The following is a 72089-nucleotide window of genomic DNA, read 5'->3' on the forward strand; positions in this document are numbered from 1 at the left end:
ACCAGGGGTCAGGGGTAATTTTGATTGTCATTTTGATCCTGTTTATGTACATGCAGAATTGACAATAAAGCTGACTTTGACTTTGACTTAGACGTTGACCATAATTTCACAAAATTTATATGAATGGACTGAAATGCAGCCCTAAAATAATTAAGTAAAGAGAAGCTATACTTAATTGCTTACTTTTGAAATGTATCAAATAAATTTAAAATGATCTTGTCATTTTTCATTAAATTTAGCTTGTACAAATGAGGATTTTAATCACTTTGTTTTGTTCTAGTAAATGCACAAATATAAAAACAAACAGTGAAAAACTTTCAAACATGATTTTCTTTTTTGCGTGAAGTGATAAAAAATAGAAAAATATGAAATCCTCCCATTTAAGAAGATCTAACCAGTCAATTTTTTGTCTTTTGTCTTTATGTGTAAATGCAATGATTATACGAGACAACCCGCAGGTCCTTTTGCGTAAAAGATTTCAGACACTTTTATTATTGTACAAGTGATATCAGCATAATGAAAGTGATAATACCCATGAACATGAAAGACATTTTTTCTTACTGTATTTACAGAGAAGTGTCTTCACATCACACACAAAGAATGCTTCTACAAAATGAACAATTTGTAAATAACATAACATTAAATAAACTCCACCTACCTTTAGGTTTACAGCTGAATATGCATATGATGACCATCTCTGCACTGCATAGAATTTATACATATACTTTTCCTCATGAACAATGCGGGTTTTTTTCCTAATAATAATAACAATAATAACAATAATACTGCTCTCGTGATGCATATAGGCGGCCTGTAAATAAACATTAATGAGAACTAAGTCTTTGGCAAATGCAAATACATTCACTTGACAGATGAAGAAACCATCATTCCAGCTTGATTCAAACAAATGACTTGGCCTGAAACATGTTGGAGGGGGAGGAGGGGGCTAAAGTTAGGAAGGAGCATGTTTAAGGCATTTAGCTGAAAACGTCGCCCTGCTTTTTGATTTTATTGGAGTCATCAGAATCATCTTATCAGCGTGAATCTGAACGCTTCAGTTATCAGACTAGACAAATGATGATAGTGTTTTTACTTGGGATGGCTGTTATATCCTTTTTTTGTGGTTGAATGCCAAAGACTTAATCAACTTAAATAGAAATGTAAGCTGTGAGAACATAGTATAGTGCACGCCAAGGCAGTGACATGATGGGCCTTGAAATACAAGATTAACTGTAAGTGCCTTTTGGACTTACAGCCGGTTTTGTGAAATAAAGCAAAGATGCATGTCAGTTTTCTGCATAATAACGCTCCAGTGTTGCAAACCTCCAAAATAGTGCAAAATTAACAACAAAAAAAAAACCACAACAAAAGTTTTGCCTGATGACCTCTTGAATCCTGACAAATAAGACATAGTGAAACACTAGCCAAGCAGTCTGCAGTTGAGTCATTACGAATTATAAAAATGAAATAAAAAAATCATTTTAAGAATATATTTACTAGTTTCTCGAAGTCTTGCAAATAGCGGGCCATGGTGCTATATAGTCATGGCTCCATCTATTTTCAAACGGATGTTTCTTTATTTATTTCATTTTCATTTTTACATCTTGATTGTGTATCACAGAGAACATGTCCTAATCTTCTCATGGCATCAAAAGCGATCGATTTACTCATGCTGGATGTTCAGTCGGTGACTGTTCAAATGGATAAAATCAACATTAGGCTGCCACAGCCTGCACGTGTTGCTGCTAATCTCCTCTGATCTCTCTGCACTGCCGTTTGAATCGAGAGGGAGACAAATTGGAAAAGTGGGGAAAAAAGGCTGCTGCTACATTTTAAGTTCTGGACAGTGTCCCTGCTGAGAGCCATCAAGAAAAAGGAATGTACAGTATTGATCCATGATGGGATGAAACTGTGGTACTGCTAAAGGGGGAAAGAATTCTTGACTTTTCTTTTCTTTTTTAGAGTCTTTTTCCTTTTATTTTATTTGTTAAATCACTGCATTTAGCCACAAGTTTTATCATGTGTGTAGCAACTTTCCCTGTCCGTGATGATGTCTTGGAGATTAAGTTTGGCTTTGATGGTCCAACAAAGCTGTGATGAGAGAGGACTGAAGTTGTCACAAATCCCAAAAACCGTTTAGTTTCTTTTTGTGTGAGCCAGGAATATTTTATGCGCAGTTGCTCAGTGTCCAGTGGACCATGCCGCTCACACCGGGGCAATATGGAGGCTGAGGCCATGGTCCTGCAGGTTGATTTGGTTTCCATGGTAACTAGTGACGGTCATAGGCAGTGGCAGCAGTGGGAGGGGCGGAGCCTCTCGATGCGGCACTATAATAATAAGGGGAACCTGAAAGTTAACAGAAGAACGAACCATTTGAAACAACAAATACAGTTTTCACTGCCATTTACCAAATATGTTAATATTCATATTATAATGTGTAATAATAGGTTTCATCATTCAAGTCACATCACACTAACCATTTACTAAGACCCCCACATTTATTGTTTTTACCACCTGCCAATGTTTCCATACTGAAACTTTTGCATCAATCCTTGATGTTAGACCAGCAAAATTAGGATTTTCCTTTAAAGTTTACTTAAATGTTGTTTACTTAACTAGCTATAAACAACTAAGAAAGGTTGCATCTTATGCATTTCACATTTTTTATGCTTTCTAAATTTTTAATTTGATTTAAATTTGAATCTGCAAATGCTGTAATCAAAAAAGAGACCCACTAAAGCTACATGTCACAGACAAAAGGTCACCTATTGGATGTAGAAGACATGACAGGAAGAATTTTTTTTGTTTTTAGTATAGCAATATCAGCAAAATGATTACTCAACTGTTGTCCTAACATAATTTTTCAAATATAACACTTTAACATTTAGGATCGTAGAAGGATGTTCAAGGGGACCTATTGTGCTCATTTCTAGCTCTTTAATTTCTATTATTGCACTCTACTAGAGTAGTTTTGCATGATTCTCTGTTCAAATTAGTCTTTATTTCTCTGCTACTGGGCCTTAATTCATCTACAGTCTGAAACAAGATTTTTAACTCCTGTCCCTTTAAGACCACCATCCCGATAAGACAGCTGTCTCCTGATTGGCTGCAACTTGCAAACAGAAGGTTTGAAGAGCAGGTGGGTGGGGCTCGTGTGTTGACAACCAGGGACAGGATCATCATATTAGGAATATCCTGGTTGTACATATCCAAAACTGCCTTAAACTCAGGATTTAGAGCAGTGTAGTCTGAGCTATTAAACATACTCTAACCTTGTTATTGGAAACATATAAGAATCCGTCATTGGAATAATGTAGAAATGACAGAAAATAGTAGGTCAGTTTTAAGGATTAGCTCAAGCTTTACTTGGGCAAGATAATACAAAATAACACTTGCAATACATATCTATTTTATTACAGGTGGTGCTTAAATATAACACAAATCACCACCTCAAATGCACTAAAGCACTAAAAAGAAAGTATTGCTCTTGTTAGCGCTCCAGCTGTAATGCTTTGGGATGTATAAATATCCTAAGACTTCCATGTCTGCAAGGCTACAACTGGACTATCGCTGATCTAGTAAATGGTCAATTAATCATTCTCATCAAGTTTCTCACTCTCTACTCACTTAGTAATGCTGGGTTGCTGAATCGCCAGGCTTCATTGTAGGTTGTGTACTGTGGATGACTGTAGGGGTTCCCCGAAAACTCACTCCCTGCAAAACAAAAACAACAAATCAATTAGCATTTCAATGCATCAAACCATTACCCCCTTCACATGCAGTCATTTCTCGTCATTCAAAACAGGATGCAATTTGTGGATTGAAATGATAGTCATCGATGTGAGACCAGTCAAGCAAGTAATTTATTTCTTTTTCATTTCACTTAAGTTATGCAACACTGAACAATACAGGATGTGACACTGAAGGCGGCTTTTCCCTGTCCCATTTATGGATATCAACCCATTCTTCTTCCTCCAGTATATTCCAAAGCAGTCTAATAAATACAGAGTGGTAATAAACAGTTTCATGCATACGTTTTTGATATGCTGCAATAAATCCTGCAGCCTTTCTTGGAGGAGTTTTAACATCTCCAGTCTCAAAGCCCTCTGGTCTAAACTCTGATGTTTCTTGCAACAGAAGTACCTTGGAGCATGTCAGTGAGCACTGCTGCTGGTTCAACACGTTTCTTTCTTTTACGAGATAATAAAGGCCAGATTTTATATGGAGCTGGTGAGAAATGGCTTTGCTTTAACAGTGTTTTGTGCCTGTCACTAAATCTTAGTGGTTGTGTATAGGATGAATCAGTTGTAACACAAAACCACAAGCCATGGGATTAAGGTCCTCATCTTTTGCTTGGTGCCACATAGGAACAAATGGAAAGTAAAAGTATGTTTGACTTGTCTCTTTTCCACCCACATGATTTAACAGTTTTATTAGCTGAAATCAAAAAAGTAAATCTGGGCTGCGCTATCGCCCAGGGCTCCCACATCACCCTTTGTTTTTACTGCTGCTTTGGCTATTATGGCATCAAGCTTTTGAAGAAGAATATGGAAAAATGTATACAATATATGTATTTTTATTGTCTCTATATTTTCAATATTTTCAAAAATAAACTACTATTTTAAAAATAATGTGCTAAATAATATAATAAATAATTTATAAATAAATAATAAATAATCTAGCAACATAGCATTACATGTAAGCCATTCAGTTCTAAGAATACCACAAACATTAAAGCAGGGCTAGATATGGATGATGCGATGTAATTTGGGTGTACCTACCCTTTAAGAAATACCCTTACCCTTTACAAAAGCATTTGTTTAGTGCTTTGAGGACTAAGTTACCACTAGGTTTTATGAAATGCTCCTTTTTAGTCTACCTTCAAATCACAAAACAACAACAAATGGAAAATAAATGCAACCTCCTTGGCTGAGAATATACTAAAAAATGTCATTTTATAATGGAAGAAAAAGGAACAGCCAGAGTCTGTGATGGGGTGCCTGATTGGTAAATGATATGCTAACACAATGCACACTTGACTGATTTCCTTGTCCATGTGGTTTAATCACGTCAAAGCAAAATGCTGGCTGTGCTTTGCTGAAAACGTGTGCCTCGATGCTGGAGCTGGAGAAGCGTATAAAGCCCTGCACCAAAACTGCATCTTTGCCCTGTTCCTGGCAGTGAAACACAAACCTGACCTCCTCAGAGAGACAATGATTTGAATATTTACCGGGCTCTCATGCCTCTGCCTTTTGACCCTTAACTGTTTGCTGTGAACCTGAACTGCAGGTTAAGTAGAGGAGAGTAAAGGATATGCTCTGGAGCTCAGAGGCTGGGGAGGGCTGCTGGTGCTGTTTATCGAGGCCGCTGAGAACGGCCACCAGAGGAGATGATGAGCCAACAGAACCGGGAAGATGAGAAGAAAGAGAGTTTGACCATGCTCTACCCTTTCTTTGATCACCTACTCAGCTTGTCTGATCCAATCATATGCACACATAATATAAGAATATGTGAATCCCTTATTCTACAGGTCAATATTCATTTAAATATTATACATCTTCTACAAATGTTTTGAGGGCAACGCCAACTGTTAAATAACCCCTAATGAAAATATAAAACACTTCATCTCTTACCAGGAACCATTCCAGCGAGTGTGGAGGTTGGGTAGCTGCCCTGGCCTGTAGGGGGAACGTGAGGGGGATACCCAGGTAAGGTTGTGTTGGCCATATCCCGACCTGCAGAGAGAAAACAAAACAAACAGAAAGAAAACTCAGGTGTGATCTAGAAAATCTTCTGTTTAAGATTGGTGACGCTGTAACTTACAAATGAATCCTTAACACTTGAGTGAAAAGAAACATTTCTATCTTTAAAGCAAGAAGCAAAGTATTCTTTTTTTAGGCTTGGAGAATTTAAAATCTGAACTTTTTTATATTCTGCTTGAGTTTCTGCTTTCAGAGTCTGATATTATCAAACAAAATATGTAGAATCTGAATCTGCTGAGCAAATAAGTAGCTGTTCCTGCAAAATAAAGGTTGGTAAAAGCAAACTCAAGTGCGGTTAGCCACTTTCACCTCTGCTTTCAGCCTCCCATCCTCAAAAATGCAAATGTGCAATTACACAAAACAACCATTACCCCCTGTTTCTGTGGACGTCATGACTCACCACCATCACCACAAGTCAGTCAGTACAAAACTCCAAATTTCAGTTACCAGAAAGCATCAGCCTGCCTCTAATAGGTGAACTAAAAACAAACTAACAGCTGCTGCTTCCAATCAACCGAATCCTAGTCACGTATATATGTCTCCTCATTAAACAATTCAAACTTGTCTAAATATGGCAGCCTTTAGTAAACCCCAGAAGTCTCCTCTCTTTTCTGTAGTGGCTGTAAAGGCAGAGCACGCAGGCCCCTCCGCAGAGCGTCACCCGTCTGGCTGCAGATATTCAGCTCTGTAATTGAGAGTGACGGTTGGGCTGTCCTCGTTGGCCACAGGGACATTCGGACTACGGCACGTAACTCCATTTACCACAGTGGCTGGGGTAAGAGAGGCCCCTGCTATATTGTCAACTGTGAGGGTCACTTAGACTCAAAGGGAAAAATCATTTCCCACTGGAGCTTTAATGAGGAAGTACAGGATAAAATGCACCGTAACACCAGAGGACAACAGTTGTTCGTGTTGTTGGTGTTACAAAAAAAAAAGAAAAGAAAATTATAGTCTGGCACCAGATTCAAATCCAAGTTTACTTTTTCATCTTATGAGGCAAAAAGTGTTTACTGGTAAATGCTGTTTTCCCTCAAACAATGTTTTTGACTCTGCAGCGCCGCTATGCATGATTTGTCTCACTTTTAATGTCTGTGACTCTGTACCTCTAACAAAATAAGAGGATATGCAAAGCAATAACTATATAATAGAATAAAACAACAACAACAACAACAACAAAGTACTGCCAGTAAGCATAAGACACAGAAAACATATATATACTGGATTAAAAGAATAATGGAACAAACACATTATTTGTTTATTTTGAGGATGTGGGAATGATACTTTTGGCTAATGATGTACCACTACTACAAGCTGGCAGCAATACTGGCTATGCCGAGGGATGTGGGGGCCAGGGACTGAAAAGGTTGGTGGTAAAACTGGCAGAAACATGGTGGCAGGCCCACAAGGCCAAGATCTGCCAGAGAGGACCAGGAGGACGAGGGTTAGGAGTAAAAGAAGCCATGGAAGCTTTGAATGGCTTCTATTTAATGCAAAGAGTGCATGGAGAGTTGAGGCTCTCTTTGTTTGTTTTTTGGTAAAATAGGAACCAATACAAAGGATTAACAGCAGCTGACACTGCTTTCATTGTTTTCTCACTCAACTACAGTGCTGCACTTGAATATGATGTATACAACAGTATTTATTCAGTGATTAAAATCATCTCCAGGCTGACCTGCTGGCCTGCTTTACTTAAAATATACTGTAACTCATATAATCCATGCTAACTCCCGAAAAAGACTCTTATGTATAATATTAATGTTATGATACATTTTTGTGTTGTTATTGTGAACACCAGTGGAAATTCTAACTGCAAAAAACAAACAAACAACAAAACCCCCCAAACAAAACAAAAATACCAATCTTAAGCAAGGTTTTCAGCTCCATCATCAATTGAACCCTTAAAATGCGAATATTAATTTAAAAAAACCATTTTTTTTTTTGTCTGAAATTGTCACTCGATGACACAAATTTGCCACTCTGTTGTTCAGCAGAAAAAAGATTTATTCACAGGTTTGTTCAAAGGTACAATGTAAACCACAACGCTGTAAAATAGTACATGAAAGGCAAATAGCAACTTACTTGTGAAGCGAATTTGCTCTAAAAACACTTTCCCCCCCAAAAAAGAACTTTTTCATTTGTGATCACAAATTGTCTGATAAAGAAACGATTAAATCTTATGTCCAACAACTGTTCCCTATTGTTTGCAAATCTCCACACTGATCGTTGTATTGTACGAGGGTCTGCTGAGATTTATCTTCTGCTTAAAGCGCTGAAACTCAAGGGCTGCAGAGTTAAAGAGCTTTATAGAAAAGAGTGAGGTCATGCTGGACCTTTCATTTATAATAAGAATTAGTTAGCCACAAGCCAGTGCACATAAGTCAAAGGGAGCCGTGGGAGTACTGTAGGTGGGGGGTCCAGCAGGGTTGAGGCCATTGTGTATGTGTGTGTGTGTGCGTGTGTGTGTGTAGACACTGGTAACTATTGTCTAGCTGTCTCCCTAAACAATGACACTATCTTTTCTTCATTATTATTGCAGCAGCTACAGCTTCCTCATATGTTTAATAAAAGTAAATACTCTAATCTCTCCATTAGCTTCTGAAAAATATAATCACCACAAGATCTGTTTTTGCTTGCAGTTTTAATTTATTTTCTTCAGAAATAATAGCATACTGCAGTTCAATTCGGCTTCTTTTATGCTGGATGAAGTCACGGCTGTACTGTAGTCATCGACGGGCACTTTATATTTTAAATAACCAAGCAAGACTAGATAACTCAGTTTTATGAAAGCTGATTTTACTAAAAGTTTAGATGAAGGAGTCATTATATTTTTCCTCGTGTGACGCTGCTTCCAATCTGGGATGTTATTGGTATATTTCTGAATTAAAAAAAATGTGTCCAACTGAAACTGGAAATGAACATTATTGGGGTAGTAAATTTGCATGAAGTAAGTGTAACTACATCAAAAAAAAATAAACAAAACAAAATCACTAAACAAATTTAAAAAAAAGGATTTGATTTTGTTTAGTCAATTCACCAATATTGGACCTAAAACTGATCAGGTCAATCAGATCAGTGAAACAATACTTTCAGCATAACCCTCATGGAAACTTCAGCCTTCATTTCCTCTCCAAAAAGTGTCAATTTTGCTAAGCGATTAGAATAAATGAATAAAAGAAGGACTTTAACATGCAAAACAGGAAAGGTTTACCCATTAAAAAACAGTTAATAAAGGTGTTTTAAAGGTATGTTTGCCAAGCTTCTGCGCTGATAACCGCCTGTGCCGAATCCTGCTTTTGTATATTCCAGGATGCAGTTGGCAGTGACTGCCAGAAGCTCTGTTACTGTTGCTTTATGTCCCCTTTAAAACCCTCTTTCAGTGAGGCACCGATTTGGAGAACTCTCTGTACAGCAATGATAGCCTCATTAGCTGCTTCCTAGCCTTTGTTGTTTTTGCAACAGAGATGTGTGTCCAGATTCTCATTAAAAGATGGCTTTCTTTATATTGTCTGTTTCCTCTGACAGTCCCCTTAGATTGAACGCCAGCAAATCGAGCTATTTATTTTCCCCTGTCCTCTTTTTTTTCCCCTTTCTTTCGCTGCAAAAATCAATTCAAAGATTTTTTGGTTCGCTGTTACAAAAGCCTGTTGATTTCTGTCTTCATTTGAGAAGCAGCTCGAGCTGGGAATACTGTGTTATATTTCATAAACATAGCGGATTTCTTGTGAACATATTTGAACCCCCCAAAAAAGCAAACTTTGAAGTACACAGAGTGACTGAAAACATATATTATTATAGCAATAAAACCCGTGGGTTTTATCTGAACCCACAACCAGACACATTATGCACTAACAACTACTCAATTTCTTAAAACACAAAGGGAAAACCGGGGTGACCTTCTTGTTATTTGGCACAAGAACAAAGTCATTTGTGAATTACTCTTTTGCTTGCAAGAGTATTAAATTTACCATGACAGGGACACCTTCATGTTTGCTACAACAACAACCAAAAATCTTTGACCTCCATTTTCTAGGCTATATGCAGAATGGGGTAATTTATCACGAGCCAAAAAATCTCAGCACCCTAATTAATTACAACTAAGTAAAGAATGTTTGGAGAGCCAAATTGCTTTAATTCCCCGAACACCGGCTGAAAGTCATTCATTATCAAATGTGTGCTCAAAGGTTAGTTTGCTTTTCTGAAGATGAAATAAGCATTAATTTCGGAGCCCGCATTTTCCCCTGTGGGAAGACACGGGAGCGATTTGTCACGAGGCCACACATCACTGATGGCAGGTTCACTGTCTGATCATTGCTCGCTGCTCACTGGACAACGGCAGGTCTTGACGCTTTCTGTGTAGTTCACCCTGAGAGCACTCGCTCAGCTAAAGTGTGGCTAGTTGTGTTTGCTGGATGAGGTTTTGTTTAATAGCAGGAGGGTATAAAAGGGGTGTACAGAAGCAGCTGCTTGAGTAGGAGAGGTGTCATTGACACAGGGGCTTTAAGCCATTGGAGGCCTCCATTAACAGGCCCAGCAGGGAATATGTTTAAAGAGTCTTCAGTATGCGGCCAATGAGCAGAGATGTGTAAAACTCCCACTGAACGCTCATGGGAATTTTAAGAGGGCTCTTAAGTCTGAAGCAGCATCAAGAAAACAGGTGGGCTCTGGCTAATTTCAGGAAATACAGAAACGCTCTATAGAAATAGTGGACAATTGGCCGTATCAAGACCATCTCTCCATTTATTTCTCAAAATACACACAAAAAAAGTTCCGAACTCCTCCCTCCGCTATTCACAAATTCACCCACGGCTCACACTATTTGAATTTTAAGCAGTTCGACTGAAAAAGAATAAGAAGCACTTGAGATGAAATCCATCTCTCGAAGGGAATTCATCAAAGAAATTACTTCCCATATCAACAATAGAAATTACCTCACAATATGCAATTGTCCTATCCACATATTCATGGAACCCTTTGGTGTTTTTATGGGGTAAGAGGGACTATTTAGCAGGTAATACAGCATTAATGTGGAGGAAAGGGAGAGAAAAAAAGTGTTTTAATGGAAGTGGCTTCTTGCCTCTGAATTTCGATGATGTGCACAATGCCCTTAAATCCCTTTCTTATTTGAGCCTGCTTTGCAGGTACTTTTGAGCCTTAATAGGATAAGCAGAGGACACAAAAGATTTCTATCTCTGAAGTCTTTCAGTTCACTGAGAATCCTGATCTCTGGCAATGAGCACTTCATGAATCATTCATTTTTAATAGATTATGCAAATTCCAGGACATAAAATCAACAAGATCAATAACTGCAGGCATTTTAATTGGTGTTCAAAAACACATTTTTAAGCACGAACATAATCTGCAGTTCTTTCCCGCGTAAAGACACAATTAATTTGAAATTGGATCTCAGCCTAAATACTGCAGATAATTTGCCACTTTTTGCAAGGCTTAAAATTCCTCTGGTGAGCTTATCGCTGGCAAGTAAACTGTAATACTCAGCCATTAGAGAGACCACACACCTGAATATCACCTATTATCCACACAGGCAGGCACTGGGGGGAAAACCAAGCAGAAGAGCCACTAACCAAATAGTAATTACCAAGTGGAAGTCAGAGCCATGTTTGTTCCATTAGTTTGACCTCTGTACGCTTTATTCCTGAGATCTTCCAACATGGAAGGGCGCAGAAAAAACTTATTTACTAATACAAAATCAAGTCGAGTCAGGTGCTTTCCACACACACACACACACACACACTGGAACACACAGCCATCCATACAATCCCATCTTTCTTCCTCTTAATGTCTCTTTGCACCTGTAAAGCAGTAAGGAGACCCTCTCTGCAGAGACCATCTAAAATATCCCAGGTGCCGCCTGTAGAGACAAGCCTGTTTCTATGGGGCCATCAGTGCACAAAGGACAAACACACACCTTTCTTCTCAGGAGGCCTGCCTTACAGGGGGAAATCTACCTCCCACATATTAATGAGAGAAGGGCCCTTTCTTTTCTCATAAGACTGCTTGGCTATCATTTGAGAAGGAGGGCTGCAGCAATTTTCAATCACCCTGTCTCCCCCCCCCCCGCGCAGAACTCGTTGCCTTTGATGGCTGCTGCATAATTATATGAATTTTAATAAAAGCTCTGTATATTAATCTCAGGCCCCCGACAGTCATCGTAAACTTTCAGTAAACTTAACCTTCTTCTTGGTAATAACACTGCAACAACAAAACAATATTTCAATTAACCAGACAGTCATTAACTGTGACAAGGAGAGGAGACAACTAGGAGGGAGAAGCAGAGAGAGAGAAAGAGAGAGAGGAGGGTGAAATAAATGATCGTAGTGTTAGAGTTAGGCGGCAGAAATGCCAGAGCGTATTTACCGAGGCACATTACTCGTGCTTTGAGACACACAAACTATCTCCTGGAGAACAAATTGCAGGAGCAACACAGCAGCAGCCAACAAGCAGTCAGTCCTGCATGGTGGCCTTTTTTTTTCCTCCCAGAGACCTTGCTCTGATACACAGTCATAGTTCTGATGTGCTGGCACCCAAAGGTCCTTGTCCAGTAGTGACTGAACAGCTCCCCTCCCCTCCCAGTCTCTCTTATCGCCCTGCTTGCTCAGCAAAAAAAAAAAAAAGGAAAAAAAAAAACCAAGACGGAAGACTGCTGCTAAGCTTTTTATCGCATTTTCAGCTCAGAGTGAAACGGTAAAAAAGTCTTCACACTTAACTTTTTGCTTTGCCTTTATTGTCACATATTTCATTTTGCTCTTTGTCAGTTGCACAGGCATGTTTAGCTCTGACTTTCTTGTCCTTTTACATTGTTCAAAACCCCTCAGCTGAAGCTGTGGCTCAGCAGCATAAAGGCGTACTGTATGGCACTTGATCTTACCTACAGGGTAGCTTTGCGACACGCTGGGGCCCAGGTCTGGGTTGGCGCTAGAGGATAAACTGGGTTTGCCTTCGTCCAGGCTGGAATTCAGGGCAGGAAGCGAGTACTCATTAGCCTGGGAAAAGGACAGTTGAATCATTACACAACCAAACAATACCTATGGAAATCCTCCTTTCTCCTCCTCCATTAAGCGTTCCAAACAGGCCTGTGTGAGTATAAATTTGTATGAGAGCATTGTGTGTGTGTGTGTGTGTGTTCATGCTGCAGGGTGGCAGTTCAAGCATATCATGAATGTATTTTGGTATTGTCTGAGAGGAAGTGGGATTTTGAGATGAGTGAAAAGCCAAGGTGTCAGCTGGCCCTTTGTGCTTGACTGCAGTGCTACTCCTGATCAGCCAAGGGAGAAAGCAGTTCTGCTTTGTTACAGACACACCATGTGGCCTCGTTTAAGGAACACTATTCAGGTTGTTTTTTTTTGAGTTTTTGTTGTTTTAATTTGGAGTCTAAACCACCTTTAAATTTCATTACCTCTTATCTCTGAATACAATCACTTGTACAGCTTGTGTGTTTTGCTATCGTAAAACTGTTGAGGCTTTTCTTTTTGTTTGGGCTCAGATGTTGGCTTAAAGGGCCAGTTCACCCAAATCACGCACGATACAAACCCTTAATCCTTCTGATATTTTGAAATGTAAACACATCTGGAGCCACCCTTTTAATAGAGACTGATGGAGATGTAACTTTTTTTTAAAGGAAAAATTTGTTAAAACACTGCGGTTTGCCATTAAAGATTTTCATTATTATTGCTAATCTATCAAATATTTAAAAAAAAAAAAAGATTTCCTCATTTCTTTTTTCTTTTAAAAAATAATATTTTTTCAAAATAAACTTTCCTTTTAATTTTGAAAAAATTAAAATTAAAAAGACAAACAAAAAAACCCCACATGAAATAAAGTTTAAAATTGATAAAAAATAGATTATTTAAATAAAAAAGTAAAGTAAAAGTAAAATATCATTATAAATAAGTGAGGATTTTTGATGTAGAGAATATTTATTAATCATGACTTTTGATCAAAAACTCATGGCAACACGTCTTTTCTTTACTGTGTATTATTATAGCACTGAATTATCTGCAGAACTCACATATTTTATAGAAGCATTTTTATTGTCAGCGACTGACACCAAAGCCTGTACAGGCACTGTGCTACACAAAAGCCTCCCATTCACCTTCATTGCACTGGGATGGAATCAAAAAACAAACGAACAAAAAAAATGAACTCTAACTTGTAATTTGGGTGACCTGACTTTTTAATTAAATAAAAAACTTTCTCAATGTAAAAAAATACTCTTCCCCATGGCAGATGTTAGCAGATTTTTTTTAATGAGATGAGACTTCCGGAGTCTGAGTGTTGACAATGTTTGTCCAAAGCGCAGTGTGCGAGGCTCAGTGGGCCGCGCTCCCACAGGAGGACGCCTGTGACCCCGCTCTTGTCTGCCACTATCACAGATAAACTCTAATTGTCTGCTACAACTGTTCACTGGCACAATGTCGGATGTTTTCCTCTATTCTCGCAGGCTTCAGACGCCAAACAGACGTTTTATCATGCAGATAAAGGGCAGGAGGGGGAAAACTGAAAAGATAGGTCTGAAAAGGATGACCAAATGGCTAGCAGAAGTGTGGGAGGGGTGAATCCATTGAGTTTTGCATCTCCAGAATGGCTTTTTAATGCCTCGCTACAGAACCCAGACACTGGCTAATAGGGACACATTTTCCAGAGGAAAAAAGAAAAAAAACCATGAGGCACCCATGAAAGGGAAAATACTCTGATTAATATTGCATTAAATTAAAGCTGATTTTTCTGGACTGTTCCTGGCCTCCTTTCTTTTTTCTTACTTACTCACCCCCTTTTCCTAGTCTAACCCTTTTCCCTCTGCCTTTTAATACTCTCCCTGACGCTCTTTGTGATTGCAAGTCATTTCCAATTCGTTTTGGTATTGATCTTCCAGTAGAAATCAGTTTTGTAATTAGCTGCAAATTAGGCCCTCTTCTGGAGGTGAGGCCTGTCCCACTGATTTATCACCTGCGTAATTCGCCCCGATTGGAGAGAAATTAAAATGAACTCAATTAGGTGACTGCTTTTGCTTTATGGGTCCGACTTGTAGTTCGGTGGGAGAAATTAATAGTCTCTTGTTGTTTAATAGTATAATGAAAGTAAATAAAGGTTATCCATTGTAATAAGCCCAGAGCTTTTAATAAGCGGTGGGTTCTGGCTGTCATTTTGGCGTGGGGGGTGGCTGTTTCCCAAATGCCTCTTAATTTTTCGAAATGAGGATGGATGGCCAGAGCGGCTTTAATATCAGGACCAGGAAAAAGGTGGAGGCTAGTGTTTCATACAACTATTTCATGGGCATGTGTTACAATAAAGGCAGCTTTTTGAGGCCGCGTCAGTCGTTGCACATTAAGATATGTCATAGAATTGGAAAATAAACAACAAAGGCAAGAAACAACAGTTGAATAGTGTGGCAAAAATGAAGAAAAAAAATCTAGGTATTGATTAATTTCTGTTGCTTTACTGTTATTCTCAATTACAGGGAGTACACAGAATGTGTTTTTCATCACCAAATCAATAGTATGTGGGAGTTTTCCTACTGATACCTCCAGCATTATACATGCTGGGGCTGTAATCCCAGGCTTTGCCATCTCAGACATTTATTTAATTAGCTTTTATTTCCAGGAAAGGGTTTGGGAATATATGTGACAGAGGTGCTTTTTCTGTGTTTGACTCAGTACTAGCATGCTCGGTTTTCAGTGCTGCAAGAAAGGAAAAGCAAAGATGGAGAGTTTCGGTGCCACTAACCTGTTCTAGTTTGACATGTTCCGTCGTAGAGAAGACGTCAGGGTACGAGGGGCGTTCAAAGACCCGGTCCAACGCTTCCAGCTGCTGCTGTGTGAAGGCATCTGCCCTCAGGTGTTTCCGTAAACTCTCCACACTACCCTGAGAATCACTGTTTGGGCCAGAACCATCTGAACCATCTACAAGAAGAAAGAGCAACATTCGAGACACTGACCCCGGGAAGCTGGCCTTTACTTCAAGCTATGCACTTTATATTCTTCTCATGTTTTTTTCCTGTACCTTCTCTGTGGGGGATCTGAGAAATGGAGTGCAGGTTTTTCTGTACCTTAATGGCTGTGGTGAGCCACTGGCTACATTACACAGGCTTTTCCCTGCACCCCTCCACAGTATTAACACCATCATGATCTGAAAGCCCTCTGGTAATTGATGGATTACCGTCACTTGCAAATATATACATGTTGTGGCAAGCATGTGTACTAATGAAAGCAGCAGCAAGCCCATTATAGTGCCTTTTCATTTCAGTCAGTGCATTTTTCTTCCTTCTTTCCTACCCCCCCACCCAAAACCCTACCGATGTTACTGAAATCAAGAGCAGCCTTTTTTTTTAAAGCACAATTTCCCTTTCACAATTCAATACTGCTTCCATTCTCAGTGAGCGGGTGGTTCCATTTGAAAGCAGCAGCAGAGGACAAGGGGCTGAATAAAATTGTACATTCTTGTTCAATCATCCTGCTCTCCAAACACGGGAATTTTCTCCCGACTCCTGACCTGATTACTCGTCTGTTGGGAGAAGGATGCCTCTCCCGTTGTTACTTGTGTGCAACGCTTTCAAACCTTCACAGACCATCCTTCCATAGCGCCCTCTCTTTTTCTCTTCTCCAGCCCTTCTTAACCACCCCCCGCACACCCCCTCAGCCACCTCTCCAGGCTGCAGTGACAGTGTCTGTAGGTCTTCTTCCCCGGATCCCAGAAAGCTTCAGCTCCCTTACAAATCTGTCATTCTAAATTTGCGGCAGATTATGTTCTCCCCTCAGTGGGAGAGTGGTGATATATGATATGCAAGGCCGCTATTGATTGCCTGTTCTGGTGGAAAGAGGGAGCTGAAATGAACTTGAAATGAACATCATGCCTCAACTCATTGTGCGTATAATACTCTACTTAATCCCACATTTTTCTCTGCCATGGAATTCAATTGATCAATCATGTCTGTGTGATAGTACCATTTGGGAGGGTTATTGCCGTTCTATTCTGCTGCTTGACCTTTTTTCACCGGCTGAGGCCAGAGGATGAACCCGACTCTCCAAAGAGGAGCTGATGGAGCTATAAACAAGACCATAGGTAGGTGTGCATAAGCCAAAATTGTGCTGGCTGCAAAAATGTAAAGAAATAAAGCGTTTTGCTAACAATATCTTATTAGCAAAACTTTCAGTCTCCAAAATAAATGCATTAAGGTTTATTTAAAAGTGCTGCAGAGATCTGACAGGCTGTATTGTTTTGTGACGGAAATATTGCCATGAGTTTCTTAGTCAGTGTCACGTTTGCATAAAAAGGCTTTTATAGAGCTGCATTGTGAGGAACTCTTATATTTTTGCTATGCGGAAGATCTGATTTGGGAGATAAACGGTTTCACTGATGCATCATTTACCTTTCAAAGAGGTAATATGAGGTAATGTGTAGAGGGTGTCTGCAAAGGAAGGACAGCAGCATCATTCATTTCAGCAACTGCCCTAAAATGAATTTATTTGTGTAATTAATTAAGTGACAAAGCAGCCCAGTAATTATAATGGTGCTGTGACAAAGGAGGAAACTGGGTAATGTATTACATAGTGTGCAAAGGAAGAAGTTTGAGGTGATTGAATTTGCTCTTTGTTTCCAGGTTTGAAACTGCGAATGTTGACATGACCACTCGATTTACATCAAGTTAGATGAGATAATCCATTTCAGCCCTAATTTGAGGTTTTATCTTACAGGACATAGGTTAGCAGTAGAAAGGCTGTATATAAAAGATGGATGCAGCTCTGAAAAGTGAAGTCTAATACAGCTGAAAAAAGATTAAGTGCATTTAAAAAAATGACCCTTTGGCTCCCTTGAGCAATGACCTCATTAAATACTTTCCTAATGAGTTTGTACTTTCAATTATTAGTGCAAAGTCCTATTTAATACAACGTGACATTCATTTTGTAAAGTATGGTCCCATAAAACAGGATGTATGAGCTTACAGTGTCCTTTGTTTCTTAGTCAGATCCACTCCTTGGTACCCATGTTTCATTTTAAAAATAAAAGATGCGATGGCCAAACCAGGAGTCAACAAACAAATATGTGATGTCATGCTCAGCACAATAGCATATGAAAATCCCCCCTTATTGCCCCTCATAGTGTCACTCTATACCAGCGGTCCCCAACCCCTGGGCCACGGACTGGTACCGGTCCGTGAGTCGTTTGGTACCGGGCTGCGAGAGTTGAGGCTTGGGTGTGAAATGTATGGTTTTCAGGGTTTTTATCGGTTTTTAGTGTTATTTTGTTCTTGTTTTTATCGTTAACTCGGTTTTCCTGGGTCTTTTCACGTGTGTTATGAATATATCTTCGTTTTTTTCGGTACCAGTACAAGTTTTATTTTGTTGTATTTATCCGCGACACCTTAAAGGCCGGTCCGTGAAAATATTGTGGGGCATAAACCGGTCCGTGGTGCAAAAAAGGTTGGGGACCGCTACTCTATACCCCCCTAGAGGGGCCTATCCCCACTGGTTTAACATGTGCAATACCCAGCAAATACAACGATACAGCTCTACTACTTGGTAAAAAGTTAAATTTATTACTTTAAGAGCATAACGCAATTCATACACAACAAAAACAAGGAAACACCTCCCCCCAAAAAACTGCTTTCTTGCCCCTGTAGTGGCACTTTGGTACATTCAGGTGGATAATCTCACCTGCTACAGCTGCACCAAGTCACTTTATCAAACCCAGTTGTCCTCTTTGCTACCAAAGCAAATAGAGTCATTAATTACTTTCCATCAGCGAGCCTGATCCACAACACCCTGATCAATACCCCCAACCATATTTGTCATTCACCAGTGTGGAATACACTTCCCACACACAAGACAAACCATCCTGGGTCAAGCTACACACTTTTCCTCCCACTCAGTCCAATCTGCCCTCCCTGCTACTGATTCTCTTCTGACAAATCAGCAGAGGTGGTGTTTTGGTGAAGAAGACGACTCTCTTAAGACCATTCAGGAAGCTATGTAATTATGATTCTTCAAGCATAGGTTTAAGTAGTTTGGAGAATGTTTCCCCCAAAAAAACACCAAAGCCCCAAAAGAACATATTGTTCTTAAGTGAATTATGACTCCTGTGCATTAGGATAAAAAAAAGAGTACAATTATGTCATTATAAGTGCCAACAAAACATCTTTAACATTCCCGTTGCTGGTGAAAACTGGTTTTTTAAACCATGACTATGATTGTTCTCTCACCTTATTACCCCTGTTGCTATCATTAAAACCCATGACAAAGTTGCTTAACCACAGCAAGGTAGTTATTTTAAGTCAAACCTAGAAAGGCCTAACTGGAAAAGCTCTGGAGTGTGAGGTTTTTTATTTAGATTTACTTTTTTTCCATACTCAAGATTGAAAAAAAAAAAGTATCTAAATTAGTAATTTGATAATAATTTACATTTGACTGATTTCTGCCTCATTAGTTTAACCTCTTAATGCCCAGTTTATCACATTTAATATGTGATTTTTTGTGTTTTTGAGACTTCCACATGATCAGTGTGATCCCACCCTCAACATAAAAAATTTAATAAATTGCACAATACAGTTTTAAGCAATAAAGAAATAATAAACTGTCACAAACTAAACTCACAAATGCATATATATATATTTTTTTTTTAAAAAAGAAGAATTTTCTGCTACTTATTTCATGGTTCGGGGTTTAAAGAGTTAATGTGTTAGCGAGCTGAAGCCGCTGTCAATTAAATTTGACCAAGCCTGATCTACACTATATATCTACTATATTTAAATTTAGAAATGTTAACTTTAACATTTTGCTTATATAGCCATACATATTGTTAAATAAAAATGCATCAGCTTGCATAAGTGCTTCAAAATCTCTTCCGAAAGTCCGAACCATCATCTGGACATTTCTAAATCTGCCCATTACGCTGCAGTGATAATAATCTCTGACCACAGTGGCTTTGTTGTTGCTTGTCTCGCTCTGTGGTCACTTATTGATCACCGCTGGCACTGAAGATATTCATCTTGACATCGGTCTGTATTAACACTCTGGTAACAAGGGAGTAGCCTCCATCAGATCAGATAACCAGCTTTATGAAGCAGCCTCCTCTCTGCAGGATTGGCACCCAGAGGTCATGACCCCTAGCAGGAGACTTAAGCCAATGCAACTCCGAGTCTGAAGTCGGTCTGAGTGACTGGCTTCTCCGTCACAGTTGTTATTTTTGATAACAATTATCGCAAATGAAGTGTAGACTGAGTATGAATAGCAGCTTTTCTTAGAAGAAGAGAGGGGCTTCAGAATAGAAGTTTAAGGTCTTTCGTTTAATGAAAATTGAGTTTTGAAGTTTGTGTTTGAGGCACCTTGAGGTCAGGAAAGACTCCCTTAGACGAATGAGCTTTGCCCCCTCCCAACTGTACTCCCACCCGGTCTGCTTCGTGTTTAAATAACATGTCAACATGCATACGAGTTTGTTCCCTCAACACATTCACGTATTTCACAATAATATACCTGTATAATTTCCCGCCTGATTCAATTCTTGGCTAAATGAAATCAAATTAAAACTCGTTTGCATCAAATTGGATGAACTCAGCTTCATTTTGGCTTGCTAATTGATTATTCTGATTATGTAAACATAGATGAAATACTGTCTTCTGGATGTAATATGTTTTTTCTGTGTTACTGTAGGAACAACAAATTGTGTAGATCAGCAGAAATTAAATTTTGGTAATAAGAATTTGAGAACTTTAAACCCTTTTTTTTTTTTGCATTATTTCACATTTTATTAGCCAAACATAGCCTGATTGATTACTTGCAAAAAAATGTGATTACTCCTGAGAATTTGGGTACGTCGAATATCACCTAGTGGTGACCATTAATTTGTTGTGATGTTGCCAAGCTTTTAAAGGCTTTATTAATCTAATTCGGAGGTTACACTTCGGTGCTGACATTTTGCTGCACTCCCAGTTCCTGTGTTGATTCTTCCTCTCTCCCAAAACAGATGCTGATACACAGAGCAGGGTGTGACGGCGGCCCGCTCCATCACTCATCTCCATCCACACGCCTCAGTTCAGTCCTCATGACGCTCAGAGATGAGAAATAATTAATTCAACAGCTACTGAAGCACAGAATCACATCCATTCTGACTGCCACTGGCTATTGTTGTTGGGTTTTGAAATATATGATGATCATCTTATCATGAAATTTCTCTCTTGGTATTTCTTTCATAAATCAAAAAAGAAAGCCAGACAAAAAGCAAGAAAAGCACACACAATGGCTGAAATTAAGAATCATCTACCGGTCTGATTGTGCAATTGGCGAGTTGCTTTGAAAGGACATATGATATCACTTTAAAGGACCGGACACACTTCATGGACACGGCCTGTTATCAACACACCTCCGAGTTGTCTGCTTAAGTCAATTCAGCTCTTACACACATTCACTAATAACATGAAAAAAAAAACGAACAAACTCAAAAACAACACCGAAAGCAAATTTGTGCTCAAATATTTCGACTGTTTTTACTTCACTCGGGGAGAAGCAGCTTCTCCTTTGTCTTTTCTGAAGCCCACAGTGTCAGAAGCAGTGGGGGGTTTTCGAGCAGGGATGCAGGGGTGAGGCGGGTGGTGGGGTACTTGGATGTTAATCTGTGAGGTAATAGCTTTTCTCTGCAGAATTGCGAATTCTAATATATGTCAATTTGTAAAACGTGCAGACAGCCGTGGTCACCAAAGACACCATCTCCTGGGGTCTCGCTCGTGCTCCCTCCCTCTCTCTCCCACACCCTGTCCGTCTGCAACAATGGCTGCCAAGTGTAACATGCTACTTTTAATTTGTAATAACACGTGACAATAGCAGATTAATGGCTCTTATGACACCTGTGTCCCTGAAGCTCCTCTTGCCGAGACCCAGTGTACATAACGTGTGTCACACTACATTATCTCTACATCCCGCCTGTAATGGGGGAACCTTTTTTAAGGGCACTGCTGACTTGGAAACTTAGGAGCTGTCTGCTGGCTTGGCAGAGAGCCACGGCTACTGCCTAAAACAAATACTCTGGGCTACACGGCCAATCCATTTCACCGGGGCTTGTGTTGCACACCGCCTCCCCTCCCTAACCCTTCCCCTCCTTTCCTTCTCTCTCATTTTTGTTCATGTTTTCAACCCTTGATAATGACTGCTTGTGCCATAATAATCATGAGGCTTACCAAGTTAAATAGGGCTCAGGCAAGCTACTGTGCTGTGAGGAAATTTAATCCCAGCATTAACCCAGTATACACTACTGCCTACTGAGTGAAGGAAGATATGTCTGAACAGCAAACAAGGCATTGCTGAAACACAGAGAGAAAATCTGCTTTGAACCCAAAACAACAATGAAGCGCTCCGATAACAGCAATATCTTTCTAACATCTCCGAACATCTTTGCTTTCATTGGTATATAATATGAATATGCAAATGCTACAACCACCGCTTAAATGTGATGTCAGCGGAGTCCACATCATGCATAAATGCTTTACTTTCAAAAATACACCCCTAAAATATTGCTACATGGCAATATCGGTCTCCTAAACCACAAGAGAGGACGGATTGGAGTTGCAGCTCAAATGTCAGAACATTATTCACACAGTGAATCACATTTACTCAGCGGCTCAAATTTATTACTAAAGCAAAAATCTTTGCATTCCTCATCATGCAGAGAACATGGCATAACTGTAGCGAGAGCCCTCGTGCAATGGACAGTTTAACCTACCTGCAGCAAAATCTTTTTGTTTGGTAAAGTGCACTTTAAGGGAAGACAGCAACAGGACAATTGTGTCTACAGGGTAGCATCGTATGTAATATACTATTCTTACAAACTGTGGCTTGAGGCAAGACATTGCTTTTGCAGCTGTGTGTGGCCAAAGGCCCAAGGTTTTATGTTTTGGAGAGATGAAGTATCCATGACCCTGTAGTTTCAGGTAGGCACCAGCTGGCTTTTGCGAGAGTATATAAGAACCAAAGCTCCACCATCTCTGTCAGTACGAGCCCTACTCTGACTTAAACACGCACGCACACAGGCACACGCATCCACGCACACAGGCACACGCATCCACGCACACACATGCAGCTTTCGTCTCTTTCTATGTAATGCTGGACGAGCACCTAAATCACAGAAATGGCAGCACATCAGGGGAATCATTTGAGACTGAATAGCCATAGAAACATGGTGCTGTCACCTGGAAGACCTCCACAAAACAGGCCAGTTCTCCTTCTCTCTCTCTCTCTCTCTCTCTCTCTCTCTCTCTCTCTCTCTCTCGCTCAGACACACACATATACACACACACACACACACCTTATTCCTCTCCATGCCCTTTAATACCTCTTTGCCCTTCAGTAGCAATCTGCATAGAAATGTGTGCATTCTATCATTCAGTGACTAGACATTACACCCTGGCTAATATGAGAGGTCCTCGAACGACTGAAAATGAACCCTTGAAAATACCAGACGTTTGCATTATGCCACTGCGATTGCATCTCTTACAGGGAAAGACTTGATTATGTCATTTGCCATGTCCACGTCATGCTGGTTTTTATATCTTTGCCAGGAAATCTACCTCTGACAGGTCATTAGTCATCCCTCCCTCCCTGCACGCACATAAAACATCAATTCCACTCAATATCCCGCAAACCCCTGTGCTTCTCAACAAACGCCAGAACAAAGAAGACGCTATGTAAACTGCTGCCGCGCTCTGATTAGCTCTCATTCCAGAGCACTGCAGAAATAAGGCACTCATTCCCCACCCTGTTTGAGATAACTGCCCCTTTTCAGCAGCGACATCATCCCTCCATACCCATACACGCCTTGTAACACGAGTGCATCTGTTTAGCTATTCTCATCAGCTTCTTATGTAGTGACATTAAGGAAGCCTATTGCTTACAGAACCAATAATCTGTATCGCCTCAGGCCCCCTTACATCCACTAACCTACGACTTCAGCTGCAAAACTAGAGCCACTTTTGCTCTAAAAAAACAAAACAAAAACCACAAGCCCTCCACAGAGCTATAGCCGCTTTCTTGACTGACCTGGGTGGTTGGCTACATCATCTTGACATGTAATTATCTAAAGCCCTTTAATCACTTCCATAAAGATTAATTGCAGGAGACAACAGCGGAGGTCGTGTCTTCAAATCAAAAGACTCCTTGGCAGGTTGACACAGCAGTGTAACAGAGTTCAGACTTAGGTGTTTTATAAGGGTCATCTACTGGAACTGAAGCAGGTTTGAATGCTGTAATTGCATGTTCAGCACAGAGGGTTTTATAGTACAAAGCTGTAACCTCGTTTTTAAAAAGACTTTTTTTTCCTCCTGATCTTATGTGTTCATTTTTTCTTAAAAGTAAAAATCTCACTTACCTTCATCTCTTTTCCTCTTTTCACCATTGGATCGTGGAATACCCAGAATTCCATTGATGGAATAGGATCCCGCAGGGTCGTTGGAGGCGCTAGTTACAGGTGGAGAGGCTGTGCTTGGTACTGAGAAAAAGACAGGAAAAAAAATCAGCAACTCCTATTTGATATACATGTATATATATATTTATAGCACACATGGGAGCTGTAATATTACCAATTGTGTGGCCTGGTGTCGACAGAGATGTCCCATCAGGAGATGGATGGAAAGGCTGCTGGACTTTTGTTCGGATGATCCTGAGCAACACCAGAAAAGCACATGTCACCTCACATATATGACACTTATCTATGCATAGAAATCAGTCATAGCAGTTACTGTGAATAAGCTATCAAATGTAACTCATACACAAGAGGGGATCTGGTCAGTGGTTCTACCTTAAAGGTGAGACTGAAGAAAAGTCTTCATTGCACTTTTGGTCTGAGTGATCTTGCAAACAAAGCATGAAATCACATCAATTCACCTCAATGATCAGCTTCACTGACTCTACCTGGCCCACACTAATCAGCACGCTCTCTCTCTCTGTCTCTCTCTCTCTCTCCCCCACTGTGAAGGGGGTTTCACTGGGCCGATCACAGCCCTATAGCAGCCCGCTTTGCCTCCCAGATCAAACATCTCCGCAGAACCACCAGCCCCCATGTGCCAGTGCGGATGAGGTTGTATTGATCGGGGCTTGGGGAGAAAAAGTTGGGGATTAGTCACACGGGCAAACAGATGCAAATAGAAAGCTATAAATTATATGTGACAGGAAAGCAATAGTTCCTTATTGCCTTGCACAAGCTTACGCCAGCATTAGATTCCTTTAATCTGAATGGCAACTGGGGAGAGAGGGAGCTGTCACAATAATTTGTAAACTTTAAAACTATTCATCACGTATGCCACGAGAGCCATTTAAAAGTACTAAAAAAAAGAAGGCGGTGTGAGGACCGTAGAGCCTTTTGGATGGTGTTCTTATCGCTCATTTGTGACTATGTAGATTGGAACTCTGAATCAAAAATAGTATGGTTTTTATTTTGGTCATCCGATATCAATGTTATGTAGGTGCCAGAAGCCTTCAGAAAAATTAATCCCACACTGTCACGAATTAAAAACAAAAACAAAAACCAAGAAAACTCCCCTCGAAGGCAAAGCTACCTAACAACAAGCCTTTGCAGAAAGCGCATATTGATGTTTTAATTTTTTTCACTTCTCCCCATAACAGTTATTCGACCCCTTGACTTGTGTGTGCTACATAAATTCAAAGACTTTATTTGGTATCCATGTTCTTGATATTGAATAAGCAATTTGGGAGAATGAATTAATGACCTGGCTGTTGCTGAAAATCCCCTGAAGAGATATTAAAATTGCTTTACTCCTGAATCAATAATATTGAACGCCATTGAAGACCCTTTTTTTTATGTCTAGCACCCAAGGTAGCGTTACTTGTTGGTTGTGGTGGCCCTGACGAACAGTACAACACTATCTCTGTAGCATTTAATAATGCATGCACAGGGGAGAGGTGTTTAAATCAAGCATCCCCTTTGTCACAAGTCCTGAGGTCAAACTGTCTGCCACAGAAACCCACAACTGGCCCCACTCACTCACAACCATCCAGCTGGAAAAGACTCTGGCTATGGCCTTGTTTTTTCTTTTTTCTACATAACTACTTAACTGGGAAAACCCCTTTTTCAAGTACAAACATTTCTTGAAATGGATTAAGCTATTATTATAGTGACTTTTAAGAACTGCTGCATCTAAGTTTGCAACTGACCGAATCACTGAGAATGTTTTCATTGTTAAAATTTCATTGTTATGTTAAAATATTTAGCCGTAGCTAAATCAAAGCAAATGCTCATAGAGTTTCATTTATATGTGTTTTTGGAGCAAGACACTGAACTCTTACATGAGTTCTATTGAAAAATATATTCAGCATTAAGCCATAATAGAAATTCAAAGTAGCTCTCATATTTGGCTGATAGAATTACACCGCTTTGTGTTCGCATTTTAATTTCCCACATAAACAAAGACACATAAGTCTCCCCCCTCTCACACACACAGCTTCCTTCCAAAATAGAAAGCTTTAATTGGAATTGAAAAACTTTATAGGGCTCTTTTAATGATATTAATGTACATTTTGAATTTATCACATACATGTGTCTGAGCCTCCTTAAATGGGGCTTTTTAAGCAGCCACGAAGCATGAAATGAATTTTCTTCAGCCTTTTCTCTATTTAAAAGATGTCTTGTGTGGAGCTGTCCATGCTCTCCCATCAGCTCATTAAAATGTAATGCTGATGCTGGCTCTATGGAACAGTGCCTCTTAACCAAAGTTCATCACCAGGGATCTCTGGTGGTGGTGGTGGTGGTGGGAGGGGGACAGGGTAAGGAAGGGTGAGGTGATAGTGGGGATGTCCTGGGTCTTGCTGTGACTGCCGTTTTCAAAATACAGGCTATAACTATATGCTGTTAAAAAATACTTTGAAGAGATGAAAGCAATTATAGGGACAATTGTGAATGAACTGAAAATGTGATAAGAAATGTGATAAAAAAAGATGTATGTGTATATATATATATATATATATATATATATATATATATATATATATATTTCCGAAATATTATCTTGCTGAAAAACCCGCGTTGCTTTCTCTGTGCAGTAGCTCCAGCACATTAGATGTGCTAAAGAAAATTGGCCTTCTTTATAGCGCCACGGGATCTGGTCACCGAATATTGATCGGTTTTCATCTCGACAGATTCACTCAGTCCTGGATGTACTGCTGATTGTTGAGGGAGTTTGGCCTGAAAGATTGAATTGCACCTCTGAGACCGCAGGCAGCCTCGGCGTGCCGGGCAGCAAGAAGTTGGTCAAACAATATTCTGCAGTGGGTGGCGCGTTTAGCCCAGACATACAGTGATAAATGATTTTCAATTTGCGCCCTGCCGGCCCTCTTCATTAAAGTGTTTACACCCGGCAGCCCGTCGTTTACCTAAACTACATTCACAAAGGAAAAAAAAAATCCAAATTGTGTATTTATTTTGAAGTCACTCTATAATTTCCATTTCCCCCTACCTGTTAATGGATGAGACGCTGGGAACAGTGTCATTGTCGCAGACGCCCTCTGCCAGAAGTCTGTCTCTGATCTCCCAGGCAAACATGGTTGGGTTTTGTCTCTTGTAGTCTGCTATTTTTTCCACAACCTTTGGCGTGGCTACTTTGGGTTTAGACCCACCAATTACCCCTGGTTTGATGCTGCCAGTCTCATAGTATCTGCAAAACAAAAACCTGCAATAATTAAATCAATACGAGCAATAAACGGACTGTTAACCTTAAGAGTGGGCAAATCCAGTTATGTTTTGTTTAACACGAAAGTGTGAAACATTTAACTTCTTTAAAAAAGAAAAAAGAAAAAACCCCAATCAGTTTTAATCGTTACCTTTAAATAAAAATAAAATAATAATTACTAGCAGGAAACCGCACGCTGTGCAAACATATAGTTCTGTTGTCAAATCCTTTTAGTGGACACTAAACTAACAAGTCATCTGACCCCTCCCAAACTAACAGACTGCTAATTATAACGGTTACTCAAAGGCAGTTTTCATTTATATTTCAAGATTATTAAAAGCAGAGCTGAGTTTAGTAGGCTATGTTCAATTCTCTCTTCCCACATTATTTTACATCTGCGTTACTTACTCTCCTGCTAGGAAAACCTGCCTGGCTGAATGCAGGGCTGAGAGTTTTCACCTACCTGCCCAGGATCTTGCTGACGCAGCCGTGGCTGACCCGCAGCTGCCTGGAGATGTCGCAGGGCCGGACGCCCTGGTGGGCCAGCTCCACTATCCGCTGTCTCACCACGTCCGGGAGGGGTCTGCCGTTCACAAACACCCCGCCGAGCTGGTTCACACCTCCGTGCCCTACGTGGGATACAACAGCAACACCACAAACAGACGTAACATTACATAAGGTCGTAATAGACAGGAAGGTCCAGGCAGGTAAGTATTTAAAAAAAATTATATCAGGCAGAAAAAAATCACGGAGCAAAGGCGTGTGTAATATAAGTGAGTAGGCTGACCTACATGCATTTATTATTATCGAGAACCCTCTAATGGTGTAATTTAAAATATATTTTTTTTTCATTAAAAAAGTATGTAGCTTCTATTTTAATTTTATGAAATTACAATACCATATTTCTCTTTGTTTCTCAAACAGCTTCACCAAAGCGACTAAATAATAATATGTTTTCAGAATAATCGCAAAAATTGTATGATTGTTTCAGCTGCTGGAGATTTAAAAGTGGACATAGTGACAGCAGCGCAAAGCAATATGTAAGATATTAAATATTTATTTAATTTGGTCACATATTTTCACAAAATAAAAACTGACTAAAATAATTTTTATTATTATTTTGATGAATGTTGCTTGATGTATTTTTTTATATGTATACATATTTTATTCAAATTAAGTTACAAAAATCAATCTCAAACATCGTGAATTAAAATACTTTCAATAAATAAATAAATATCGATGTGACACTCACCTACTCAACCACAAAATTATTTAGAATATGCATGTGTTTATTTCTAATATTTTAAATATTATTGTAAATAATCTCTCTTATTGTGACATCTTCCTCCTTAAATTGGACCTGTAAGCCTCCTCCACAACGGAAATGCATGTCCCGAAATGAATTTAAAAAATAATATAAATATATTTTTGACACTCCATGAAAGTTTCACACAGTCGAAACAAAGACTTGATATTTTCTTAGCACCTCACGGCTCCTGTTGGCTATTAAGTTACGAGCTCCTTCATTCCCTTCATGCAAATTTAAATAATTGAACAAGCCTTGATTACTCACATTACATATTATTTTAGTAAACGGAGAGATTATCAATAATTCACACACATTCGCCAAATTACGAGTAAAGCACACTGTGCGTTGACTACAAAGTGCTGCACACAGAGCTTGTTGTTAGCTGGATAATTTGAGTAATAGATGTGTAATGTGTCCTGACTTATTAGGCCTACACACACGCGCGCGCTGCGCGGGAAGCTACGTGGGGATGCACGTGTAAATTACAAAGTACCTGCCAACGCATGTTCTTTGTTTACTAGTGGTTAAAAAGTTGAATTTGTGCACATTGCTGCTGTGAGCGGAGCAGCTTGGCTGTGACAATTTCAGAACATTTCGCGAGGTTCAAATTCGCGCACACGAAAGATATAAGGTCTGAAATTCGTATTAAATATAATATTTATTCCACTGCCAGTCTTATGATTCCTTTTGAGGCTCTGTTCGTCCGTTTATCAGATGGTAATTTTGTCTTTTTAAATGCACGAAGATGCCGGTTACGTCCCAAATCGCTATACAGGCTGCTGCGAGCCGCCTTTGTGCTGTGCAGAAATATTATATATTCCCGTTATTATTTTATCCGCATGCATGCAAAAGCTGCAGTGGCAAAGAAACTCGGGTTGTGCTACTTACGGTGCATCGCTGTAAAGGGGTCTGCTTTGCAGTGAATATCCATTGGATAGCAAAGGAAAGACAGATAATCAACTGAAGTCGCCGTTTCGCCTTCCTATCAAGAATGAAAATGTGAAGAAGAAAAAAAGGTGATTCTACTCGATGGAGGGACTAAGTTTGCCCCTCCACCCCCGCTTCAGCAACCGATCTAATGGCAACTTCTTCCCCCTCAAAGTTGCCCTTCTTTTCTTTAACAGTCCCGTCCTGCAGCGGAGGTCTGGCAGGTGCAAAGCATGACCGAAGGATTGTTTCAGAAACACGACCTGTGCTCAGTTTATCGGTATTTTTTCAAAGCCTGGAGTGACCAGAGGTAATTCTCACAGCATGCCAGCGAGCAAACTGGGTCTCTTTTACAGAAACGAAACGTTCAGGTTCCAGTGTGCAGGGCCCGGTATCTCCTTTAGTCCTGGTGGCTTTGATTCACACGTCAAAACGGCGAAGGGAACCTGCGCGTACGCACACACACACAAGCACACACACGTCGGGGTTTCTCTTTCGCGCTGGATGCGTTAGGCTGGATCTTTGGGTTGGAAATGAAGCCTCTCTCTGTGTCTGTGGTTCTAAAAGCTGCAACCCTCCCCTCCCTCCCTCCCCCTCTCCTCTGCAGACCCCCCTTTTGCTTATATGGATGACTTGTCAGACAAAGGCAATAGATGCCAACACTTTGTGATTCGCCAACGCAAAAAACCGGGGGTCCAAATGAGGAGGTCTCTGGGTCTGTCACACCGGCAGGAAGGGGAGGGAGATAAATAAGGAGTTCCGAGTTACAAATATCAGACTTTATTAGACATTATAACGGCAGTGAAGTATATGATCGCATATTGGAAGTTTTAAATCAATGAATTAGAGCTATACATATATATATATTTTAAATGTGTGTTTTCGTCAGATTTTTTTCCTCCCTAAAATAAACGGACTAACAAGCGTATTTCTGGGAATATACCGGACATCCATCCATTCTTCAAAGCTATGAAGTAGCTCTCCTATTTATTAAGCTTTTTTTTTCTTTTCTTTAAAAAAATATTAATATTATAATATTATTGATCTTGCCGCCAGCCCTGGGCCCACTTTAGGCCCATTTTGTTTTTGCCTTTATCCTATTTCTCCCTTTAATCCGATGTAGGAAATGTTGAAACTGGCTATGTAAATGCACATGTATTCACTTTACTACATTCTGCTGATTGTGATGATGATTGCGGTGGTTCAAACTGAACCGGGGTGATGGTTGGAGGTGAAAGTTGCTACGCACGCAGCAGTGCCGCCTAGCTTCTGTAGATGGCGCTGTATAGTTTCTCAAATTTAAAGGTGGCTGTCAAAGTGGTCCAAAAAAAAAAAAAAAAAAAGTTAAACTTGGGGTGCACTTGAGTGCTTGCAACCTGAGGAGTGAAAAACAGTATTCGAGTAAAATATCTGTCAGTTGTAGACCTGTAGACTCCTGCAAAGGGTTGCAAAGTTATTAATTATTAACTGATAACTTCGCCATCCGAAACTGGAGAATCTTGGACTTCAACAATGATGATGAAGACAAGTGAAGAAGGTGCGTTTTATTTAATCTTACTAGCATCCTGTTTTACACAGTTAGAATATGTCAATATATATATATATATATATATATATATATATATATATATATATATATATATATATATATATATATATATATATATATATATATACACACCCATTATTTTATAAGGCTCTAAATACAATACGAACATTAATTATTAACAAAGACCAAAAAAATAACACTTAGATTTTTTTCACATATAAAAGAGAATATAATTACCAAAATAAAAGTCTAGTATTTCTATGCACCTAAAGCAATAATAATAATAATAATAATAATAATAATAATAATAATAATAATAATAATAATAACGCATTTTTGAGCACAATTCATATATATATTATACATATACATATGTATCTCCAGGGTCGCTGGTCGCTGATGGGCGGGGTCGTACTGGGGGGGCAGACGGCCACATCTCGCGCTCTGCCTCCTGGTCAGGTTAGAGGATGATTTCTCTTTTTGTTACTGTTTTTGGAGAGAGCTTCTGGTACAATATGTAGCACTATAGGCTGTAATTTCACAGCCGGCTGCACATTTCCCTTAAAGCTACATTCTTTTTTTCTCTCTCTCCCCCCTCCTATAAGACCCCCACCATCACTAACACCACCGCCACCATCACCATCGTCATCCCCCTCCCTCAGTTTTCTACTCACCTTCTCTCACTCTCTCTCGTGGCCTTTTGCACCCCACAGTTGATCCTCCCCATACAAGAATTAGGCAGGAGGCGAAATTATTATTAATAATTTAGAGCAAATGATATCAGTGTGTTTGTCTGTTTACTTTGTTTGGCTCCTATTTGGACCGCAGGTGTGCTACTTTTTGGAGGAGGGGACCGCTCCATTCAGCAGTTACAGCCTGGGATCAGAGAGCTCATAAAAAGTCATTCAGGGTAAAAAATTTATATATATATATATATATATATATATATATATATATATATATATATATATATATATATATATATATATATATATATATATATATATATATATATATATATATCAAAAAGGAGAACTGACATATATAAATACACATATTTACACATATCTCCCCCCCAAAGTTTTACTTGTTATAATTAATCCCTGGTACTTTTCATCAAGTGAGCACCAAAACCAGAAACCTGAAACGAGTTGTTTAAAAAATAAAATAAATTAAAGTTTCAAGAAATTAAATCACTGTCTCGTCTCCGCTCTGACATGCAGCAGCGGCATTTAAGACGATGCGACTGCTTGTCAAGAGTTTGGAAAATGTTTTTGGAGCCTGTGTGCACCCATTAGGAGAGGTGTAATGTATTGACAGAGAGCAATTTATCTTTTGCCCCGCTTCCTAATGGCCTGTGCAGAGGAGAGAGGAAAGGTGGCATGGAGGAGGAGGAGGAGAAGGAGGTGGAGAGGGAAGAAGGAGCACCGACGGTCCAGCAGCTCCACCCGCCGAACATCAACTCACACTTTCAGGCAACTGTGGGGAGGATGATCGAGGCGTCTGAGTGGTGGTTAAGAAGTTTTATTTCTGTAGAGGTGTCATATCAGTTTTCCCCCCTTTTTTCTTCCTGTGCAGGCTGCTGGCTGGCTCCCTCGCGTTATTCCAACGTCACCAATCGATCTGAGTTTCCCTGCAGAGGGGAGCTGACACCACTCGTTGTAAGTTGAATATTAATCCTTTTAGATTTAAGGGAGGGGTTCGTCATCAGATTTAAGTTGATTTAGATGAATTTGCTGCAGAATGGAGGCTCATTTAGGCTCTTTTTGCACATCGTGTAAACCTAATATTAATGTCCACATTTTTATTTGGAAAAGATGCTCTGTACGATTGAATAAAAATAGTAATAGTAATAGCAGCCTTGTTATTTTGATATAGGTTTCACAAAAAAAACCCCCAAAAAACAAAAAAAACAAAAAAAAACAACCCACTCTTAAATATGTACAAAGACGTAATGTCGTTGTTTTATAAGCAGGGGATCTGAGAAGTTCAGGTCAGCCTCTCCACGGTCTCCCACTTACATATAATACAGTAAAACTTACAAAATAGCTCTCCACACCGTACTGTATATTAGATTTCGTCACTCTGCCCTGTGCTCCTGCAACCAGGCTACCATACTCTGGGCTACAAATCCTGTGAACAGATGGCGCATCAATTTGATTCCACCTTCTACACCGTGAAAGATTGATTTTGCACTTGCTTTTAATTTTGCCCATAATTAATTGGATCATTACAACTGTTTTCCATTGATCCCCTAGTTGAAACGTAAAATTAAAACGCGATCTCTGTTTCGTTTCTCTGATTTTATTTCAATATATTTATGCATTTGCTCTGCTGAAGAGCATCCTACATTGTTTCTGGCGCTGTCAGCTGAGAGTCTGTTCCCTCAAAGATGCAGCAGATTAATATTTCAGAGTTATAAAGTCATTATAAGCTCAGAGTGTGGCCTCATTGAATAACAACACAGACATGGAAACACACGTCCGGTCCTCTCTGTCTCTTATCGAAAAAAAAATAGTTTTATTTTTTTTAATGTTTTATTTTATGACAGTGGCATTATAATAGCTCCCATGGTGCTCACGTGATGTTATAGTATATCAATAATTAAATAATTCTAATCTAAACAATCAGTTCTTAAGCTCTTGTTAATGCAACCGATCAGTTTTAAAAATATATTTAACATGTTAATATAGTAAGTGCAAGTTAAAAAACGAACCTTTTGCAATATGTAACTTTGCAGATATTAAATCCACACTGCACATAACAATAAGAATAAACAGTAATAATTAAGCAATCTAAAGAGGCTTTTACCTCGATTTTTACGGATGTCAGCAATTTAGTCCATTCACACTTAACTGGAATCAATTACTCTTTAATAATATCGTTTATCCACTTAGGAATAAGGTTGAACTTGATATCTGAGCGTCTTCTGAATAGATTTACAGGTAAGTAAATTAAGCCATTGCACATTTTTGTCATTAACATTTGTTAAAGAATAATCTGTCAGCCTTTGATCGACATTTTGACGCCACTCTGTAGGCCCCACACATCAGATTTTAGTTGTTGCTTTGTGTGCGCACTTAGAGTGAGTGCGTCAGTTCACTTCAGCCAATTTAACCGCTTACTGTCTTTGATGGCAAATCATGAAAAATTAAGAATAGGCGTAAAAGTCAATGCCATAGTTTACAGCTGCCAGGGTCATATTTCAGAAGATAAAACCCACACAGGAAGAACTTTATCTGCTCTGAGGATCCGTACTGTAACTGTAAATGTCCTTACAGCGACCTTAAAAAACAAAACAAAGAAAACAAAACAGCGTAAAAACAAAAAACTGTTACCTTCATCCGTTTTGTTGTTAACTGCAATTAAAGCCTTTCCATGTCTGCTGTGTTTTCAGGTTGGCTGTTCATCTGATGATCTGTCCCGTCATTAGTCCTCAACAGCAGCCCTCCACCCCCTCAACGCACACACACACACACACACACATAATGAGTGGTTCCAGTCATTTTGTATTGTATTAAAGATCCAAATGCAAGTGAGATCAGGTTACATTACTTTGATTAGAAAATACTTTGTTAAATTACTTTTCATAGCCTGAGCACAAAGGCAGTCAGACAGTCGAGTTTCTGAGCTTTTCCATGCCTCAGGTAGAGCAAATCATTAAGAAAAATTAACATCTCATTTGCATTTAAACATGAAAGAAAAAAATTGCATTATTATTATTATTATTATTATTATTATTATTATTATTATTATTATTATTATTACTATTATTATTATTGTTTAGCAGGGTTATATGTTATAGCTATCATTCTTTGAGACCCTAAATTGGGGAATAAAGATAAAGAACTGGCTCTTCATTCATTATGCAGATTTGGAAGTTACTGTTAAATATGCCCTGCAGTGTCAGATTAAAAATAGGACTGTATCTTGTCATTTTCAAAAGTATTCTCCATGTTGCATTTATTGCACTGGGAACAAGGGCTAAATCCTTCCTCTTCCCCATCAAACTTTCCACATGAATAGTTAAATGTGTGCCCCTCTGGTTTTAACTTCACAAAGACTGGCGAGGCTTTGCAGCAAAGCTGGTAAGGGCATCAGGAATGAAAGTCAGGAGTGTTCTGGATAACTGTAAAGGAAATCATATGTATCTTTACTGTTTGTTCAATAAAAGTTAATTGCCACTAATGTCCAGCTATGATCATTTCCCAAGCATTCTCTTTTATCATTTTACATGAATGAAAATAAAAGTATCCTCATCATCATCAACCACCACTAACAGTGACTATCAGAGCTGCACACAAGCATGTCTTTCAGTGGATAAAGGCAGCACACATTAGCCAGCCTCCCATAAGGCCCAGGGTTCATCACTATGGGAGAAGCAGGAGCTTGTCTCTCTCTATCTTTTCCTCTCTCTTTTCCTCTATGTGTGTGTGTGTGTGTGTGTGTGTGTGTGTGTGTGTGTGGGTGTGAGTGTGTGTGTGTGTGTGTGTGTGTGTGTGTACAACAGAGATCAGCCCGAGGCGGCTCGGAGGTGTCCCGCCAGCTGCCTCTGTCCCATCCAGACAGCCAACAGCTTCCAATCACATGTCAGCAATATGGGAAACAGAGCTTCTGTCCAGTGGGCCGCTGACATGTGTTAGCCTATGGCATGTGAATGCATAATATAGCAGTCACCTCCTGGTGGCAGACTTAAAACTCAAAAGGTTGTATTTTTTGTCCAGCTCAGACAATTTGATTTTCTTAATTTTTCACACATTGTCTTGTTGTTTCTGTTCCTTCTCTGTCTTTGTCCTCGCTAGTTATCTTCAGCGTAATAATCATGATTATATGAGCAATGATAGCTGCGCCCGTGTGACTTGCTGATTAGTTTGTGTGTCTGTGGGTGCAGGAGAAGCTGTGTATACACATATATTCCTCTCCCCAGAAATCTACGGATGAGCAGCTCCCACATAAGCTCCTGATCACTTCTGTAAATGCTTCCTGTCACCTTCAGTGGTGTAATGATCATGAAAATTGTGACCTTGATCTATGGAAAGCCATAATGTGACTGAATGGCCTCCTCCCACATACTTTCTCACCGGCTCTGAGCTCAGAGGTACGCTAAAGGACGGCTCTGAGGAAGATTGTTTAGCGGTAATAAAAAGCCAGTAGTTTGGCTTGTAATGGTTCGGGCATTCCTCCTCTTCACAGCCATTTGGCTAAATCTTCAGTGATGGAGGCCTGTGTGAATTTAGATGAGAATCTGGGAGATGTTGACGCTTGTCCTCAGGCACCGAAGAGATTTTATTGTCTGCTGGGCCAACATGATCAAGCACACAACTGTGTTTAGGGGACAAAAGAGTGCAGCAATGATGTTGTGTCCTGTAGTTATCATTTAGGGGTCTGATTTTAAAATCATTTTGTAATGTAATCATGCACAAAATGTTGTTGGCTGCTGTTGTCTTTTGGCTTATTATTATTGTTTACTTGTAGACTGAAAGATGAGAGCTGCAATCTGTGACTATGACTATAAAAACATTTCTAAAATGTATTTTCTGTGGTTTAAATAAAGTAGGAGTTTACATGAATTTTAATGGGCGACAGTCGGATGTGTTAGGCACGAGGACAACTTTTCCTGCGTTTGTTTTTCATTATTGTTTTGCTCCAAGTGAAGACAGAAAAAGAAAAAGAAAAACCTCTGGCGTGATGCTGCTCGAATTCTCATTTAGTCTGGAAAATCTGGTTTGCGCAACATTGTTTATGATCACACCCTTGCCAGCTTTTCATATTTAAACGAGCAAAGGTTTAATTACCAAATGATGACAGTGTCATATGGTGCCATGATGGCACAGGGTGTCTAATGAATGCAGAGGAGCCAGGGATGCGTATGCGACACTGAGTGACAGTGGGATGCACAGATCAAAACAGGAAAAAAAGAAGGGGGAGAGACAGTAAAACATCTGTAATTTGCAATTCACTAATGTTCAATGGTTGCTCATGGATTAAGAATTTTAAACTATTGTCTGCCAGATGGAAGAGAAGAGGGAGGGAGGGATAGGGGAGGAGGGTGCTTCTAAGCAGCATATTTACATCTGTATATCAACCCTAGATTTAGTAATCAGACAGAGGAAAAACCAACTGCCTCCAAAAACACTCTCGGGGCATCACATCTATTACCTATTTTCCAGCAGCGTAAACATTAGAGAATGATTCTACCATTTTTTCAGAGGTGTATTTAAATTTGCCAGGACAGCTTGCAGACTGTGGGGAGTTTTGTGCACAACTTGCTCTATCTATCTCGATATAATCACGAGACAGTTTGGAGTGCTGGACTCGGGTCTGCTCACACATCAGAGTTAATTTCACTGGGATGTTGATGTGCTCTGAAATATTGCACTGAAGTAATATCAGTTAGTGGGCCGCCAAAAGATGTACATGCTTAACCAGGCATGAAACCTTGCTGAATTACATCGTATTTATACTTATCTCAGATCAACGCTTTTGTCATTAAAATTTGGTCTGGTTGCCCGTGTGGTTTATGGATCTGTTTAATGATGCACTGTGTAATAGTGTTACAATGTATAGCCGCATGATGTACTGGCACATTTCACTCAGAGGCTTCAATAAATAACCACAGCAACCTTCAAGTTTCATCTCGCTTCAGAGGCTTCCTCTTTTTCCACAATCCTCGTTGTTGCTGTGGAGTCTGTTTACATCACTGTGCTCTTATACGTCATCTGGGGTATAGAGGAAGTACTCAGATTCTTTACTTAAAGTTATCAATTTTGCAAGTTAAGGTTATTATATTTAATTCATTACAGAAAATTGGTTAAAATGCAGTAAATCATACCATATCTCTGCAATCATGCAGAATTATTCCATACTTTTATGTATACATTACTGTGCAAAAGTCTTGAATCACCCTGCATTTCTTTATATTTTCCTTCCAAGCAACCTGACTCTTTTTCAACTTTTTAAAGTGGTTTTGAGCAGTAGTTCTCAGGGCTTTCTGAAGGTCTTTCAACGTTTTTTGGGGGCACTGCCTGCTTTTCCACCAATCTTCAGTCCAGTTCTTACAAAAGAATTTTTTTTTAAATTTTTTAAGGCCTGTCAGTAAACACATTCATTTGTCTTGCCAAAGATAACACGCAATTCTACAGGATCTCAGAGAACTGGTCTTTCAGCTGATCTATCGGTTGTTCCCTGAAGCCTCCTCAGAAATTGTCTCAGTGGAAGGATAGACGTTAGGAAGCCATTCTTAAGGAGGGAGAGAGAACAAGCTGAGGGGTGTCATATTACACAAGAAGTAGATAACGAATCAGTGACAACAGATCTAATGGAGTGATGAATCCGAGCTAGAAGTTTTTGGTTCAAATCCATGTCAATAAACATGGTAGAGATACAACAGTGATCCATCTGTAAAACACGGTGGAGGCATTGTCATGGTTTTGGGCTGCATTTCAGCCAGTGGTGCTGGTGGTCTTGTCAAAATTGATAGGATATTGTCAGATTTGGATCCACCATATAATAAAAGCACATGACTGACAAGGGCTTAGTTTTTCAGCACGACAATGATCCCAAATACACTGCCAATGCAGGAAAAGCATACACAGTGAAAAACTATCAGTTATGGATTGGCTTCCTCAAAGACTGGCTGAAGGATCACCTTGAGAGAGAATTGACAAAGAGAAGGCAGGTAGTGAAGAATAAAGGTGGTCGGAGTGACTCAAAACTTGTGTACAGTGCTGTATTTTAAAATTGTTGAAACATGTGAACATTTACATTATGTTGCTGGTTTGTAAGTAAGTAAGTAAAATTTATTTATATAGCACATTTCACAGATACAAATCACAAAGTGCTTTACAGTAAGATCAGACATACAAGTTAAAATTAATTAAATTAGTTAAAAGCCCGTTTGTATAAAAAAGTCTTCAGCTGCTTTTTAAAGGAGTCAGTAGAGTCTAGACAGCGTAAAGACAACGGCAGAGAGTTCCACAGCCTAGGTGCCAGTGCCTGAAAAGCACTGGCACCTAGTGCTTTTGAAAGTGTAAAACTTTATATGCAAGCTTTGCAACCCACTTCTGTGTTTTGTACATTTATTAAAGTAAAAAGCAGACTACTTACATGTTAAATGTAGAGGTTAATAGTAAAAATGACACAATACAATAGAATACCTCAAAATGAAACCTATGAACAGTGCTTAATCAACTTGCTGCCACTGCACTTCACAGTACTGCTGATCCAGATGGAGATTTCCAAACCATGCAGAATGGATGCCTTTTAAGTCCAATATAGTTTGCGATTGATTTCAAATCATTTCCAAATCTCTTGTGATCAATCAGCCTGCTTTTTAATCCCTCACTGTATTATATTTGATTTGACAGAGTTCAGAGTGATGAATTACAATACTCATGCAAGCGTCAGTAGTCTGCCAATTGATTTTTATGCCATACAGAAATTAATGGAAACCAATCGCTGCCTTCAGCAATGGGTCCCAGTATAGAGCCAGGCTCTTCAAAGTGGCCACAATCACGGCCTGTATATAAAAGGAGGCTGTAGTCTCTAATCTCATCAGTCACAAATATGCATCCTTTCTTATGGAAAACGACCTGGTTCCTAATTTGACCAAATTTGACCAATTTCCTAATGAACTTGCTTGTTTTAAGCCTTTAAACCAGTTGATAAAGAAGGATTTGCTTGTCATGTCACAATGGGCATGCAGGGTCATTGGTTTCTCAGTCAGATCCAGCTTCCTCTTTTTTAGGATTCAGTTGTACTCAAAGACACACTAAAGTGTCAGCTGTTTAGTTTTCAGTAAACCTTTCAAATCTGTAGCATGTTTATCTTGTTTCATGTAAAAGCACATTGTCAACCAAATTGCAGCTTAGTCATACTAAAGTGATAATAAGAAGGTAACCCACTTGGGACTAGGAAAGATTGGGCTTAATTGGTTGAATTTTTTGCATTCAGTGACTGAATGCCACACTGAAGATAGCAACTGACTACAAGTGGTCACAAACCTGGCTTCTGTCGTGGAAGGAACAAATTCAAAGGATCTAGCCTGCAAGGTCATTGTGCTCGTGTGACTGCAGCAATAACTAGCTAGTTTTAGGTGATTAGCTTGATAATCTTCTCAAATATGGCCATGTCCAATTCCAAAGGACCAAGGTGGTACCTAACTTTTCCGACAAACCAGTGTGTGACATCATGGTGGCTACATCCCACTTTATGCACAGTCTGTGTTCTCAACATTAGTCTGAGTGGTCACAGCATGGCTAACATGGTGGAAAAACAGAAAAAAACAGCTATACTAAATTAGCAAGTGTTTCAAATAAAAAATGGCTTTAATCAAGCTGACTCCTTGTTTTCAGTGCATGCTGAATGTACACTGATGCAGACACATGTTGTAGCAGTTGTTGCCAGCGATATATCCTGGCCCTCTGACTGTACAGGTCTCCCATGGCTCTCTCCCCAGGACTGTGAGAACATCTGTCACAGCGCCTGCCATTTTCCTCTGTGGTCAGAGCGTCAGGTGAAGGTGCTGCCTGCTAGCCTCATGACATGGTACACATGGGTACCTCCAACAACAGTGCTCATTAACAGGCAAATGGAGCAGGAGCCCCAGCAAATTGAGCAGCGTTTCGCCAGGATTGGCCCTGCCAGATTGTTCAGATAGCCAAAGTGACATCACCAAGTGCCAGCCCCGTTTGCCCCCACCCCCTCCAAAAAAATTAACATCCCTAATCATCTGCCAGGCTAAACATTATTCTTCATGATTCAGATCAGCCATGCTTGCCCTCCACTCACAGAGTATCTCTCCTCTCTCTGGGCCAAAAGCAGCCAGCCTTGGACTGATTGCTCAGCCTTTTGTGCTTTTCGTTTGTGAGAATGGCAAATCGATTCAAAAATCATCATCCATGAGCAGCTCTCATGCAGAGCTGGGAGTGTGTCACAGATATGAAATGGAAATAAGGAAAACAGAAAGTTGGGCCCTTGGTTTTGAAATAGGTGTCACTGAGAAATAAGCTCGCAAATAAGGTATATTGCTTAAAAATTAGACGATTCTTCAGTGTTAAAGAGGTAATCAGTGATGCAACCAAAGTTTCAGCAAACTTCAGCAAAAAAAAAAAAAGTTAAAATATTTGCCATTACCATTAAAATGATTAAACAGGGTCTTAATGGATGAATTACTTAATATAAAAACATGTGTTTACGCTTTCTGGTGTTATTAAAGGTTAGGATCAGGTCAGTTATGTTGAAATAATAATTTTAATTCAATTATGATGTTGGTTTGAACTTAAATGTCTGGCACTTTCCAAATTTTGAATTTGTAAATCCATTGTTTAATCACTTTCAAGTAAAATTTGTGTGATATCAATATACTGGAGATGTTTTAGAGCCCCTTGTGTTATCGCAGTATGTTTTGACTGTATTAGCAAAGCTCCCAATCACAATAAGAAGACTAAACAGTCTTTTGTGAGGACTGACATGTCCACCTACTTCAACTCCTAACCAGAGTTAATGCCTAAAAACTGAACAACAGAAAGAAAGATAATCACGAACAGAGAGGAAGCTTGGCATATTTAATTAATTACCCCACATTAGAACGTTTGTTTACAGAAATGAAGTGCTACAAGAGGTCTGATGCTAATTAATTCTAAGTGTACTTCCCCCCTCACTCAACATAATGTGTTGATGACTGCTGCTGAGGTACTTTCATGGCAGGTAAACCTATGTCTCATTGCATTTCCATCAATGGCTCTGAGGTGTGTACGGAACAAAAGCTTGCCACAAAGATTAGGGAGAATGTTAACATGATTGCTGATTAATAAAGCCAATTAGAATTCACAGCAAGGCAACAAGAGAGCGGATCAGCACGATCATGATGAAGAGAATGAAGACCGTCTCAGTCTTGTGTAAACCAGTGTGGCAGTAGCAGTTATCACATTTCAGCTTTGAAAGCAGACAAACTTAAACAATGTCTTAACTGCTTTGCTATTCTCTGACCTCCAGCTATATTTATAGTTTTTGCACAGCGGGGAAAAGTAGTAAAAAAAAAGTGCTTATCCATCTGTCCTGTTGACTTTTTTTGCTGCCACTTCATCAGTGTGTCTGGGAGTAAAGCTCAGGGCTGCACACACAGTATAACCAGAGTCTCAGGAGGCCCCTCTCTGGACAATGATGTATTTAAGCCCCTACAGAGGTCAGATGGACTCTGTCCAGAGCATCACCTGCAATCAATAGTGTTGGTAAACCAGGCACAACTGAGCAGACATGGAGGGTCCTCTTCTAAACACACTGTGAGGAAACCGCATGGGCCATTGAACTGCTAAAACTGGGAGAAGAATGGCTTGACGCGCTGCTAGTTAAGCTCAGGCGACTGAGGGAGTATTTATTTATGTTTGGACCCACTACTTACACTTTTGTAACACCTCCCTGGGCTCCTGGAGTTTTACTTATCCCAGTAAAAGAAAAACAGACAGTCCTTTTGTCCTTTCTACTCAGTTACTCTCAGAGTTGTTATTATAGACAGGTGCCCCAATGTAAATACAAATGAAAAAGGTAGGACTGTTTTAAAGCCAAAGACTTAACAATTATCTGTAAAAATCTGACTTCTCTGCATGCAGCTTTGAATCTTAAAGACATAATTATTTAATAAAAAAGTCTTTGCAAAATAAAGAAGAAGAAGAAGAAAAAGAAAGCAAGGGGAAAAATGCAATTAAGAAAACAAATTATCTACTTTTCCATGTAAGAGCATAGAAACATTTAAATTAGCTATAAATAAAAACACAACCTCATGAACAAATATAATGGTTTTCAGTGTTGTAACAATGTCTTTTTCATAGTCCACTATTTTTAAAAGTTTATATAGTTTAGCAAGATTATTTTAGTATCTGTTTTTGTATTATTACCAGTAATTCTGATATTTTCATTTCATTTCATTTCAAAATATATCCTACAAGCTGTAAATTAGATTCTGTCATATTGTCTTATTGAATTAAAAAAATCCTCCCTAATCTCACAGCAGTAATGGTGTCTGAACTTGTTCATTGCTCGTATATTTCTTGCACTTTTCCAAATTTCTTTTTAGTCCCCATTCATTGTTTTTATGGTTCCTTTTTCTGATCTTTTGCAATGTCAGAGTTCAGTTAAGTAACAAATGTGACTGCCAAGTGTCAAAGTCTTTACTGTGAGCAAGTCTTTCCAAAGTGGGCTGGATTCAGTCATGTGTCTCTGAACTTGAGCCCCCCAAAAACAATGAATGCATAGGCACCTGGTGTCAACTGCAAGTGGGTTTTGAAGAATTGGCATAGTCATTTAGGCAGCACCTCACATCCTTCACAAACAAATGAAGCCCCCAGTGCTTCAAAGTGAGATTGATCTCCTTTTGAGACTCGGCACTGAGCACTGAGATTCTGAATATTGAGAAAGGTGTCTCACTCCATGGAAACCCAGTGAAACCTGCCCTTCCCCCCATCCCATCCTCCACTGGAGTGATGTAGGAACAGAGACCCGGTGGAGTTTTTCAACTTCATCAATATTCACTCATTCATCGTGAATCCTGGCAGCAAATTCTCGACTGTATTACTGGATGGATGTTCTCCTTTGTCACTGTGAGGAGTGTCTGAAATGGAATTTTAAATTAGAATAGAACAATTCCCAATTTTTATGGACTTCGGTCACAGCTATATATATCACCTAATGATGGAAAACTTTTCAATTTTCTTGTGTAGGTCTTTGGCACTATTCAGCCATTAAATAGGTCAGGGATGAATGTGCATAGTTTACTTTCAATTCTATAGAAGAGACTGAGAGAAATCCTGCGTTATGTTGATAAAAAAAGAAAAAAGCTTATTTGAAGAAAAACATAATGAATAAGAAAAAAAGGATTACCTCATTGAATTTCCTGTTTAGTAGTTTATTTTTTTTGGAAACTCCTCTCCAAATCAAATACCCTTTTATAGATCTAGTAAAATATAAATCAGCGGTTGATAAAGAGGTTTAAAAATCAGTGAACCCAGTAAGTGAAAAGATCATAGCTGGCCACCCTCACTCTCAGTGACCCATGTGAACATGGGTCACAACATCTGCAAAAGCCTGTGACAGAGAACCAGCAAAACTCTTTTACAGTTGTCAATACATGTTGAAATTTGTTAATTGCATGATTAGCACAGCACACACTGTAATTGGATTAATGTTCACATGATTGTTTCCGTATCTGTAGGGTTGTAACTATTCAAAAATATTTTATTTTAAGAAAATATGAAAGAAAACCTTTTTTTTTTGGAAAACACTATATCATTCATGTTTAACCCTTAAAAATGGCCACGAAAGTGACCATCAAAAGGCTAACATGGGGGGCTTTCTTGGTAAGTATTCCTTGGTGTAATCAGCCCCTTTAAATCCAGATTAAATGTCCTTTTAATCACTCAGCTTGAAACCTGAATTAATTACAAATCTGCTACAAAAAAAAAAAGAAAAGAGAAAGGAATTTTGTCATAAAAATGTTAATTAGCAGAGGGTACTGACCTCCCTTTTGGCATTGTGTATCCCCAGCTGAGGACGGAACGTTTGTCCACTGTCGTCACTTAATGATGGTAATATTAAACACTCACAGAATGTTGTCACGCTTTTGTCTTCATTCATATCAAAATGAAGTTCTTGGAGGCCCGCATTTATCAATCACGGCAGGGCTCCAGCTGTTCACAAGTCTTTGGCCTGGCTTCAACAGCCGGGCTTACAAATTGTCTCTGAATAGCGTTGAGCAAGGCCCCTTCAACCCCCTTTTGTCACTGTCTCCTGACAAATGCTCCTCGGCTGCCTCTCCCAGACACATGCCTCCTTCGTACCTTCTGCTCTGTGCTATCAGATGGCCTGCTTTGCATTCTCGTTTGCCTCACTATTAGCAGCTTTATCTGCACGGCAGCCAAAAGCCCGGCATCAGACAGGGTTATATCAAACACTGTTATAATGTGCGCCTAAAATGCGGAATGCTTTTTCTATCTTTTGCAATATCATTCCAACACTTCCGACTTTTTTTTCTCAGTTGAATATCTATTACAGTATGTATGGGTGGCATGCACATCATTTTTTGTTTTTACATCAACATGCTGTTGAGCAAATATAGTTTTATCTGAGCCTTCTGTGCACAGGCAAAGCCCACCCGATTCATCCACCCTTTCATGGTCTTTATGGTATCTTCTATTTGTTTTGTACTTAGAATTGCAATTTCTGATTTTGTGAATTTAGATGAATTTATATTCTAAAAATATCAATGTAACAGAGCTTAAAACTTCAGATTGGTTTAGTGTTTGATCTGCTTCCAAAATAAACCTGAAAAAAATCTGATCTAATAACAATAACTTAGTCATTTAATTTAATTTTCATAATTTGAAGGCCTATCCAGGAAGCATGTCATCAGTTCAGAAGGCTTGTTTGTACTTTAGTGTCCCTATTAGGACTGTCACAACACAAGTTTTATTATTTAAATTTTTTTTTGTTGATTTATTTTATTTATTATTTACTGTTATTGTAAAGTCTAAAAATGGGATTAACTTTAAATTAAATAAGTTACTAATCCTGGATTCCTTTTGATATTATGGCACACAGTTAATACCATTTTATTAATATGCTCTCTTTTAAATATCTTATTTAACATCCAAACCTGTATTTCTAGTCTGTTGACCTCTCCAAAGTGTGTGCTACATTTCATAGATTCCACATGAAAAAAAGTTAACGCTTCTTTGGAAAATACACTCTACTGCTCTACTTTCTGAGGTACAAATCAGCCAGTTACACTGTAGCAACTCCTCAGCACATTTAGGTATGCAGTCCTGATAAAGATGACCTAGTGACATTCAAACCAAGAATGGAGAAGAAAGGTGATTTAGCGACATGGTATATGGGGTGGCTGGTTTGGTATTTCAAAAGAAGTTTAAAAAAAATTTAAAATCACCTGGTCTGATGAGTGCAAATTTCTGCTGCAACATTCAGATGCGAGGATCATGAAAGCATGGATCCATCCAGGCATGTATCAACGGTCCAAGAGGTGGTGTAAAGATGTGAGGGGACTCTGGTAGTATATTTTTGGATCTTTAGCACCAGTTGAGGGTCATTTAAATGTGCTTACCTGAGTATTGTTGCTGACCGATTTCACAAAGCTCAAATCATCTCAAGAATCATCCTGACTATCACAATAAGTTCACTGTACTCATATGGCCTCCACAGTCACCAGATCTTAATTGAAAGAGCGTCTTTGAGATACACTGGTAGCAAGTTTGTACATTAGATTTAGGCATGTAGATATGTTCATGATGTCCTGTAGAAGTTCAAACCAAAAATCAGGAGGAAAAAAAGGCGATTTAAATAACTCTGAATGTGGTGGATCTGGAGATTTGCTCCAACCTAGTACTACCAAGGCCTAGGAAGAAAAAATGCAAAGGACAAGAAGCCCAAACAAGAAAATTAGCTGAGTACTAATGAAGTCTAACTCATACAAGATTCCCCTGAAAAAAATGCATCTAATCCAACTCATGAAATACTCCTGTTTGCTTATAGTTTTACTCTGCTAAAGCGCACTTAAATTAATGTGTGATGAATATAAATAATCAAACTGTTGAGCAAAATAGATGGGTCCTACTGAAATAATGATAACAAACAAATATTTTTCTATCCGCTGAGCGCAAATTGGCAGCTTCCAGAAAATCTAATTGAAAGTGTCAAAAACATTGTTACAAACACAGTTCTTGGGGAGAAAATCAGAGTATCAAGAGCAGCTTGATCACATGGACCTAAATAATAGGATTACAACTGTGAGGAAAACAAACAAGCTGACAGATCAAATGTCAAACCAAGAGGTACAATATGTTGTTACTGGTATCCCAAAAACTAACAGATAATCACCTGCTGTATGTCCAATAAGATGGACAAATGAGGGAACATATTGCACAAATCATTTATACTTGCCAAAGAAAAGCTTTGTTCCCTTTATTTTAACAGCAACATTTCATGCTGCCCTCGACTGATTGACAGCTATCGCTGAACCTACATGTTGAATCATCTGTCAGATGCTTAAAAACTTCCACTGATGAAAAATCAAATGAGACTGACAAGCTACAAGTGCTTCCAAATGCTGCTCACCAGCACTGTGTAGCTGACAGCAGACAGTTTCACTCCTGAGTGGTTTAGCGTTGAAGGACAGTTGGTATTGCCCCAGTAAAGTTAAACGCAGGACATCACATTCATCCATCGTAAAAGTCTAAAAATAAAGTAAAAATGATCAGTCTAGCAAGGTGTTGATAGAGACGATGGAACAATAAAGTAACAATAAAGTAGACTGAGAAAATATATCCAGATTTCTTGTACTGAGTTAGTAACAACAAAAACTTTAAAATTACTTGGAAAATATTCAGCCTGATTGTTAAATTAAGGGGATGTTGAAAAGGCAGCATGCTCATGCTCAGACCAATCAAAACATGGACATGGGACCTCTTGGGGTAGCTTGTGTTTTGGGTCATGTGAGATGTGGCCTCAGTGAATGGAAAGTTTTCTCATGGATGCTCAACAATTAGAATCAGGGCAGTTGGGAGACTAGGCTGCTGTGAGGCCGCTGTCATCAGTAACTGCTGTTGCTATTGATATGTTTCAAAGTAGCGTCCACATGACCCAAGTTTTTTCCCAGGAGAACCTTGAGTCATAACAAGCTGGTCAGTGTTTTTCCTTCTGTTATCAGAAGTTTTAATAATGTGGCTCAGTGTTATGTTTCTGCAGGAATGAAAAAGTAAATCTCTGTTGATTTGCCAGCATTATAACCGGTTAGACTAATTGCCTAAAGTCTAATACTGCCTTTGAAAACATGATAGACATGACAGAAAGACGTCTGTAGATTTTTCCAAGCAAAGAAATGTACTTAAGGGTAAATGTACCAACGTTCATTGTGCTTCTTGGTTCTAGCATGAAGTTTCAATAAACCATTTAATCTCCACTGGTGTAGCCTTTATCGGCCACTCCTTTGAATTCATGACAAAGAAATGCTACATCATATAAGAAAAATGGAGGCATTACGAACACATAAAAAATGAAATTGTCATGTGAGAACTGATGAAATGTTCAGGTTGCCTTTTGTATCCATTTCAGAGGAAATAATTAAGATGGATGGGCAGATGAATTAGCTGCCTTCCAAGGTCAAATGCTGGTTGCCTTATTACTCTATTATTTCACTCTGGTGGTGGAACTGCCATTGATACTTTCATGATAGTGTGTACAGCCACACCAAACGACAATGAGATACAAATTTATTGTTTGGCGACCAGATCAGTCATAGTCGTGTTCGGTGGATGGATTAATGGGTTTGATGGCTGCTGCAGGTTAGAGCAGAGAAACTGGCTGAAGACAAGAGAGACTGTTCAGAACCCCAGGGAGCTGAAAAGATGTGTGACTCGCATGTGAGGATACTTGGTTTTGTTTTAGAGGGAGGGGCTGGTGAAAAATGCGTGTAGTGGAGTTTGATGCAACCTCAGAATGCGCTCCTGTTCCTTTGCTGTTACAAGTGAATGAATACCACACTTCCCTGTTGTGTGATAAGCAGCTTCCCTGCTCTTATACTAAAGATGTCAGCTTTAATAATATTTTTGCAGTGCCTTTATGAAGTCTGGGGTCATTTATGATGTTAGAACTCTATAAACGCTAAAAAGTTTTCACATGAATATGGCTGACTTGCCGGGGATAGATATGAGCTTGTACCTCACAAGAACAAAATACGTCTCTCAATCTATTTTTTTTTTTAAATATTAAGGGTTTTAATAAACCAATTAAAGACTGATTTAAGGCCTGAGCTCCCCAATCTTACAAATTAAGGCATTAAATTGAGGCATTAAATTTTGACAGTTCAGAAAACCCAGGTTAAAAATAAGAAACTTGCGTATAATTTTGTATAATTTCTTTTTAAAAAGGTCATTGTCTGCTTGTAATCACTGTTTTTATTCCCTATTATTAAGTATCTGTCTTAATCTGCACTGAAAACATGTAAGATTTTGCTTCATAATTTAAACATTAGATATTTAAAATATCTCTGTATGTCTCTGTTGCTAGAAAATCTATAATTTTCAAAAGGTAAGAGTCCAAATCAGATCACAAACCAGTGACTTCATGCCTTGTTTGACTTTACAGAAATTGTGGAAACCTGCCCAGGATGACAGTCCCCAGAATCCAAAACACATAAACAAAACTAATGAAGCACAATTTTAAATGAATATTTTTTTTACTCAAATATTTAATTATATTCTTTAGAGAAATTCCAGAAAATTCAAAGAAAATGTATATCAAAGCATCAGGGAATCAAATTGCATGGCTTTACCACTTATCCACTATCTTTTTTCCACTTTCTGTTCTCATAGGCATTTATAGTTAATCTTCTTAAAGAATCCCTGAATCTTGTGAAATTAATCAACTCCAGCCTGTAATTCCAAATATTTGTTGCAAGCACTTGATTGGGGTCAATGCCTCAATACTGTATCAAGGGAACAAGAAGTCCCATAATGATTTATTACCAGCCCAGCTGCACATTTTATTATGAAATGAGTTTATTAGTTTTAAAGCTACCGGTAATGTGCTTTTGCTTTAGGGGAGCAGGCATGGGTGACGAGAGCCTGCATTAACCACTTGATGTGAGGACTTCATTGTACAACATGTATCCCTAATTTGCTTCAGTACCGTGAGATCATGCACATCGCAACACAATTCAGCTGTGGTATAAGTTTCATGTATTTAATTATTATGAATCTCACGTTGTTTCCTGCGATGATTTCAACTGTTTTCATGTATTTTTGAAACAATTTTTTTTAATGTCTTTTAAAGGTTTACAAGATTTGTGCGGGTCTATCATAAGAAGGGAAAGTTTTTCAATAGAGAAGTGCAGCATGTGGCCCCTCACTTCTTGTTTTCATAGTCACAGGAGAATAATAACTAAACAAGAATGCTGTTGCTCTGTAATGGGAGTGAGACAAAATGGTTTCTCTCACCATTATCAACTCCATTTCTTTCTTCCATTCCTTCTGATGATCAATTAGATCTTAATGGATAGCCTGCTGTGCTGTGAGATGATGACCAACATGTTTTTGTGTTGAACTAAGTAAATGACAGAACTGCACACAGAAGCACAGAACAGAACCTCCAATTCAAATCAGTCTGTGCACGTTTCAGTCATTGATTACATCATTTTAAATGCATTGTCACTGGATTTTGCTTTGGTATTTTCAAATAATTTATATCTGTTGCTGGTGTTTAAAATGAACATTAACTTTTAGAGCCTTAATGAACATTTCTATACTAGTTAATCCTCTATGGCTTTAAGGGTTTTTGTATTTGTTCAAAGGAGAAAAGTGAATTATTCTCTTTGTCCAAACCACATGATATTTTTAGTTTTCCAAAATAATTTTTTTCTGAATCTCGGTATACTGTACGCTGACTAATGTCTTATTCACACTAGAGTAAAAATCTGATGGCAACCTCATTGCAACTATAGGAAAAATTGATGGTTGCCCAATGATTGCATTGAGGTTGTGTTGAGCAATTGCTTGCAAAGTAACTGGACAGATTGCTTGGATGGGAGGCAACCTGCCTCCAAAAAATCATGGTTAAACTTGGACTGACTCCAATCGCTTTGACTGGTGAAGGATTGCAAATAATTGCTGTCTAATTTATAAAAGCAGACTCTTTGTGACGTAGACTCGCCGCAATCTGATTGCCGTTTGGTTGTATTCTAGTTATATTGCAATTTAAAAGTAAGATTGTTAAGTGTGTTTCATTTTGCAGTTGAATCACCATCGTAAAGCAACTACGTCACTATTTATGAAGGAATTTCTGAATGTCTGTTTCAGACCTTTGAGGATCTCGCCTTTTGGGGGCATAGCTTTTGGAGCTAACAGTAGTAGCACACTTTGTCTTTGGTAAATATCAAATGTCAAAAACAGTTATGTGATACACAAATCTTCACTACGCAAAGGATTGTTATCTTTGATTTCTGTGGATTCAAAATGTTAACAGAAAAGACACCAGCAGTCAATCTCAGAGTGACCAGAATAGAGCTATGTGCTTTGGTGAAACAGATAATATTAGCTAAGTAAACACTGCTTGGCTAGCTAAGGCTAGTGGGCTAGAACAATATCCAGGGGCTGCAATGGTTAGAATAAATGATTTCAATTGACATTGGAACTGCTGTCACATATACCGTACATTGTACTTTTAAAAAGAAGGAAGGCATCCTTTTTTGTATACATTTTATATTTATTTTTTTCTGTATTTTTTTTTCTTTTTTAATTTTACCATTTATGGAAACATCTGTAAAAGAAAAATATTTTTTTGGCAGTGTTTTGACTCCCTTCTGTGGTTAGGCTTATGTATAACAAATGCTAACAGGCTCGTCTTAAGTCACTATGACTGATATTTATAATATTAACTAGATCATGCTTGTCCTTAAGAGAGTTGAGCCTTGATTATACTTTGTTGGACACAGTTGGAGACATGATGGCAGAGTAGTCATTCTGGTTCTTTGAAGTCCGGTGCTTGCGGTGGATGTGCAGCTGGAAAGGCAAAGTCTCCACAGACGAGTTTATATGGACACCAAAAAGTAGACTTGCAAACAAGAAAGTATCAAGACCTTGGATACACATTTGAACATTTTCCAGTTGTGTTCAACAATTCCTCATATTTTTCTTTTAAAATTGCTTTTACTGTCATGTTAGCTGTAAGCTTACATAAATGTGTTTTCTAGGAGAACTCCTCTGCAAACATTACTCATGCAAGTAGCAGATTCTTACCAATAACTGTTTCTCTTTTATGGGGCTAATTGAAATAACAGCAACAGAGTCACAGAGGCTTAGTGTTAGCTAACTTCTCCTCAGATATGTATGCTGAACCAAGCAAAGTCCAGTAATGACATTATCAGACACAATATAGTTGTTTTTAATAACGATGTCCAGCTTAATGAAGGCTTTCTTTTTTACAATTTAATTCTTCAGGTAAAAAATTACGTTGTACATTTAAGTTGTTCTTATTTTATAAACATGGTAGCATCAAGCTCTAGGATCTAATTTCTTTTATTTTATTGTAGAGTACTTTGATTTTAAATGTGCTTCATAAATAAAAATGTACTTACTTCCTTATATAAATCTAAATATGAACATCTGAAAACAAATGAGCAAAAAGAAACAACTTGCCTTTTGAGACTGAAGTGGACACATTACTGGATGTTAACATCTGTCTTCATAATAGAGTGAAACAGTATAACACCGTGTTTCAGTCCTATTCTCATTTTAGCACAAATGGCAACTCCCAATTTCAAATGACAGCACCATTAGTAGGATAAATATTCTGAGTGAAAGCAGCTGAAATCACCAATATTCACCTGCTAACTGAGCACGCATTAACAGCTCTGCGTCTCTTACAGTGCTAAGTCCTCTGACACAAAAGCCTGATCAACATCCAAGGCTGCTGCCTGTCAGTGGAGGAATATATAAAGATAAATGGTATTATGTTAAATTCCACTTAATGGCAAATTTTTAATTTTCTGAACATGGTCATTTTCTGGCTAGTGAATCAAGTGTAAGAAGCTAATTACGTGAGGATCTGAGCAAAAATAACTCCTCATTTTCAGGGATAATGGAAGAGAAATGTTGTAGATTAATGGCACTATTTATCTTTTTTAAATTTCGATCTTTCTCTGGTGATGGCTGTGCTCCCCAAGGAAAATATTCATAAAATGAAATTGAAGTCGTAACTTAATAGGTTATTAAAATTTTTGAGTGCATATCACTTCTCTTTTTGCAGCGCTGTAAATTTAAATTGAAGTTTGTGGCATTCAGAGTCACCAGTGGAGTTTTTTCCCTCTTTTTTTATGATGGCACAATAGAGGAGGAGCATGCATCTTTGTCAGGAGGTATTTGCTATTCTAATTTTATGGCAGGCCAGATTATCAAAAAGGAATATCACTGTGTTGGCTGCTGACAACACCTCAGCCTTCAGCCATGTGTTTCTATTAAGAGCCTTGGGCTATCCGGGGGTTTGTTCCCCACATTATTTTCTATTTCAGTCTTTTATCTTGATTTAAAGTGAGCCATGCTGAATATTCTCCCCCCCTGCCATTCTATTCCCCTTTCAGGAAGTGAGAAATGCTGTAGCGCGTAAGGTTTCACAAGAGGGACTTGTATTCTCAGGGGAGGTGATGTAGAGCGGTTCAAGGTGGAATAACTATCTTTAGCCATGCAGTATGTTTGGAAATGCAGAGAGGAGGGACAGAGTACCTAGAAGGAACAGAAAGTGTGTTTCAGTCAAGGTCATGGGGCAGATCGTTTGATCTCAGCCAAGTTCATGATAAGTTACTGACTGCACTGTGCTTACTTTGTTTTCAATGGCAGAGTACTGTATCTTTGCCTGATAATAGTCTACCTTGTGTCTATACCAAAAACCAGAAGACTAGTATCCAATGTGATACTGGCTTCACTTCTTCTGCTTTTTAATCATATTCAGATTTCAGTATAATTTATATAATTCAGTATAATTTCAAAGTAAATTCCCCCATATATATATATATATATATATATATATATATATATATATATATATATATATATATACATATATATATACCAGTATTGCCCGCAGGGAGAAAAACAGTGGCCTGCGGTATATTTCATAATTTGCACATTTTATGAGCTGTTAAACAGGGCTCATAGTCTCCAGATCTTAAAACAAATCATTTTGGTTAAATAATATACCAACTGTCTACAATCATTGATACAATGCAGGAAAAAATGATTAATGACCCAGTAGAAATTAAAGGTCTATTCTCTAAGATTGTTTCCAATTATCTGGTCAATTCATTTAACACCAACTGAATAAAATAACTATAATGAACACAGAAACTACTGAAATCTAGAGCCTCTTCTGAAAGTGTCAGAATAAAATGTTTCCACTTTGTCTAATTATCCTAATCCCTATTTCTTAAAGTGTGAATGCAGGTCAGTTTTCAAACACTATTCGTTTTGTGAAGTCAGAGCCCATTTAGAGGGCAAGAACTAAGGCTTATTATATCACTTGACAGCTCCAAGACAAACTGGATCGTAGGGATGCTCCAAAACACTCAGCCCGTACAAAAAGCCGGACTGGAGCGCCTGTCAGTCAATCATCCGCCCCAGGAGAGTCATATTACTTACAGCCTGAGAAATTGTGATACGGAGGTCTCCACTTGGTTTGAAATTAATAACATTTTGTTCCCTGGTTTCAGAAACGGACACAGTGCAAATTTATCTTTCTCAGGCAAGAAGGTCTGTAGCATCCCCTTAAGGATCGTGCCTTTTTTTTTCTTTTCCTTTTTTCAATTTCTATTTAGAAATTCTGTGAGCTCAAAACCTTAAACTATAACATATAGAAATGCTCATACAATCCTGACCTGTTTATGCGGTATAAAGTTGATAGGTTGTCAGGCCCCAAGCGAAAAGGCCCGAATGAAGCGAGCTATCCTTTAAATTGCTGGGGTGATATTTGCAGATAATAAAAGAGATAAATCAGACAATGTGGCTGAATATTTCATTTGTTATCCATATTCCTTATGGGCAAAAAATGGTACAGAAATGTAAAAACAGCAATTCCACTTTACCCCCTCTGGAATTGTAACACTTGAGATGCTGTTTTCATGTCTGAAGACAAAGTGCATGCTTTTCCTCAGCCTGCAACAGATAAATCTAATAGGCAGCCAGAATTACTGGCTGTAATGTTGTGTAGTCTTAACCTAGTCTGCACTTTCACTATTTTTATTTCTGTCAATCTCTCAAAGTAATAGATACTCTGGAGAAATACCCGTGGACTGCTTTCTATTTATAGATTTATAGAATGTAGTACAAGGCCAAAAAGAGGTTATAGAAATAAAACTAATAATGTTCCTGCAAGGCACATGATGAAGATGGGCATATGTTTCTTTCCAATTAAAGTGTTAAATAGGTGCTTTTTTTAAAATCCATCTATTCTACTACATTTATTGAATTTGGAGATCCATCGTTCGGTTATCCTCATTATTTTATTAATGTGATGCTTCTCACCTATATAGCCCCACAGTGAGAAACACAATGTCCTGCTGCTACCGCTGCTGCTGTATGATGGGTCTTTTGCAACACAAGGCCCAGAGCATATCGCTCATCACCAAAGCCGTTGGACATTATGTTTCCGAGATGACACCTCAGACCTCCCACAACCCCTGGGTGAGATTTCCTTCCCTCTGCTGAGGCGTTTTAATCTTTATTTCATCATGTCCGTCCTCCCTGGACTTCTAATATACTGTCTCATTTCTTTTTTCGCCCATTTTCTGCTAATTCACCGCCATCTGCCTTAGCATCTGTTTGAGGGGAGAAACGGGGAAAAAAAACCTTCACATTGAGGGAAAAGTCTGTTCTTTCTTCTTCCTCCTCCTCCTCTTCTTCTTCTCTTTCTTCCAAGTTTCTCTCTTGCTCACTGTGTCTCCCGCTGTCTTCCTAAGGGCCAAAGCCTCCGCCCATCTCTGTATTCCTCTTTCACATAAGCTGCCTCAAACCCCTTTAAAGTCTAATGCTACATGTAAACCTCAAACCTGCTTCCTCTCTTGTTCATGGAGGCCCCCCAAAGTCGAAAAACAGAGGGAGGCAGGGAGGGTACGGGTGGGGGTCATATCCTTTCCATGTCCAACCGTTTAGTCAATAACCACTGTCAACAGGACTGGACAAAAGATCAGAAAAGTGCAATTGTAACTTTTGGACAATAGCAGGGAGCTTTCATAAGGCCAGGCTGAGAAAGGACACCACCTCCCCAGTGCCTCACTGCCTCCCCCTCCTCTCTGGCTTCCTCCCTCTCCTCTTTGAGCGTTACTGACAATAGGGAAGCCTGCTGCATTGCCAGAGAGAGCCACGGGATCACCTCAGTCAGTCTGAGGATTACAGACATTCTTTGGCAGGACCAGTGTTGCTGGGGAGAGCCTGGGTCCTCGTAGGCCTTCAGAGGCTACTGGACTGCCTCGGGCCCCCTCCTCTTCCCACCTCCTTTCCTTTTTTGTATTGTGTTCACATGTTTGACAGACACAGACCCCATAATAATCTCTTTCCCGCAGGGACCTGCGCCATTTGTTTTGCAGACCCTACAAACAGTTTCAATCCCCTTTCTCCCTGCCTTGTCTTCACCGCCGTAGCCCATCGCTGTCATCTAATTAATGCAGCCTCCCTTTTCATCTGCACTTCCTGTTCATTGTTTGTTCCTTCCCCCCTCCTCTCTTAAGTCCCAGATTTAAAAGTCACCGCCTGTGCTGGTTATCATACCATATTTGAGTGGCTGGGGATTAAAAAGGTGTCTCTTCTGTGGATTAAGACTTTCTTAAATATTCATTGTTTTACCATTACTTCAGCTAATATCCCCAGAAATGCAGTTAAACAGGTCAAGAAGGTTTCATTTTGACAGAGTAAAAGGATTAACCAGTTCATGCTCGCCTGTTATTTGAATCTGCTTCGTGTGATTTAATTTGCAGCTAATTGTGTGCTTTCACATTGTTCATAAAATTAGCATTTTAATTAGGATGTCCCACGAGGCATAGTTATATTCTGGGAATATATGCTTGAAATAGAGTAGATAGCTGTTACATAAGATAAATTCAGAGTGATTACAAAGACAACAAGCGACTTAAATGGGAATGTTAAAGGAAAACTGCACACAAAAGGTCAGAGCCAAAGGGAGAATTGAAATTTGGACCTTATGACTTTGAATTAACTTTTAACTTAATGTTCTCAAGGAAGTTTCTACTAGAATTAGGATCAGCTTTATTGGCCAAGTATGAACACAAAAACAAGGAATCGTATTGTTTTTTCTTTGTTTGCTCTCAGTGTAAACGAAATAGACAGACTGATGGGCTAGGTTTTAGATTTGTTTAATTTTCCAGGAATGCCAAACACACACCTATAGAGCTTCATAATAACCAGCTGCAACCATAAGAACAAGTTCTGAAAAACCAGACAAAGACCTGAGCGAGTACTGATCATTTACACTGAGACGAAATTCCAGGACTATGGCGCAATCTCGAAGATGCATGAACCAGCCTCCTTAACAGTGTACATCAAAGAGCTCTGTGAAAGTGTACTGAGGATAAATTATGCTATTTGTGGTCACTCTTTGTAAGTTTTATGTATGACAATAACTGATCATGTTATATATTTCTGTAGCATTTAAGGTATTTAAGACAATTACCTTTGCACTGTAAAGTTTATTCTGAATCGGGCTAATATGCTCAATAACATTTGGTAACTTGGACTATATTTTGATACTAATAAAAATTTAAATGGCAGTGCAGTAACACCATAATTCGACAGTGTTGCTTGTTTTACTTAAATCAAATGTTCCAGTACTTCAATTCTCTTTAGCAAACAAGTACACTGAGCAAAATTTGTATTTTATTCTTTTATACTTGCAGTAACAAAACGTTTCCTTCGCGCATAAGTGTTTGCTCTTCTATTTAGAACTTTGTTAGCAATTTGTTCACCCTTTTAGCTTTTTACTGTACTCACCAAAAGTATAGCACATGTTCTCAGTTTAAGGGTGGCTGTTACCTTTAATGATACAGATAGGCTACAGTCTCCATATGGAGAGATATACAGCAAGTGTACACAGCTATATCAATCTATTTATGACCTCTCCCTCTGAGAAAGAGAGATTTGAGGAGCTATAATTGGTTCTCCTCACATGTATTCTCCTCAGTGTGTGCCCTGCTCTCTCCACAGGGAGCACTTTGATGATAACTTGCTGCATTACACGCTAACTTTTCGACAATGGCTACACGCTCTGTCTTTATTGCCCTGACTCCTAATGGCTATCTTGAAGTGCTGCCTCTGGCAATCCAGTTGCAAATAAATAGAAGCTGACACAGTAATTTACTCAAATCTTCTCTACAGTTTTGCCCCATTCTCCCTCCAGAGATTACCCCTGTAACAACAATTATTTCAAATGTCATTGATTCCTGCCTGCAGGGCACAGAGAAAATGAACATAAACTCTTTTCACATGGTCAGAATTAAAATATTTAGGGGTTTCATGAACAGAAAGGGTCTCATGAGGAGGACAATAAATGTATAGCCGTCTTTAGCTGTGTTTGTGTTCTGGATCAAACATAAAATCAGCTGTTTTCTTCCGCAAATGACTATTAACCTTTGTCTAATAGGGGCAATGGCTCTCATTTGGAGAGACGACCCAGTGGAGGACATATAATTCCCTTCCAGTGGAGTCTTGTCACCTCAGTGCACTAAACAAGATGAACACATGGCCACCATGCTGTTATCTAGTCGAACAATCAAGCCAGCTGAAAACATGAAATCATATTTCCAACTAACTTGTCACAATATTTAAAATCCCTCAAAATGAAAACACAGTCTAGCTGATACTTGTATGATAATAACTTCATATTTATAGTTTTGAAATTACTGTTACCCGTCTGTTCAGATCTGTGGGTTGCTTCTGCATATGACTGTAAACCTTTAAGTAGTTGTGGGGAGGAGGGGGTGGTCAGGAAAATGTTTGTGGCTCATTTCCTTGTTTCATGTTGTTGTGCAAGGCACAGTTCAGTGGAGGGGATCTTAACATGTCACAGTGTCATGCAAGTGTCTCTGTCTGGTTCTACATGACCTCTTTCACCCTCTCCTCTACTCTCCGAGGACTCTGCTTGGCCAGACACACCAGATAATGTGATAAAGATATTTCTGCTCCAATAGGAAATAAAGAAGGTGTTCTCGTGTGACCAGCTGGTATTGAACGGTACTCTGTTATGGTCCTGAGCTGACCCGCTGAGCATAAGACTGTAAGATAGAAAGGTACAGTACGATGGATATATATATAAAAAAAAAATTCATGAAAACACTCATAGAGTAAATCTATCCACTACAACTACACATCTGTAATACTATAATAAGAAACATTTAATTATCATTAAATCTGCATCTCAATTTAAATAATGACAATTATGATAGTAGTCATTATGTCAGGAAATGCGAGTATTATTAAAAAATAACTGTTGAAAATTATCAAGTTAAATTTTAATTGGCTGTTGTTACATAGAGTTGGAAAAAAGACTTTTTGAAAAATATTACCGGGTTTTTATTTTGTTAAGAATTCAATTCAGTTCAGTTTTATTTATATAGAACCAAATCGCAACAACAGTTACCTCAAGGTGCTTTATATTGGAATTTAAAGACCCAACAATAATGCAGAGAAAACAGAGAAAACCCCAGCAGTCAGGTGACTCCTATTGGCAAGCGCTTTGGCGACGCTGGGAAGGAAAAACTCCTTTTCAACAGGAAGAAACTGGTTGGAGGTAAGAGGAGGAAGACAGGACACACTAAGGATTATTACAGAACGGATATAGCTGCTTCCAAATGCACTTGGTCCATTTATTTTCTATGATTTTTGAGGCTTGTTAGGTCAAAACTGATAACAGTGTTTGAAAGAGCAAACTTTGAAAGAGCGAAGGTGCACTCTAATTGCCATTAGAGTTCATTTTATCACCCTGATGCAAGTAAAAAATAGTTGTTATTTTACCTTACAGTATTTACAGCCGCCAATTGTTTAAACTTGGCTACTTCTAAATAAAAAAATAAATAAACTGGTTTAGTTTTACATGTAAACCCCCCAAAGAATTATTGGGTTTTTACTATTATAAGAAGATCCTTCTGCATGCTACAAGGATGAGTAATATTATAACAAGGTTAGGTGATAAAGCTTTCAATACAAATTTGCAATGGACAGTGAGATAAGGTAAGATAATGAAATATTTTCCATATAACTACTTAATTTGTCTGCTTAACTATTCAGATGCACAGTTTATTTAAGTGGGACTCCATGTCTTGTTTTTTCTACATTAGTTGAAACATCAGTTGTCTTAACATTTCCATTAAATGTGGACTCTCCACTTTCAGCTTTGCTTTAAGTATGTGTTTAGGTTTTCTTTTATTAATTAATTAGACGTCTTTTAGTAGCACAAAATACATCCAATGTAATGTTTATATACTTTTCCATTTTGTATTTCTGTCAGTAGTATTCATCCCGACTGAGGTTTGGGGTTTTATTATTTTTGTGTTTTCACAATTTATATGATGAATCGAAAGTGCAGTGGAGAAAAAACTCCTTTTGGCCAACAAGCATGTGAAATCAATCAATGTTGGCCAGTTAAATCAATTTATAAATAATACTTTTTAAAATTAAATTACACTGTTTTGGAAATTCCTGGCTAAAATCTGGTTCTAGGATCAGAGTCAATGATTTTTGTGGAGATGCACATGAATAAAAACATCACACATAAAACAGCATTTGTCCCCTTATCACCATCATCATCACCATCTCTATGTTTATTCTACATTATAGCTGTTTTCCATCAAACACTGACTGCATCCCTAGATTTGGCTGTGATGAGCCCTAAAGCACACCGACAACTGTCCCAGATTGCTCAATATTCAGCTTCTGGCTCAGTTTGTTGATTAGTTAGCCTCTTTCACGTAAATACTCACTCACACAGACAGACACACAAATGAGAATTGCACCCATGGGACACAATGAGTCTATCATACTTTAGCTAAACATAGACTGGGAATTAGTTGACTGGATAATCAATCTGACAGAGTGCTTCAGCAATAAGTGAGTGAAATGCACAGACAGTGCATGTTGGATAATCTTGTGTAAGTCCAACATTTGTCATCCAGATCACATTCGTAATCTACATGTAGAAAGAGCCACGGAAGTCTTTATTCCCCACATTAAAAACAAACCTTGCCTAGAAGAGAGAAAAGAGAAAAGATCACATGAGTTTTCCTGAAGTCCATCATGACGACTTGTTTTTTAAGTTTGCGTTGTGAACATATTTAATTGTAAAATAGTCATTAACTAATTTAATAAAGTTTTTCATGGGAAAATGTAGGTGGTGTTGCGACACTTCGTGGTAGTCCTTACATGCTTTGCAGATATTTTTTTGGAAGAAAGAAGCTCTGTGGGCACAAAGTCAGCATTTTAACTGAAAAATAGATAAGCACTAAACACCTCTAAAAGTCAATGACTTCTGAATAATTACTATTTATAACCTCTGCTCTCAAGGGAGTAATTCAGTGAGCCCAGATGGCCACCAAAATAGGATTTAGTTGCCAAATTGACAACATTAGTCATAAAGTGATTATCAATTACCTAAATATCAATTGTAGTGTAGCCTGCTCTTGCTGAATATGGACTTTTGTCTTGCAGTCTTTGACAGTGTTGAATGAAAACTACTTTTCTACAGAGGCCACACACATTTTTTGTCAATCGTGTCTTTGTTGCATTCTCATAATTGGAGGAACAGAAAGGGTATAGTGAAAATGTCTTTGGGTAGAAGGTTTTTCAGAATTCATCTGCAAAACATACAAAAAAAATGAAACTTTAATGACATAAGATGGACCTGCAAGGACTGGCATGCAAAACTTTTCTACGTAATGGAGGCTGTCCATATTACAAGTCCTTTATTAAAGGCTGCCACTGAACGCTCCATAAATACTCTTGTCCTTATTTCAGTACCGCAGAACTTAGAACTATGTAGTACGGTGTTATTATGAAACATAGGCCAAAATCCAGTAATAATATAAATGCTTTTCAGTTCATTGGACTAAGACCAAAAAAGAGCAATGATTAGTTGTAGCTGGACCACTAAATGAACTGTGGCCATATTTTTCTGATAGCAAAATCACAATGTGGTGTTTGAACCTGACAGACAGGTGTGAGGAAGTCCTGCCTAAAAACTGGATGAAGCTGCCTTCCTGCTGTCTAATCCACCCAAAGCAAGTGTGCATGGCCATTGGGGTAAATAATTAAGATAATGCCTGAGGAGGTGTCCATTAACACCAACTAATGGATAATATGGAAGCCAGAACCATCAAGGTCTCTGAAGATTTTTATGTTTAAAGTTGCAAAAAGCTTGTTTTTAGAAAATACCAACAACACCAACATTTGAAACTAGTGCCTAAATATGGTGACAATTTTGGTATTCGTTTTGAAAAAAGAGTACAAAATGACAGCCTCCTCTGCAAATGTACCAACAGCACTGGTATTCAGACTACGTGAGGACATAGTCCTAAAAGAGCAGTGTCGGCAAATGGATGATTTTGATTGTGACAGGATTAGGCAAGATATATGAGACATGCTTGCATCATGAAGGTGAGACATCTGACCAACGCTTCCCTATAAGATATGTCATATATCTAAAATATCCTGTTGTTTAGGTTCAGAAAGACAACCCCATCCACACCCCAGAGATTGGTAGTAAATAAATTCAGTGCAGTTAGTGCAAACCCATGCAACCCAAACATCCCAAGAGAGGTTTGAGTCACTGCAGACAGCACATGGAAGACAGGCTATTGACATGCCAACACTGATGTAAACTGTATGTATAATCTCATTTACATTTTTAATTTGATTGCACATATTGGTATAACTGATACAGCAAAAACAAAGAATTGATAATATAATGCAAAGATTAGATTATCAGATGCTTGCAAAATAAGAACAAAAAGCAGAGAAACTAAATGGGGTTCCACTCTGTAAGGCAATCGTTTCTCTGTGAAGTTTAAAATATATATTTTTTGTGAGGACAGTGTTGATCCAACTCTGTAGTCATTTTGGAGACCATCGGTTTGTGATGATGATACATTATGATACATCCCACCTAGTCTGTATATATCCGCAATGCACGAAGACATCAATATAAGCATGTCTCAGTATTAACTTCACACCTTATTCAATCATCCACAGAGTGCAAGAGTACTGGAAACTGAAAGATGAACTTAACTGAGAGATGAGCCTTACTTCTTATAAATAATTTATTAAATTGCTAACGAGCCGTGGGTGTACTTTTTCGATCCTTTTATGACTCCAGCCACTAGATCGGTTTTAGTTGGCGGGTTTTGTATGCAGCCTTTCACCTTACATGCAATTCATTTTCCATCAGATTTGTAAAGTTTGGGTGCATGTAATTAAGAAGTCAGGCAATGTAAACGAAACGTTTCAGTAAGTTTTTATGACAGTGATATATACGACATAGATCATCTTCACTTATTTTGACTTGCTAATTAATCAACATTATTTATTCAGGAAAAAAAAGCTAACTTTGTAATTAGCAACTGGCTTGATCTGTTAGAGCAGACTCAGCAAGAATTAGGAACTTTGAATTTGATCTGGTAGTCTAAATAACTCATTAGCATCACGATTTACTGAATGTTACATGAAGTCAGTGCTGCTTATGCTTGACATGTAGATGATTATATCAGTCGGTAAATTAGAACACAAATAAATCTCCGGGAATTTATGAATTGGTATATATCAGCACCGGCTTCCCTGTTACTCCGTTTTTGTGACTTTTTGCTATCCGAGTGATGAAAAAGAACAGCTATATACAATCATATAAATGGTTTTTCCCGACAAAAACAGGTTTAGATGATGCTCAAGATAGAAACTTGGTCTAGTTTTCAAGCTGGAATAGCAGGCAGTGAGTGAGCACATTAATCTAATGCATCAGCAGGTCCACATTTGTTTTAATGCAAACTGAAGAGAAGAAACGCACTGCATCTCAAGGGAGAAGAAGCTTAAAATTTCAGTCTAATGATAATAGATGATAATGTTAATGAGTTGTCCAAACATAACAAATGGAATGAATTACTGCCTTAGAACGAAGTCTGTTTCATTAAAATACAATAAAAAGGAAAGATTAGTTTTATATGGGGAAATAACTTTCCTCTTTTGTGTTATTGATGAGAATAAGGGGGACATATCAAGGTTGGCTTGAGCCTCTGGTCAGTATTGATAAAATATTGCTACTGTATAGTTTAGCCATTTTTCTTGGACGCTTATGTGACATTAAGCTAAATTAAATTATTACCATGACTGGTGACCCCTCAATGGGCCGTATGAGTCAACGCAGGCCGAAGCATTAGTCGCTGGTTCTTTTTAGGTGGCGAGATCACCAAAAATAAGAACACATGCCTATTTAAAACTAAGAGGAAAATAATATATTGCAGAACATTTTTTGGGTCAAAACCATAAGCTTCAATCTGTGTCGATGATCTCATTTCCCAAATAATGTTCTTCCACCTTAATCAATTTTGTGGCCGGCCTGTGTTCATAGTAGCCAGGAACACTGGGATTATGTGCTGAGGCTACTCTCTCTCTCTGAGACGACCTTGTCGGTGTAACATTACTGTTAGCCCTCGGCCTCGGGCGGTCAAACACACACTCAATCACCCCTGTAACCCTTGCAGTCAACAGCACACTGTCACAGCCCGTTGCTACAATCTCAATTTGTATTTCGTCGCAGACTGAGATGACTTGACAGAGAAAAATAAGAGGATTTGTCTTGATCTTCAACTCTATCCCTCGAGGAAACTAGTCTGCACCTTGAAGTTTAGCAACCACATGGTCACTTACTTTGGGTCAAAGTGTACTTTTGTTAGTGACGAGGGAGGTTCTCTAGTGTCATGTACACACACAAAGTTTTGTGAAATGTCAGTTTTTTTCAGCTGAAAACTTTAATATAGTGAGCTTGATTTTCAAGATGTTTTTTGGCATTTAATTTTCCCTTCTACTGTACATTACTTTGAAACCAAAAGTCTTTAATATGCATGCAATATACACAGTTTTGCTGCTTGTGTCTGGAAACATATTTTAAAAAGTTATGCTATTTATTTATTTAAGATTCAGTTTACAAGATGCAGTAGAGAAAGACATTAAATTAATCATAAATATGAAGATTAACTAAATGACAAACAATTTTAACACTACTTTCATTTGTTTTCCCTGTGACTCTATGGTTCCCATCCTCTAAGGGGTGAATTTCAGCTTCTTCCCTCAGGACGGAGGTTTCTATTTCCAAGATGCAGGACAAAGCGTTATAAAAATAGCTTTGCTGTCACTGAATTAAATAAGAACTGTTTTTGATTCGAAATATTAAAGTATGTGTCACAGTGAGTTTTATATATTTACTAGGTATGTGTGTTTTTAAAGGGATGTCAAATGCTGTCATTTTTCTGTAAAGCAAATTTACCTTGCCTTTAGGTATAAATAAAGTTACCTTACCTTACCTTACCTTATCTATCATGTGTAAAAATGACTGCACTGCACTTTAAACTCTACCAAAGATCATAGCAGCATCCCTAAATTGGTAGAACAGACTTGTGCCAAGCCTGCATCAGTAAACAAAGCAAGCCTCTAACGGTGATGCACAGTAATGGTTCAGGCATGAGCCTGGCCAGAGCGTCGCATGAGGTGCTAAACAGCAAACGGCTATAAATATAAGTAGCGAACACTGCCAGTTGCACTCTTGCGGCTGAAATGAGCCCGCTGATGGGAGCTTGAGAAAGAAAGGGGATATCAGTGGTCGCTAAATCATTCTGTAATCAGCCCTCTATGCAGGCTCATCCATGCATGTTCAACACCCTATTCTGGAGGGCTCCAGGAACAGAATACTCCAGCTGACCCCATCTGTACCCCATCTCGTTTTGCATTATTCCTAAACCATAAAAGTTCCATGCAGCACAAAAGAGTTAATGATTCTCTTTGTTTTGTTGCGGGGAACACAACCAAAGAAAATGACAACAACAAATCCATCAAACTTAGCAGTACTGAGCAGATCAGCAGTTTTTGCCAGCCCACCCGAGGCCTAAAATGCACATATTGCACGCTGGCCCCCCAAGCAGCAGGCGGCCCAGGGACTCGCCAGCCCCTTGGTGGCCAGAGAGGACTTGATAAATGACTTGAGCAAACTTCTCTGTCACCAGTGAGGGAGGAGTCCCCCACAGTAAGCTACATCATCCTAACAGCATTATTCTTTTCATGCCCGTTGTCGATACGGCGTCCTGTGATTGGCGTCACGCTTTGCACAGGTTAATTGGAATTCTGAACTGGAAAACAGCAGGGGAAAAGTGCAAATATTGTCACCCAGAGATTCACCATATGAAGACTGTGAATATGTGTGTCAATTCCAATCCTTGGCAAAGACATGAAATGTTAACAATGTTGAAGCACAGACTTTAGGCGCCGTTAAATAGGACTCTTTTCAAATTACTTAGCAAGATAAAGTTGGGTTACCTAATATTTTATTAGCTTTTTTCCCTAATGTTAATTGACAACATATGATACAGGACTCATATTTGAATATGTTTTAGAAACAGTGTAGCCAGAGCTAGAGAAATAGCTTAATAGTGAGATCTAGATTTACAAGTTGGTGCCTTATACATGCAGTTCTTTTTCTAAATATACTGTTAACTCTCATGCATTTAGGTATTAAAAATAAAATGGAAACTGAGTTAGCCTTCCTCATCAGGGCAGATAGGAGACAGTGTCAGATGGCCTTATTGATAAGTTAATGAGGCAAAAAACACTTCCTAGAAAACCTGTCCACTACCCACCCCACAACCATCTACTCAAATTATTGATTTACACATTATTCACATTGTATTGTTTACATTGCAGAAATAGTCTGGCTAATTAAAGGTTGCATCCTCGTGAACTAAACCTAACTCAGCCATTTCTTTTAATCTTGATCCAGAATTACTCTACAAGGTCTGGCTGACATATGATTTCTGTATTGTGTCATTTGATTCTGTCGACGGGTGAACTGCAGGGAAATCCCTAATGAGACTCTGAAATACTTGTTTCATGTTTGAGCAGTAATGAAAATTACTTTTCTTTTGGAACCAGTACACAAGAATCACAAGAATCACCAAGACAGCAGATCAAGAGTAAAATGAAGTATGCAAATGTAATCATATTTATCAGAGAATGCTTATGGCAGAAAGCTATTAATTTCGCCTGTGCTTCTTGACACTTTAACATATGCATCACCTGCTTCGTGCAAATGATTATTTTTGTGTTTTCCATCTCCGTTGACAGAGCATTATTTTCTTTTCCATTGCGTCTTGTTATTTTTCTAAACTTTCTCTGTCTGAGGAGTGTAATGGCCTTTGATTGAAATTTCATTCAGAAAAACTAAGTGAAATACATGTTGTGTATTTAATGGGAAAAATAATTGCACGTCAGGTGAAACAAAGCATGACGCATAGTAACCAGGAAGACTGACTGAAAACACAAGTCAGCAAAGAGGTCAGGCTGTTCACTCTTTCATTTGTTGCAAACACCCGCTATACTCGTGCATATTCCCATTATGTCACTCTCACTCCACTCTTTTATTGCTCGCACACTCACTTACTCACTTACTGATATAGGTTGTGATAAAATTACTGTGAGAAATGTCAATGAAACGGTTGACAATAGGGAAACATTTCTGTATTGTTAGATTAAGAATTCAGTTTTTTTGTTTGGGGACAGGAACTTTAAAAAACCTTTAAAAAACAATTGTTTTCATGTATTGGGAAATGATAAATTGCCATATTTTTGTTATAGAAAGATACAATACAATTACGTTATCTGACTAATCATCCAAGGAATGAAAACCTTGAATGTAGCTCTTAAATATCCATCTTTAATGTCTATTTCTGGCCCTGTGACTCTGGCATCCTTTGACCCTCTTCTAAGTGCAATGATCTTAAAGGTTGCCAAGCAACAGTTTTATTTTTCAAAAAAGAAACTTTGTGCTGTGGTAAAGGAAATTTTTCCAATGTTGGAGCAGGATAGGTCTATAACTTAATCAAATTTTTTTAGACAGACAGAGTAGAAAAGTTAATTTTTGTAGAAACCACTTTTGGAGATAGTTATGCCTGTAGATTGTGCTGTGTTTATACTAACCTTTAAATGCAGCTTATATAGCTTTTCATGCATAGAATATCTTTGCATAGCTCCAAACAGCAAAGGTCACATCAAAGGCAAAAGACTATAGACGTATTTTTCTCCAGAAAACACTATTCTTGAATTACTCTTTCTTCCGTTACTTATACAGTGTGTGACATCTTGTAATGGATTTGCATAATGCCTGCTTAGCGGCTAGTCTGCCTTACTGTCACTGGCTTTAGATACTTCTTTTAGCTATAACTGTAAAAATGTGTCAGCTATGTGCAAAGTACCCCTAATGTTCTAAAATTGGCTACAGGAGTAAGCACAAGAGTCTTTGTGCACTCCTGGGATCTGAGGAAAAGCAGACTCTGAATCTTTTTTTAATGTCAACAACAAGAAGAAAGTCTTTAGTCACAAAGTGACTAACATTCATATTTCTTTTGACTGCACAATCCCAGGCTAAAGTTATGCTTAAATCATACTGTTAAGGGTCATTTAGAAATTAAAGAAACAGTTATGGACACAAGCAACAAACTGGGTGGTGTAGTTTCTGTGTTTTCCAAATGCTTTTTGGTCTTCAGTCAGCTTTTTGTTAGCAGTACCTAATGGCAGAGATACGATAAATAACTGGTCACTAATCTTTTGGAAATGCTTGCATTTTGCAATAAACAATATGACACCAAGGTACCAAACGTTAATGCTGTGGTGTTTAGTTCAAATTGGTGATCAGATGTTTGATGAGACCAGATTTCTCTAAAAATGAAAATTATTTGTGTTGCACTGTTTTTTGCAGATGCTGTAAAACATATTTTTGAACACATTTTCAAAACAGTCAATTCCCTGAAAAGAATGGAAACATCTAGTTCTAGCTTATTTGCCAGTTGTGTTTACTGAACATTTACTCTGGTCTAAGCTGGTTGACACCAAATCTAAGTGGCTCCATTTTGTTCAGAAAGGTAGAGTGTAAACTTTTTACTCTGTCTGCAACATGTCTTTTAGACCCCATTCCTACAAGACTACGGTACTAGATGAAGTCCTTGCATTAATTAATGTTTCAATCTCTATTAATTGGCTATATACCAATTATATACTAACGGATCATCTGCAGAGGAATGGTTTATTTGAAGAGCTTCAGTCAGGTTTCAGAGCTCATCACAACACAGAAACAGCTTTAGTGAAGGTTGCAAATGTTCTTGTCACGGTCTGTGACAGTTGACTCATCTCTGTGTTTCAAAACTGTTGACCATAATATTTTATAAGTGATTAGAGTGTGTAGTAGGTATTAAAGGTACCGTGGTGCAGTGGTTTGAATCATATCTTTCTAATAGACTTCAATTAGACTCTTCACACACTCAGGATAATTATAGAGTTTCACTGGGCCTATTTCTGTTTATATCATACATGCGTCCTTTAGACAGTATCATTAGTAGGCATAGCATACATTTTCACTGCTATGCAGATGATACCCAACTTTATCAATCCATGAAGCCAGATAATACACACCAATTAGTTAAACTACAGAAATGTCTTAAAGACACAAAGACCTGAATAACTGCTTCTAGATTCAGACAAAACTGAGGTTATCGTACTCAGCCCTAAAGATCGTGGAATCTTTCTTTATCAGGATATGTCCTTCAGAACACATATTAAATAAATATATTGGACTCCTTTCTTCCATTGGTGCAATATCTGCAAAATTCGAAACATGCTGTCTCAAGAATGATGCTGAAAAACGAGTTCATGCATTTATTATAGGCTGGACTAATTCATTAATATCAGGATGTCCTAAAAATTCCCTGAAAAGCTTTCAGCTGATTCAAAAATTGTGCTTTTCACCTACAAGGTCTTGAATAATCAGGCCCCATGTTATCTTGATGATCCCATCACCCCATTAGAGCTCTTTGCTCTCAGAATGGGGTTTACTTGTGGTAAAAAAAAATAATCTAAAAGTTGAATGGGAGGCAAAGCCTTCAGCTTTCAAGCCAGCTTCCAGTTTGGGTCCAGTTTTGGGAGACCGACATCGTCTCTTTTTTAACCTCCTAAGACCCGAACTCTTCCACGGCATGCAGTTTAAATTTCTCTATGATATTTGGGCATATTGGGACCCAATGAATGTAAAAACAAAGAATTACCTGATTTTTCTTTTAACCTGATTTTTGTTTCTAAGAAAAATCAGAGCCACATATAAGGATATTTGTTTCAAATTGTGATAGAACAGTGGCAGTATAATGTCCTCGTAAGTGGATATCAGGCCCTTGTAGAGCAAAATCGAGTATTTTGGTCTAAATAACCCAAAATGTGGACACCAGGTCCTAGGAGGTTAAAAATTAGGCTTAAAACATTTCTTTTTGATAAAGCATATAGTTAGGGTTGGAGAAGGTGGCCCTGCAATAGGTCTAGGCTGCCGGGGGATTCCCATGATGCATTGAGTCTTTCTTTGTTAGTTGCTTTTTTCACTGACTATGTGTTTATACATCTCTCTGCATGCAATTATTAGTTAGTTCTAATCTATGGCTCTTTTCCACAGCATCCCTTTGCATAAAAAAGCACTGTTCCTATAAGCAAAAGAACAGTTGTGGCTTTGGATGAATGAATTTTGATGAATAAGAGGCAACATTTTGTGTAAAGACTGTGTGACTTTGCAGGAGTGCTATTTCAGTTCTTCCCTAGAAGACCCCACAGGAATGAAATTCCACACTGAGCTTGCTCCTGTCCACTCAGTTGGTCAGGAAGTTTTGATTCCTGGGCTCGATCACCACTTGATAAAAGACTGAAGTGATTTCCGGTTTGAACTCATGCATCATGTGGCCCGGCAGGCTTGAAAGGACATTTAGAAATGGTGAAATATAACAATTTCTATTAGTAATATGATGACAGCGGTCAGAGGTATTAAACTTCTCACTCATGCTTATTGTCTGTCATATTAGAACAGCCGGTCACCATATAATATCTTCACTATAGTGTAATGACCTGTGGGTTATTGCAGTAACAGTATGGTGGTGATCACTGCATCTGCCAAAGTGCCTCTAACCTTTTGAGTATTACTTATAATTAGCAGGGAGAAGACATGCAAAAAATACCAGATGGTAACATTATTTGATAGTCTCCCAAAATTACTACCACGGTCCTTTTAATTCTTGTGTGATAGTTTTAATTAAAGTGGCTTGTCAAAACGACAATTTATGCTAAATTGATGTTATGCATTATGCTATTAATACAATGTCGCTGACATTCCTATTAATTACCCTGACTGGTTGATACCACACACATCTTCATTATCGACAGAAAGATTAAGATTGCCTTAACTGTTAGATAAATGGAGAACCCTAAGTGATGCATTCATCTGAAATCTATTCAAAATGAACACAGCTCACTTTGAGGCTGGTACAAATCATAAATGATCTGTCTTACCTGTCATTTCTGATGTTGTCTTGACCTTTGTTGCCTCTATTGCTCTGTGGCCTGAAAGGTGTCACAAAAAATTACAAGCTTGACAGCAAAAATTGGGGGCAAAGCATACCTCTGTTTGGAACAAATATGCAGATAAGGTGTGATGATGTCTTTTATTCATAGTTCAGAATTTTACAGGTTAAGTGAACAGAGGATATTATTTTGATCTACCTCACAAAATATACACATTTTAATTACTAGTACATGCCAATGCTACAGTATCATTTGGAGTACGATCAAGGACAGTGTTACGTGGTTGCTAAGCAACATGATGATATATCATACATAATGAAAGTTTTGTGAGTATGAATTAGTTGCTATCGTCATGAAATAAAACAATGCTTTTCTAAGGTGGGGTAGTTGCGTAAATGCTACAAATAGGTCATTTTTGCCCATTTGTAGATTGTTGCTAGGCAACATTACCGCACCATAACATGGATATAAATGAAGAGATGCGCATTTTTGCTTTTAATAGAAAGTGTTAACAAAGAGAAACAATCAGATCAGGGGCTGAAAGAAACCTGGCCACCCATAACAGTTTTAGATTTTTTAAAATATTGCTTCTCATCTAGCCAGCTAGCCAGCTAGCTAGTTGGCTAAGCCTATGTGGACAGTTTTTGCATTTTCCAGGATTTATTTTTATGGTCAT

The 72089-nt window shown here is 38.5% G+C and overlaps 2 protein-coding genes across 5 annotated transcripts; one reads left to right on the top strand and one right to left on the bottom strand.

Moving 5' to 3' along the window:
* Positions 1–462: 462 nt before the first annotated feature.
* On the bottom strand, positions 463–30193 carry pax2b (paired box 2b). 4 transcript variants are annotated; one of them, XM_085284829.1, is made up of 10 exons: positions 29636–30193; positions 27902–28067; positions 27226–27423; positions 24337–24416; positions 24126–24245; positions 15504–15679; positions 12649–12763; positions 5634–5735; positions 3628–3714; positions 463–2327 (listed from the first exon to the last, which is right to left on the bottom strand). In XM_085284829.1, the coding sequence occupies exons 1-10, from the start codon at positions 29676–29678 to the stop codon at positions 2206–2208; spliced, it is 1209 nt and encodes a 402-aa protein (XP_085140955.1). In that variant the 5' UTR covers positions 29679–30193; the 3' UTR covers positions 463–2205. The 4 variants fall into 4 exon arrangements, with proteins under 4 accessions (XP_085140955.1, XP_085140957.1, XP_085140954.1 ...); XM_085284831.1 differs by having other exon boundaries at positions 463–2346; XM_085284828.1 differs by having other exon boundaries at positions 27226–27438.
* Positions 30194–30714: 521 nt separating this feature from the next.
* LOC146568650 (uncharacterized) lies at positions 30715–35411 on the top strand. The gene is made up of 5 exons (XM_085283405.1): positions 30715–31211; positions 31608–31682; positions 32052–32133; positions 32587–32884; positions 34621–35411. The coding sequence occupies exons 1-5, from the start codon at positions 31187–31189 to the stop codon at positions 34654–34656; spliced, it is 516 nt and encodes a 171-aa protein (XP_085139531.1). The 5' UTR covers positions 30715–31186; the 3' UTR covers positions 34657–35411.
* Positions 35412–72089: the final 36678 nt, after the last annotated feature.

The sequence above is a fragment of the Mchenga conophoros genome, linkage group LG8, assembly GCF_057382185.1.
Source record: "Mchenga conophoros isolate Kocher_MC1m ecotype Shallow Benthic linkage group LG8, M_conophoros_male_GT1.1, whole genome shotgun sequence".
NCBI lineage: Eukaryota > Metazoa > Chordata > Actinopteri > Cichliformes > Cichlidae > Mchenga > Mchenga conophoros.

Bases quoted from the DNA above. Each gene is read 5' to 3' on its own strand.
- pax2b (XM_085284828.1), bottom strand. From the start codon at position 29,678: ATGGATATTCACTGCAAAGCAGACCCCTTTACAGCGATGCACC. The intron at 28,068-29,635 runs GTAAGTAGCACA...TATCCCACGTAG, and splicing joins CCCCTTTACAGCGATGCACC to GGCACGGAGGTGTGAACCAG. The intron at 12,764-15,503 runs GTTAGTGGCACC...TCCTTTTCCCAG, and splicing joins AACATGTCAAACTAGAACAG to GCTAATGAGTACTCGCTTCC.
- LOC146568650 (XM_085283405.1), top strand. From the start codon at position 31,187: ATGATGATGAAGACAAGTGAAGAAG. The intron at 31,212-31,607 runs GTGCGTTTTATT...ATGTATCTCCAG, and splicing joins GATGAAGACAAGTGAAGAAG to GGTCGCTGGTCGCTGATGGG. The intron at 31,683-32,051 runs GTTAGAGGATGA...TTTGGACCGCAG, and splicing joins GCGCTCTGCCTCCTGGTCAG to GTGTGCTACTTTTTGGAGGA.